The sequence below is a fragment of the Ovis canadensis genome, chromosome 8 (genome assembly GCF_042477335.2).
Source record: "Ovis canadensis isolate MfBH-ARS-UI-01 breed Bighorn chromosome 8, ARS-UI_OviCan_v2, whole genome shotgun sequence".
NCBI lineage: Eukaryota > Metazoa > Chordata > Mammalia > Artiodactyla > Bovidae > Ovis > Ovis canadensis.
Genome location: NC_091252.1, coordinates 101,143,526 through 101,213,198, shown reverse-complemented (window position 1 = coordinate 101,213,198; position 69,673 = coordinate 101,143,526). Strand labels below are relative to the sequence as shown.

Sequence of the window (69,673 nt, the reverse complement as noted above, 5' to 3'; positions counted from 1 at the left end):
CATTGTCTGAGGAGACCGTGGTTAGGACGCCTGCCACCGCACCTCACTGGGCCAGCCCCGTGGCCCATCCAGGGCCATGTTCTGGGCTTCTGTGAAGGCGCACATCCCCAGCGTCCCTGTTCATCTGATCTGGGCCAGGATGGCCGAGTGGCAGCACAGCAGGTAAGGGAAACCTCCTGATCAAGACGTGGCCCCCCATCATCGGCCCCGATCGTCGCCCCCCATCGTTGCCCCACCATCGTTGCCCACCGTCATCAGCCCCAATCGTCGCCCCCCATTGTCGCCCCCCATCGTCGCCCCACGCAGAGCTGGCGGGGTTCCTTCTGAGGCATTGAGGTGAGCCCATGAGTGAGGGTCCAAAGTCAAGTAAAAGCCAGAGGAAAATGTCAACTCTTAGCGCCTTACTTATGACGTCAGAAAGGGCAGAACAGAATGTGGGCTGTTCTTGGGAGAAGGGAAGGGAAGTTATCTCTCACAGCTCCCTACTTCTACACCATATTGCTGTTGCTGCGCTCCCCAGGTGGCTCAGATGGTAAAGAATCTGCCTGCAATACGGGAGGCGTGGGTTCGATCCCTGGATCGGGAAGATTCCCCTGGAGGAGGAAATGGCAACCCACTCCAGTATTCTTGCCTGGAGAATCCCATGGAGAGGAGCCTGGGGGGCTAGAGTCCAGAGGGTCACAAAGAGTCAGACACGACATAGAGACTAAACAACAACAACTTTTACCCCATAAATACGTTCAAGCCCAAATTTCCTTCCATGAAGAAAATTATAAATTCTTAAAGAGATGGGATTACCAGACCACCTGACCTGCCTCCTGAGAAATCTGTATGCAGGTCAAGAAGCAACAGTTAGAACTGGACATGGACCAACAGACTGGTTCCAAACCGGGAAAGGAGTACGTCAAGGCTGTATATTGTCACCCTGCTTACTTAACTCATATGCAGAGTACATCATGAGAAATGCCTGGCTGGATGAAGCACAAGCTGGAATCAAGATTGCTGGGAGAAATATCAATAACCTCAGATACGCAGATGACACCACCCTTATGGCAGAAAGTGAAGAGGAACTAAAAAGCCTCTTGATGAAAGTGAAAGAGGAGAGTGAAAAAGTTGGCTTAAAGCTCCATATTCAAAAAACTAAGATCGTGGCATCCGGTCTCATCACTTCATGGCAAATAGGTGGGGAAACAGTAGCTGACTTTATTTTCTGGGCTCCAAAATCACTGCAGATGGTGACTGCAGCCATGAAATTAAAAGACGCCTGATCCTTGGAAGAAAAGTTATGACCAACCTAGACAGCATATTAAAAAGCAGATATATTACTTTACCAACAAAAGTCCATCTAGTCAAAGCTATGGTTTTTCCAGTGGTCATGTATGGATGTAGAATCGGACTATAAAGAAAGCTGAATGCAAAATAATTGATGCTTTTGAACTGTGGTGTTGGAGAAGACTCTTGAGAGTCCCTTGGACTGCAAGGAGATCCAACCAGTCCATCCTAAAGAAAATCAATCCTGAATATTAATTGGAAGGACTGATGCTAAAGCTGAAACTCCAATACTATGGCCACCTGATGTGAAGAACTGACTCACCGGAAAAGACCCTGATCTGGGAAAGATTGAAGGCGGGAGGAGAAGGGGACAGAGGATGAGATGGTTGGATGGCATCACCGACTCAATGGACATGAGTTTGAGTAAACTCTGGGAGTTGGTGATGGACAGGGAGGCCTGGCATGCTGTAGTCCATGGGGTCACAAAGAGTTGAACACTACTGAGCGACTGAACTGAATAATGCTACTGATTCTTGTTTTAAATACAGTGTATAATAAGCAGATTGCTAGCTAGCAGTTAGAGGTAATTATGCTATATTTGCCTTTGATTTTACTATTAATAGTTTTGGTTAAAAATTATAAGTAAAACTGTTATAAAACTTCAATTTGAGAACTCAAGTGATGGAAAAGTATCACTCTTATTTTGACAACGTGCTAAATGCCTCCAAGTGAAAGCAAGGAAAAATGTTTCGACATGTAGGCAAGGCTGCAGCCCCTCAGCAGGTAAGGGGAGCGGTATTTGGAATCACCATGGTTTTCTGTTCTCCCCATGAAGACAGAGGGGGCATCCCTCTCAGTGCTGGGGGCTGCACCCCCTCAACACACCCACCTGCAGCTCCTCGGAGATGCTCAGGGAGGAACACGTGGTCTCATCCATTGGTACCCAGGCAGGGAGCCTGCCTGCATCGCTCCCGGAGGGCGAGGAGCGTGTGTCTGCAGAGCAAGCATGTGAGGCTGAGAGAACAGTGCACACACGTCTTGAAACCACATTATCTAGTTTCCAAGTCCCACGTAAACAGACATGAACACATTCTGTTTCCTTCACGAGATCAATATGCAAACAGAGGGTCAGTTATACAGACACAGGGTCAATTGATCACGCGGGAAACGTGAGCTATTTAAAGAATACGCCTGCTAAGTCACTTCAGTCGTGTCCGGCTCTGCGAGCCCCATGGACTGCTGCCCACCAGGCTCCTCTGTCCATGGGATCCTCCAGGCAAGAATACTGGAGTGGGTTATCATCTCCTCCTCCAGGGGATCTTCTCGACCCAGGGATGGAACCCATGTCTCTTACCTGTCCTGCCCCGGCAGGCAGATTCTTTATCACTAGCGCCACCCGGGAAGCCCATTTAAAGAATATATTCACCCTTTTTCACGTACTAAGATGGTTCGGGTGATGGAATTCAAAGGCCTGTTCTCTGCCTTGGAGCTGCGAATGAGCCAGCAGGCAGATGGGTGTGAGGAGAGGAAAACCTGACCCCACGGTGGCAGGTCTGCTGGGCAGAAGGGGTCTGGGGGTGAGCGCCACCTCAGTCCCAGGAGTTGGGGAGCATGTCTCCAAGGAGGCACCGCTCGTCAGGGGAGACAGGGCTGGAGGTTGAGGCTTGGGTGGGCGGGGGCTGTCCCACTCGGCATATCAGGAGCAGGAAGCTCCAGCAGGTAAACTGAGGTTGGGGGAGCAGGGTCGGGCCTGGCCCACAGGGTCCTCTCGGGGGCCAGGGGCCACCGGCATTGACCCTCGAGGGGATGAAGAGCCAGCCTGGGCTGTGGGGAGACCCCGGGGCGGACCCAGAGGACCGGCAGGGAGGAGGGGAGGGGGCCCGCCGGGCAGGCAGACAAGTCCGCGTCCACCCAGGCTGAGGGTGGGCTCTGAGATGGCAAGGCCGGGGGTCCTGCCAGGAGGACTGGCACGGGGGACAGGCAGCTAAGGGCAAGGTCTCCAGAAGCCACGCGATCCTGATCATCCTACTGAGTTCACGGGAGCCTCGGGCACCCGCAGCTCATGCTCGGCACAAACGTGCCAACCTGCAGGGCCCCGGCTGGCGTGAGGCAGGGTTTAGGGTGGCAGGTCCGCACGTGGGTCTGAAGTGACTTGGGAAGGGCTCCCTCCCTGACATGTCCGGAGCTCGGGGCTCTCTGGTCCTGCTGCTAGGACCCTGGAGGGGATGGTCCCATCTGGGTGGTGGACCGCCTGCCCCCAGGACCAGCTCTGGGTGTGCGGGGAGAGGGGATGTGCGGGGCAGACTGGCAGAAGGAGACCCAAAGGAACTGGAGAAAGAGGGTCAGAGCAGGGTGGACGACCTGCTGAGAACCACAGGCGCTTGCCAAGGAAAGACCTTCAGGATAATAAACACTAACAGGATAGTAAAAGCCAACGTCTGGGAGCAAACAGCAAACATGGGAGAAAAGCCGGCTCGAGGGGGCTCACCCGGGTTGGCCTGGGCTCGGTGGTCCTGGGGCGCGACCGCAAGGGCAGCTGGCGCTGGGGACCTCCTGCCGCTCCATTTCTGCAGACTTCGGGGCGATTGTTGGAGCACCTAGGGGCAAGGACGGGCACAGAGCCCGCAGGCCCGCTCAGCTGCGCACCTCGGGGCCAGAAATGACACCACAGAAAACCTCTTCCGCTGTCAGTTTTCAAACCGCCCGAGGACTCCGCCAGCAGCCCTGAGCCCAGCGCTGCAAGGACCTTTATTTTTGGTTTTGGTCATATTTTTGTTGTTGCTGCTGTTGTTCTTGAAGCAGAGTTGATTTGCAGTGTTGCGTTAATTTCAGGCACACAGCAAAGTGATTCAGTTAAATATGTATATTCTTTTCCAGCCTCTTTTCGCTTATAGGTTATTACAAAATATTGAGCAGAGTTCCCTAGGCTGCACAGCTGGTCCTTGTATCCGTTTTATCTGCAGCAGTGTGTGCCTGTTAATCCTAGTTTATCCCTCTGCGCCCCGCTTCCTCTTCGGTAAACATAGGTTTGTGTTCTGGGTCTGTGGGTCTATTTCCATCTGGAGGGTAAGCTCATTCACATCATGCTTTAGATTCTGCATGTGAGTGACGTCGCATGTGCTCGTCTTTCTGCGTCTGGTCTTGCTTAGTACGATAATCTCGGGTTACATCCACGCTGCTGCACGTGGCCTTGCCTCACTTGTTCCCTGGCTGAGCTGCGCTCCGTTGTATATCCGTGCCACGGCTTTTTCCTTCCTCTGTTGACGGACCCTTAGCTAGCTTCCGTGTCCCGGCTGTTGTAAACAGTGCTGCTATGAACGCTGGGGTGCGAGTACCCTTTCAAATTATGACTTTCTGTGGCTGTGTGCCCAGGAGTGGGAGTGCTGAGTCACGTGATGGCTCTATTTCTAGGGGCTGTTTTTTTAAAATGTATTCTATCGAGGTGTAGTTGATTCGCAATGTTTCTCAAGGTCTGCCATGCAGTCAGTTCAGCTCAGTCGTGTCCGACTCTTTGCGACCCCAAGGACTGCAGCCCGCCAGGCCTCCCTGTCCATCACCAACTCCCGGAGTTTACTCAGACTCACGTCCCTTGAGTCAGTTATTCAAGGGGCTGCTTCTAGGTGTAGGAATATACAGAGCACAACAGAGAAAATGGTAATCAACTCCATTCATTTACTTTTTTCGCATTAAAGTCAGATAATATTCATTAATACATGAAAAAATAATTATTCTTAATAAATTTAAACTATTTAGAATGATAAATTGAGTCTCCTTTTTAGACACAGTGGAATTTCATCTAAATCTAGGTTTTCAGTGTACAAATTAGCGCTGCTCTCCAGTGTTACCTTTCCATCCTCAGACAGGGCTGGCTTTTCTTCAGAGGCTTGTTCCCTCCCAGGAGGCTTTGCATGTCCGTCTTGAAGACTTCTGGAAAGAGCTTTATCTCCGTCTTCACATGGTATCACTTTCCCCGAGTCAGTTTTCTCTGTCTCTCTGCTTATTGGCTGAAAACAAACGTGGGAGTACTTTTGCATTAATGACAATCATTATCCAAAAATATCAGCAAATACCTCATCTTGGCCATCGCAGAAGCTAGGTTGTTATAGCCCTGTTTTCACGTGCTGCAAAGCAGAATTCTTGGTGTATCTCATCTCCCGTGCGATAGCCCATGTTCATATGGAGTCGAGGAAAGTTAGCATTGATTGTCTAAAAGAGGTTTGCTATCACGGCAAAACAAATTGCTCAAAACTGAGTTTTAAAACATACAACATAAATTTTTTCTACCCTTTGCATTATTCAAAAATTGATAACTTTCAGGTGTGAGCACACCAATTCACTTGCATGTGCATTGATTAAGGAATTATGTTGCACGCTCCTAATTAATTCAGTTCAACACAGAACAGAAGAGAAAGCTTCATCCCAAAGCAAACCAGTGACTCCACACAGCGCTGGAACTTCGGACACTCCCCACCCCAACAACCCGAAAAAGATAGCTTTCCTACTTTTAATAAACACCTGGATTAGGAGATCCCAGACCCTCCTTCAAGGAATAAAATGTTTTCTGCTCAGTAGAGGTATTGGGGCAGGAGGGTAGGACACGAGGTCATCCCCAGCAGTCCGGGGGCTTTTCAGCCCAAGACGCTGGCCTCCAAGTGTGAAGACACCTCAGAGCTGAAGTAGCAAATATGCTGCTAGTAAGATGGACTAAAGAGGGGCTGCCCTTAGCCAGGAAAATGCCGCCAGGATCAAATAACACCCCGCAGGAGGCCCCCAGAAAGCAGCGTGGACTGTGCGTGGAGAGAGGCCAGGGCACGAGCCGCGAGGAGATGCGATGGCTGCAGGTACACACAAGGACGATCCAGACAGCGTCGCAGCTGTGGTCACCTGGGCCCCGGCCCGAGGCTGGGCTAGCAGAAGGGAAGCACAGACCCAGGTGTACGGCTCTCCCGCACGTGCCCAGCTCCTGCCAGGCCCTCTGCCCTCGGGGCCCCAGGGAGCCTGCAGCAAGGGAGGGGAACCCCTGCCTTTACCAAGAGGGATTTCCTCCAGGGAAGCAGGGTGCCCCTGGGACGCGGCGGGGACACGTGGGCCTGGGTCCCCAGCCTTCGCATCCTTTCACAGACGACACACCCCAGAGTCAGCTGGCGGAAGTACCTTTCCTGACGGCAGTCCCGGGAGCGCTGCCCTGTGACTCCGGCCAGCGTGCTTCGGCATTATCCCTGTATCAGCTGGCAGAGGGGACGTTTTCCCAAAAGCAGACTCTGACACCTAAGACAATTTATCACACAGAAAATTCAGGAAGCGAGGTCACGTCTCCTGAGGTACAGTAACTGAGAGAAGTGCACATTTAATCCATTCAACAGTAACTACAGGGGAAACAGGGATGCCAGGTGGGGGACCGGGGTGGGATCCTCCCTCAGGGTGTTGCCGGCTCTCAGGAACACATGCCGCGCCCCAGACAAGGCGCCCTGTGTGCTTTGCGGTGCTCTGTGTCGTGGCTCACTGTCTGAAAATATCCCGAGATCCCCAAGGCAACGAAACCAACACCTGATCTGTTTCCTTGCGCTGTGTGTCTTCAGCTGAGAAAGGATTCAAGAAGGAAGAAAACGTGCCCCCGTTTCTAGCATCACTCACAGTTTATCTAAGATCTGAATTGGGAGACCCACAGCCTCCCAGCTCTGAAGCAAGTGGCCGGATCCCTCAGGTGGGAGGAAGTATTCCAGTTACTCACCACTCAGCCCAGAGGGCGGGAAGGGGCGGGGGGGGGGGGCGGGGGGCTGGGGGGAAGCTGGTCCAGCGTGCTCATGGGTGGTCACTGACCTCGAGGTCGTTGTCCTTCTGATCTTCTGCCCCTGAGTCGTGTCTGCACACAGATACGCCTGTGTGCACCTAAGTGTGCAATTCACTTGTGTGTCTGTTCCCTTCAGGTCAGGTGTGTGCTCTGCAGGGCAGGCCCGGTCCCTCTAAGCAGCCCCGTGACCCTGTGACGGGGACTGTGCACAGAGCTAAGGGATGTTTGAAAGCCCGCCAAGCACAGGAGCTCAAAATGAGCGAGAGAGAGAGAGGAAGAGGGAGGCCCATCCGTCGTATCACAGACACCCCAAGTCCTTGGGCTTCCCTGGGGGCTCAGCTGGTAAAGAATCCACCTGCAATGACGGAGACCTGGGTTCAATTCCTGGGTTGGGAAGATCCCCTGGAGGAGGGAAAGGCTACCCACTCCAGTGTTCTGGCCTGGAGAATCCAATGGACTGTACAGTCCCTGGGGTCACGCAGAGTCGGACACAACTGAGTGGCTTTCATTTTTCAGTTTCAAGTCCTTGAACTACAGACTCAGAAGCCCACACAGTGAGTGTAGACAAGAAGTGTTAGCGCTTCCCTTAATCTGCTGGAGGAAACCCCCAGTTACATTTCGAGGGTGTTTACGTGGTTTCTCGCTGACTCCTGCACACACAGCTCGAATGGCCCAGTTCTTTAGATGCATATCAGGAAACATGCCAACCCAGCAACAGACTCCCAGCCACCCCACCATCTCTGCGGCCTATGCTCAGGACGGCCACCCACGCGCGGAAGCGGGCGCTGTGTGCAGGGAAGCAGGGCGAGCTCTTTCCCATCTCTCCATTAAGTGACCCCAGTGCTTGGACAGAGCCCTGGGGCCCGTAGGCTGCTTCTGGGGTCAGCGAGCTGGTCCGAGTCTGGACTCTGGCTCCCCAGCCACATGACTAACCCTGGGGTTAGACGGACCCACCTCAGGGGTCGTGACACTGGTCAATAGGGGCAGAAAGCACAGATCGCCCCCCGTAAACCCGGGCAGCATCCAAGTGCTTTTGCTTGGTGTTAGTAGATGTCTTTGCAGACAGACACACAGGGCCCCCGTGAATGCCCTGGCCCACTCCCGACTGTAACTGGTTGCTCATGGGGCGTGGAGTTGACCAGAGGAGGCAAGCCCTCCTGTCTCCTTCACGGGAAGTGCCACAGTCACCCAACGCCAAGCATGCAGCTCTGTGGGTGATGCTCTGGGCTAGCAAACAGAGGCCCTGGTACCCGAGCATCTGAGCGTCTTCTCACGTGCACCGAGCCCGCTGAGCTCCGCTTGGCCTCCAGGCGGCGCCGCTCCGAGGCCCTTAGCCCGGCCCGCAGCTCCAGGTTCTGCTTCACCAGCGCGTCCATCTGGGCCCGGAGCTCACGGTGGGTGGCTGCCCAGCGGGCCTCCTGCCTCCTGAACTCCTCTCGGAGCCCCGAGACCTCCTGCTGCAGCTGCTGCAACAGGAGAGAACAAGGACCGCTGTCAGGACCCCACAGCCGCTGGGCCAGAGGCAGCCAGGAGACCTCCGTCCGTCTCCACCAAGTCACGTACAGGTGACACAACCAGCTCAGGAGGCTTATCCTTCCTGCTAAACACTACTGGGCAGAAGGAGGCTGAGAGGGCTCTCGCTTCTTCCCCCCTCATCTTATCCTAAAGGGTCAGGACAGCCTGGACTGAAGAGTGTGAGCGCCGAAGGGATTCAGACCCAGACTGTGACCTTGGCTGCCCCCCTTCCTTGCTGTGTGACCTCAGGTAAGCCACTCAACCTCTCTGGGCCTCAGCTTCTGCTCCTCTAAAATGATGATACAAAGCGACCTCAGGCCATTGCTTTGAGAGGGGAAACCTATGCGTAGCACACTCAGTGTGGAGAATGAAAAATGGGGAATAGATGTTACTTGTTGCTTTGCACTTCTTCACTCAATTATGTCCAGCTCTCCACATTAAAGTACAAAACAGACTTCAAAATTAGAAATACAAGGGGCTTCCCTGGTGGTCTGGTGGTTATGAATCCACCTTGCAGTGCAGCGGATGCTGGATCAATCCCTGGTCCAGGATCGATCCCTGGTCCTACATGCCAGAGGGCAACTAAGGCCACGCACCACACCTACTGACCCAGGGCCCTGGAGCCCGTGAGCCACAGGCACTGAAGGCTGAGCACCCTAGGACCTGCGCTCTGCAGCGAGGGAAGCCGCCACGGTGAGGACCGCAGCCAACAGTAGACCCTGCTCCTCACAGCTAGAGAAAGCCATGCACAGCAAGGAAGACCCAGCACAGCCAAAAATAATAGATAAGTAAAGAAATAAATATGCTTTTTAAAAAGTGGGTGGAAATCATCTTTTTATGAAAGAAATATAAGCTGTTGGGCATAACAAAGGAAATGTTCTTTGTATATCAGAATAAAAGCTGTTTTCAGAAAAAAAGGTATTAATTTGCCTACCTTAGAAACAGTTTAGTAGAGAGACTTAGAGGACAGAAAAATAAGTTAAAAAAACTCTAGAACTTGAGGAAGATATTTTCCTTTTATAGAGATTACCTCCAAAAAGTAATTAACATCACATTTGCAAATTAACTATTAAAAGGAAAAAAACACAATTGGAGAGAAAATTAGTAATTATATTATTCTCTCATTTTCTTCTAGAAACAGTGGGAAAGTCAATGCATTTCCATAGTGAAGTAAATTCACATTCTTCTTTTCCTCATCTGTAGGAATTATTCTAAAAACAAACAAGTTCGTGAAGTCTGATGCCGCAGAGCTTCTGGGCAGAGGGGTGGGCTGACGAGGCCCCAGAAGCTTGGGCGTGGTTCCCTGTCCTCCAGACCCCGGTTACTTTCCCGCATAGAACCTGCGGGTCATGAAGAGAGGGCGGGGAGCAGGGGCAGGCATTCCAGAGCTGGGTGCCCAGGACACAGTCGGGCAAGGACTGGCAAGAGTGGGTCAACACCAGGAACTGAGAAACCCAGGCCTGCGCCACTCAGGCCTGCATCCCCCAGGCCTGAACCCCCTGGACCTTAACCCCCAGGGCTGCACTGCCCCTAAGCCTGCATTCTCCAGCCCTGCACTCCCCCAGGCCTGTACCCCCAGGCCTGCACCCCCCAGGCCTGCACCCCCCAGGCCTCCACCCCCCAGGTCTCCACCCCCCAGGCCTCCACCCCCCAGGTCTGCATCGTCCAGGCCTGCACCCCTCAGGCCTGAACCCCCTAGATATTAACCCCCAGGGCTGCACTGCCCCTAAGCCTGCATTCTCCAGCCCTGAACTCTCCCAGGCTTGCACCCCCAGGCCTGCACCCCCTGGACCTTCATCCCCAGGCCTGCAACCCCAGGCCTGCACCCCCTGGACCTTCACCCCCTGGACCTTCATCCCCAGGCCTGCAACCCCAGGCCTGCATCCTCCAGGCCTGCACCCCGCTCACCATCATGGCCTCAGCCCCGCCATCCTCTGGGGAGTACCCAGCTGCTGTCTCGGGCTTGGGCCCGGCCCCGCCATCTTCTGGGCAGCCGGGCTCCGTCTCCGCCGGCTCCTCGGCCCCCAGGTGAGCCCTCAGCATTCTGAGGAGGGAGCAAAAGGTCGGTGGGCGGGGAGGGAGTGCAGGCCGCCCCCGACTGCCTCATGGGACCCCCCCCTCACGACAGCCCAGCTCGGCCAGTGTGATGCCTACAAAGCTGACTCACGGACCGGCCATGGCGCTGTCTGCCAAGCTCCCACGGAGGACCGAGCGGCCACACGCCGGCGCTCCTTGGTGGTGGAGCGCAGACGCTGTGACTCACAGACCATCGGGCTGTGCAGACGGGACCCCTGCAACCGCGGCTGTGCTCAGGGGGTTCTCCGTGGGAGGCTGAGGCCCCCGCTCTGCGCGCAGCACTGCCCAGACTGCTGGAGTGGACCCTCTGCCCACCAAGCTGAAGGGGCGGCTTCTCTAGCACCAGTGGGCCGAGTCTGGGCCACCGGGGACCAGGGACGCCACCCAGGAGCGGGAATGTTGGCCCTGCCCCCGGCGCCTCAGGCGGGGCCGGGTGGGCAGGTTTCCAGCCTTCAGGCTGCGGGCTTCCGGCTGTGGAGACTCCTGCGGCTCCCGGCCAGGCTGCGTGCAGACACGAGGAGGAGCCGGGCTGGAGGGGAGGCGCGTCCACCGCAGCACCTCACAGCCGCGGAAAACAGAGCCAGACCCGAGAAAGCAAGTTCCCGCAAACACGGGGCATCCTCCGAAACCGCTCTCGGCCGATGGTCCTTCCTTTCTGCTCAAGGAAACCCGGGCCTTGATCAAAATGAGGATTAAGGCTGACTCAGAGTGACGGGCGAGTGTGGCCTTGAGTACAGAATGAAGCAGGGCAGAGGCTGAGTTTCGTCAAGCGAGCACGCCGGTCATAGCAAACATGTTCTTCCAACAACGAGAGAGACGACTATTCACATTACCGGGCAGTCAAAACCCAAATCAGACTGATTATATTCTTGCAGCCAAAGATGGAGAAGCTCTATACAGTCAGAGGAAACAAGACCAGGGGCTGACTGTGACTCAGATCATGAGCTCCTTATTACAAAATTCAGACTCAAGCTGAAGACAGTAGGGAAAACCACTCAGGTCTGACCTAAATCAAATCCCTTTTGATTATACACTGGAGGTGACAAATAGATTCAAGGGATTAGATCTGATAGAGTGTCTGGAGAACTATGGAAAGAGATTTGTAACACTGTACAGGAGGGGGTGAGCAAAACCATCCCAAAGAAAAAGAAATGCAAGAAGGCAAGCGGTTGTCTGAGGAGGCCTTACAGATAGCTGAGAAAAAAGAGAAGTGAAAGGCAAATGAGGAAGGGAATGATAAACCCCGCTCTCCAGAGAACAACAAGGAGAGATAAGAAAGACTTCTCAAGGGCATAATGTGAAGAAATACAGGAAAACAACAGAATGGGAAAGATGAGCGATCTCTTCAAGAAAACTGGAGATTTCAAGGGAACATTTCAGGCAAAGATGGGCACAATAAAGGACAGAAACCACAAGGACCTAACAGAAGCAGAAGATATTAAGAAGAGATGGCAAGAATACACAGAAGAACTTTACAAAAAAGGTCAGAATGACCTGGATAATCATGATGGCCACGATGGTGCGGTCACTCGCCTAAAGTTAAACCTCCTGGAAAGTGAAGCCAAGTGGCCTCAGGAAGCATCACTACAAACAAAGCTAGTGGAGGTGATAGAACTCCAGCTGAGCTGTTTCCAAACCTAAAATACGGTGCTGGGCAAGCGCTGTGCTCAATGCGCCAGCAAACTTGGAAAACTCAGCAGTGGCCACAGGACGGGCAAAGGCCAGTTTTCATTCCAATCCTAAAGAAGAGCAATGCCAAAGAGTGCTCAAACTACTGCACAACTGTGCTCATTTAACATGCCAGCAAGGAAATGTTCAAAATCCTTCAAGCCAGGCTTCAACAATACATGAACTGAGAACTTCCAGTCGTTCAAGCTGGTTTTAGAAAAGGCAGAGGAACCAGAGATCAAATTGCCAACATCCATTGGGTCATGGAGAAAGCAAGAGAGTTCCAGAAAAACATCTACTTCTGCTTCATTAACCATTCTAAAGCCTTTGACTGTGTGGATATCAACAAACTGGAAAATTCTTAAAGGGACAAAAATATCAGACTACGTTACCTATCTCCTGAGAAATCTGTGTGCAGGTCAAGAAGCAACAGAACCAGACATGGAACAACTTACATGATTCAAAATTGGGAAAGAAGTACATCAAGGCTGTATATTGTCACTCTGCTCATTTAACTTTCATGCAGAGTATATCATGTGAAATGCTGGGCTGGATGAAGCACAAAGCTGGAATCAAGATTGCCAGGAGAAATATCAATAACCTCAGATATGTAGATGATACCACACTTGAGACAGAAAGTGAAGAGGAACTAAAGAGCCTCTTGATGAGGATGAAAGAGGAGAATGAAAACCTGGCTTAAAACTCAACATTCAAAAGACTAAGATCATGGCATCCGGTCCCATCACTTCATGGCAAATAGAAGGTGAAACAATGGAAACAGTGACAGACTTTATTTTCTTGGGCTCCAAAATCACTGCAGATGGTGACTGAAGCCATGAAATTAAAAGATGCTTGCTCCTTGAAAGAAACGGTATGACCAACCTAGACAGTATATTAAAAAGCAGAGACATTACTTTGCCAACAAAACTATGGTTTTTCCAGTAGTCATGTATGGATGTCAGAATTAGACCATAAAGAAAGCTGAGCACCGAAGAAATGATGCTTTTGAACTGTGGTATTGGAGAAGACTCTTGAGAATCTTGGACTGCAAGGAGATCAAATCAGACTACCCTAAAGGAAATCAACCCTGAATATTAATTGGAAGGACTGATGATGAAGCTGAAACTCCAATATTTTGGCCACCTGATTCGAAGAGCCAACTTATAGGAAAAGACCCTGATGCTGGGAAAGATTGAGGGCAGGAGGAAAGGGGGGCAACAGAGGGATGAGATGGTTGGATGGCATCACTGACTCAATGGACATCAGTTTGAGCAAGCTCCAAGAGATATTGAAGGACAGGGAAGCCTAGTGTGCTGCAATCCATGAGGTCACAAAGAGTGTACATGACTTGGCGACTCCGACAGCAACAGAGGACATCAGTGACTGTCCCAGGGCGAAGGACATGGGGGAGGGGCAGGCTTACAAGGAAACTGAAACTCTGACACCTACAGCTGTGTGCAAACAGAAACGCGCTTATTCATAAACGTCAAGCTATACTAAACATGGAATGAACAATTTAACCACAGTGACAGAGAAGTGAGAAGTTAGAAGCATCTGTTTTGTGAAGAAAGACAATCAAGAGTACCAACAGCAAAGACTATGAACAGACTGATAATTCCATCGTCCCATCCCCAGTCGGGTTTTACTAAAGTTTCGCTCAGAAGTTGGCTTGAGTGTGTCATTTTTGTGCCTCTGAAAAGGTACTTCTTTCCTGTTTCTCTAACCGGATGAATATCAGCTCCAAAGGCAGTCTTGGGGTCACCCCCAGCATCAGCCAACCCAACAAGAACTGCCGCCTCACCTAGTCCAGGGCGGTCATCGGGCAGGGTCCTGGAGCCCCCCGACCCCTCCGCTCCTTCTCAGAGAACAGCGATCGATTCTAAACTGCCTCCCCACCTTAAAGGGGCACACGCATACCGCACTTCCCAACACTCTGGCTAGCTTTATGACTTCATAAAGTTAAAAGACAATTAAATGTTTACAAACATGTGGTTTGGGTATAGTCAGTTCAAAATCAGTGCAATATGTTACCCACACAGGGAACTGAAGGTGGTGGGACTCCACCTCCCAAATGACCGCCCACGATGTGTTTAATATCGGGCTTTCCGCGTGTAGCACAGAGCAAGGCTTCATTTCTCTCAACCCGTGTCCTCAAGGACGCAAACCTGCCCTTTGACCCGTTATTTGCTAGAAGGGTCCCTGCAGACACAGAGGGAGCGTGGCTGTGTGAGTCCCGCAGCTGGGGAAGTAAATCAGATGGCGTCCCTGGAGGTGGGGGAGGGCCCAACCCCAGGCCTGCAGACCCTGGACAGGAGGAGAGCAGGGCTTCCTGGCGAAGCCACAGGATCAGAGGACCCGGACACAGGTTCTGGGGCACCATGTGGCAGTGAAAGCATGCTCTCGACCGTGCTGGCTGTTGCTGGGAGTTCTAGGAAAGTGCTAGAAGAAAAAGGCATTTCTAGTCTCTTAGCTCTATGAAGGCATGACCCTGTGATTCATTAGAAAGACTATTTGTGACTAACGCTGCCCGCTGAGAAAACAGTTTGAAAGTACATTCCTAACGGTGTCTAGTTAGAGAATCCTCTTAACAAGAACAGTTTGACCAGATCGTAATATTCTTCAAATACACCGGGGAGAATGTCTAGTTAACTGTGGCCGCGGTGTTTGAATTTGGAGTATGACTTTAAATGTGCTCCTGGCTCTGGGATCTCACTGAATGTGCCAGTTAAGAGCCCAGTTGGTGCTGAGTGGGGTCCTCTGTGAACACCAGCTCCTCTTCTCTCGTCACAAAATTTCGGCACACAGGGCAGACTCCATCTCTCTATGCCCCCGTCTCCCTTCTGAGCGTCAGGTCAGAGGGTCCCTTTTCCCCAAGGCCCCCCAGCCTGCAAAATTCAGACGTGAATGTGGTTTCAGGTTTTGTTCAGTGTCGATAAATGAAGAAGATTGCTTGGTAAACTGATTCTTTCAACGCTTCCCGCACCCAGGAGCCCTGTGGGAAGCTGCCACCCACGGGGGCTGCCCGAGCAGGGTCACAGCTGGGGGAGCAGCCAGCTCGTAGCAACCACAAGCCTGAGAAACAGGAAGGGGCGGGCCTGTCCCTGAAACCCATGCTGTGGTGGCCTGAGCGCAGGTTCCCGGAGCTGCGTGGAGCCAGCCTGCAAGGTTCGTCCCGGGTCACTGATGGAGCGGTGGGGCGGCACTTCCGCCGGGTCGCGGCTCGGTCCCGGGGCTGCGTGTAGGGCCGGAGGCCCTGCAGGGTCCCACGGTAGGAGAATCCACCCCCAGTGCCTCCTCGGCGAGCTCCCCAGAGTGTGTTTCCTCCCCCAATTCCTGGCCTAGAAGATCCATAAAGAAAAGCAAAGAAATGCACAATCTTCTGTGTCAACTCTACAGCTATTTACTAAGAACAACGAAAATTGAGATCAAACCCACCCAAAGTCCTCCTATACCCTGGACACAAGTTCTGACTCTAGAACCTTTTGTAAAGTCATAGCTAGTGGCATAGATAAAGGCTCAGCTATAGGATATTCCCCACCTTGTCTGTGACACTGATTTCCAAACATTTCAAAGCATAATGACATGAGAAGCTATTTACGATTACAGATTAAATGGAGAAAAAAATCCGCTTTGTAAACATCTGCTTCTGCTTCACTGACTGCACTAAGTCCTTTGACTGTGTGGATCACAACAAACTGTGGGAAATTCTTAAAGAGATGAGAATACCAGACCACCTTGCCTGCCTCCTAAGCAACGTGTATGCAGGTCAAGAAGCCACAGTTAGAACCAGACGTGGAACAACAGACTGGTTCCAAGTAGGGAAAGGAGTCCGTCAAGGCCGTATACTGTCACCTGGCTTATTTAACTTATACGCACAGCACATCATGCAAAATGCTGGGCTGCATGAAGCTCAAGCTGGCAAGATTGCAGGGAGAAATATCAGTAACCTCAGATATGCAGATGACACCACCCTTATGACAGAAAGCAAAGAGGAAAATAAAAAGCTTCTTGATGAAGGTGAAAGAGGAGAGTGAAAAAGCTGACCTAAAGCTCAACATTCAGAAAACTAAGTTCATGGCATCCAGTCCCATCACTTCATGGCAAATAGATAGGGAAACAATAGAAACAGTGACAGACTATTTGGGGGGCTCCAAAATCACTGCAGACATGCAATTAAAGATGCTTGCTCCTTGGAAGAAAAGCTATGACAAACTTAGCATATTAAAAAGCAGAGACATTACTTTGCCAACAAAGGTCCTTCTAGTCAAGGCTATGGTTTTTCCAGTGGTCATGTATGGATATGAGAGTTGGACCATAAACAAGGCTGAGTGCTGAAGAAATGATGCTTTTGAACTGTGGTGTTGGAGAAGACTCTTGAGAGTCCCTTGGGCTCCAAGGAGATCAAACCAGTCAATTATTGTAAAGGAAATCAGTCCTGAATATTCATTGGAAGGACTGATGATGAAGCTGAAACTCCAATTTCTGGCCACCTAATGCAAAGAGTCAACTCATTGGAAAAGACCCTGATGCTGGGAAAGATTGAAGGCAGGAGAAGAAGGGGATGACGGAAGATGAGATGGTTGGATGGCATCACCAACTGAATGGACATGGGTTTGAGCAAGCTCCAGGAGACAGTGAGGGACAGGGAGGCCTGGTGTGCTGCAGCCCACGGGGTCGCAGGGAGTCTGACACGACTGAGTGACTGAGCAAACAGCAGCAGCAAGCTGAGCGAAGCAGCACCTGACGGAAAGCACTGGACGGAAATTCACCGAACTTTCAGCGAACAGTGTCTGTAAGGAGTGGGATTAGAAAAAAACGGAAAATGGTTTTTATTTTACTTTACAGCTGCCCATATGTTCTATGACAGAATAGATCACTTTACTAATAAGGAAGTAGTAGTCAATTCTGAAGTTTTTAAACTTTAGAGGGATATGTTGAGAGGGACACGTTTTCTTTGGAAGAATCAGTCCAAGACTGAGGACCGCTGTGTTCGCTTGTGTGACAACCAGCCTCGAAGCACGGTTAGTTATGTGGACATGGGCATTCACACCCTCTTGAGAGACACACACAGAGGCAAAGACGTCAGGAAGGGCGAGAACATGTGTGATTAGAGAGTCGTGATTGATCTCTTGAGGACGAGAATTTAAAGCCCACTAGACCACTTTCCAATCGATCTCATAAGCATAGAAATTACGTTGGCCATTTTCACTTCTGGGGGAAGAAGAGCAGAGAGGAGGCGAGAGAACGCAGACAGCACTGGCCGGAGGGCATGGAGGGGGAGCAGTCACACCGTCTGGCAGGAAGCCCACCCCACACGCAGTCACGCCGCTGATCCGAGACAGGGGCCCGGTGGGAAGACAAGCTACACACAGCAGTTACTGGGTGACCCGGTCTATATGTGAAGGCCCACGTGCAACGGGCGGTTATGTAACAGCGACTTCCCTTTTTACTGTGCTTTCCTGCGTTTCCCATTTGCTATGCACTGAGATGACATCAGACTGCAATGAGACGAAACCTGAGACTCCTCTGCGAAAAAGCAAACCTGGGAAAGGGCCTGGGAAGACGAGCGTCGATTTCTCCTAATCCTTCGAGCTGTGCGTTCTCAGAGTGGTTCTCAGAGTGGCGGGGTGGGGGGGTTGTGGCCGCAGAAGGCGGGGGTGGTGAGGATGAGGCGGCTGCACTGACCGCCCCCCCCCCCGCCCCCCAGGCTCTGCCGGGAGGGCGAGGAGAGGGACGGAAACCCAGGACCACAGCATCATTGCCCCTCGTCCGGGCGTGGGGAGGAGCGCAAGCCAGGGGCCACGGCGTCCTAACAACAGTTATCCAAGTTGCCTTCGAGGCAAATTTGAAAGATCTGATGTAACAGTCGTCTTCCCTGAAAACTAGCTGAGCTCCTCTCAGCTCAGTGTAGAGACTGTGATGCCCACACAGACACGCGTGTGCACACACTGTCCATATCTGCTAGCTCATCATCACATGAGGGCTTTAAAAAAAAAAACTGTTTTATCGAAATACAGTTGATTTACAACGCTGTGCTAAAATCTCCCGTACAGCAAAGTGACCCAGTTGTACAGACATGCATGCTTTTTCATAGTTTTTCCGTTATGGTTTATTACAGAATGTTGGAGACAGTTCCCTGCGATGTGCAGTACGACCTGGTTGTTTATCCGCCCTGTATGTAATAGCTGGCGTCTGCTAACCCCAAACTCCCAGGCCATCCGTCCCCCAGCCCCCCCAGCCCCTGGGCAACCACAAACCTGCTCTGTCCGCTTCATCTGTGCCACCCTTTGGATCCCACGCATGCGTGACAGCACGTGGTGCTCGTCTCTGTCTGACTGCTCCCACTCAGGGCGGTCATCTCTGGGTCCATCAGCGCAGCTGCATGAACAGCATACTGCAGCCCATGGGGTCAAAAGACTTGGACACGACCGGGTGACTGACCTGAAGATTATGCTGCGGCCCACGCGTGGTTCAGGCAGAAGACTTGCCACCTTACCAAATGTCGGCAGCTGCCGCCCTGCTCGCACACCGTCCAGACGCCGAGCTCCCGTGCGGATCCTCGGTCTGGAAGGAGAAAGGGCGCCCTGGCTGAATGTTGCTCACTCCCAGCCCCTCGGTGAAGCCCCTTCTGGTGAGTTTCCCCAAGTATGAGGGCCCCTCCAGCAAGCGCAGGCCCCCAGAGGCGACGCCCCTCCTCCCTGCCTTTCCTCCATGTGGCACAGCTTCCAGGGACCTTCGTTCACTCATAGCATGGAAATTTCGACAGCGGCAAGGCGTCCCTGCCAAAACCTGGGTTCTGCAGGGACCTTTGCTGGAGCCGCCCTCTGGGAGCCTGTCCCCCGTGAACCAAATCTGCTCACTGGCATGGGCACCACAGAAGGGTTTCTGGGATTTCACGTGCTGGGACAGAAGGAAATGTCTCAAGAAAAGCACAAAGTCCTGTAAAGCAAATTTATCACGTTCTGTATATTAGACTGTTTCTTTACTAAAGGCAAAGGAGAAAAGGAAAGATATACCCACCTGAATGCAGAGTTCCCAAGAATAGCAAGGAGAGATAAGAAAGCCTTCCTCAGCAATCAATGCAAAGAAATAGAGGAAAACAATAAAATGGAAAAGACTAGAGATCTCTTTAAGAAAATTAGAGATACCAAGGGAACATTTCATGTAAAGATGGGCTCAATAAAGGACAGATATTAAGAAGAGGTAGCAAGAATACACAGAGAACTGTACAAAAAAGATCTTCATGACCCAGATAATCATGATGGTGTGATCACTCACACTCACCTAGAGCCAGACATCCTGGAATGTGAGGTCAAGTGGGCCTTAAGAAGCTTGACTACAAACAAAGCTAGTGGAGGTGATGGAATTCCAGCTGAGCTCTTTCAAATCCTGGAAGATGATGCTGTGAAAGTGCTGCACTCAATATGCCAGCAAATCTGGAAAACTCAGCAGTGGCCACAGGACTGGAAAAGGTCAATTTTTATTTCAATCCCAAAGAAGGGCAATGCCAAAGAATGTTCAAACTACTGCACAACTGCACTCATCTCACAGGCTAGCAAAGTAATGCTCAAAATTCTCCAAGCCAGGCTTCAAGAGTATGTAAACCATGAACTTCCAGACGTTCAAGCTGGATTTAGAAAAGGTAAAGGAACCAGGGATCAAATTGCCAACGTCTGTTGGATCATAGATAGAACAAGAGAGTTCCAGAAAAACATCTATTTCTGCTTTATTGCCTACACCAAAGCCTTTGACTGTGCGGGTCACAGCAAACTCCTTAAAGGACAATACCATCTTCCAGAAGTAAGGAGAACAGACCAGTATGCTGAGAAAAAGAAGCAGAATTTTTTTTACTCTAAAACTTTGATTTTTTATATTTAAAAGGAAACCTATAATTACTTATATATTATATAAATAATTATATATTAAAATATATAATTATTTTCCTTTTATATTAAAAAATACATAATCATTAATGTTTAGGTTACTTATTGAGTAATTGAGTATACTGAGAATATTAATAATTTAGTATTGAGAATATTGATAATTTAGAAAGTTTTTGGTATACTGTGAATCTGCAGTTAAGGGGTAGTAGCTTTTAAGGTCTCTCCAAGTTTTCAATGCATTGAAATGATTTAATCCGTTTCTTTCCTGCGTTTGTGTAACTTCTGTCCCTGAGCAGCTGAGTAAGTGCCAGCTTTCCTGGGCATCACCGGGAACCACAGCATCCCTGGAGCTGGTGGTCTCCAGCCAGCCCTCGTTCCAGCTGGAACGAGCATATCCTCTCGTGTCCCTGGAGGCATCACCGGAGGCACCAGGTGGGACGTTTCTGCAATTGCAAAAGCTTAGACGACTCTCCAAATGCGCCTTTCAGGGAAACAGGGGGCAGGTGGGCCTGCATGATGCAGAGACGGAAGGATGTACGGGCTGGCGGTCCAGCTGGAAAGGGAAGCCCGATAGAAGAAAAGCAAGAAGGAATACAAGTCCAAGTGCCAGAAAAGTCACGCAGACCAAAGGCCGCGGCGGGCTTGCTGCCGCCTGGACTTCCCGCGCACACAGGAGTGAGGCTGCCGCAGGCCTGGAAGCCGTGGGCAGCGTGGCCGAGACGCAGGCTCTGGGGCAGGCTGGGCTGGGAGCACCCGGCCCCTGCCGCTCGCTGCCCTGTGACCTGGAGCCAGTGGCCTCGCCTCTCTGAGCCACTGCGCCTCCATCCATGATGCAGCGCTTAGGCCTGTACCTTCTGCACCTCGTGCCACTCAGTTCAAAGCAGTAACACAGGTGCGCGCACGACGGCGCCTGGAACACGGAGGGCACGCTGCAGCTAGCAGTCCTCACTGTTGGAAAACCCCCTGCAGCTTCCAGCTTAGGCCTCAGCAACGAAGGTGTCGTAGCACATGGAACTGAAGTCAGGTGTGGAATTGTATCACTGAGCTGGGAGAAAAAAGTTTTGTTCAAAGTGTAAGCACTGGATAGAGGCTAATGACGACCGCAGCGCCCATGTCTGGCACCCGTGATCTCCCAGATAACGGTGCCCAGCACCATGCGTGTGAGAGCCTCAGACACGGGGACCCTGCTCGCAGATGTCCTCACATGCACCCCGCAGAGCGGCCAGGTGGGGAAGCTGGATGGAACTAAACTCTATTTGACTCCAAAGCTCAAACCAGGATGAACAAGGAAATCCCTAGTGATAGAGCGGTAAGAACTTCACACTGCCATTGCAGAGCACACAGGTTCAATCCCTGGTCAGGGAACTAAGATCCTGCATGTCATGAAGTCAAAAAAGAAAGAAAAAAAATTGAGGCTGAACAGAAACAGGGAGAATCAGGGTGAAGAGCGGGCCAAGACCCGAGTGAATTGGGATCAGGTCAGAAGGGCGGGTTCGCCCCTGTTTAGCTTCGACTCTGCTCGTGCGTCAGGCACACGGACCATCACCGGCATACGGAGTGCGTCCCTGGGCTCGTGGGCCGGACAGGCTGGTGGAGTCCGTGCATCCAGACCCATCACTGATTTTACTCTGCTTTCCGAGCCCGTGGAGACCCCGGGGTGCGGGTCCCCACGCGGCGGGCGTGGGAGGGGAGGGGAGGATCTTCTCCTCAACAGATCAGCTCTGATGAAATGAAAGGACAAGTGAAAGTGGGCAACCATCGAATGACCGGGTCGTCCACCTCCTCTTCTCGGGGACCGCAGCACCGGGTCTGACTGTCGGAAGACAGTGCCAACTCGAGAACAATCTGTTCCCACCGTTGTCGTAACTAAAGTCTTCCTGAGCTTCCCAAGTCCTGCAGGGCCACACGCAGACCCTCAGGATAAAGTGCTGGATTTAACACAGGACGACAGGAAGTGAAACACAATTTCCCCTTTTTCAGGGCAGAACAAAACTGCAAGGGTTTTTTCCCTCTGCTCCTGATCCTCTTTCCCCAAACAAACTTTACTTTATCCGGATGCTGTCAGTGTGCCGTCTGTCCCGGTGGGAACCAGCACAGCCTTGGGCTCCATCCCTGCCTTCAGCTCTGGAAGCCTCGGCCCCCCAGACAGACGGACAGACGGACGGACGGCGAGGACTTGCGACATGCTGCAGCCCAACTGCTCGGAGCACAGCCGCGCAGTGGAGGTGGCCGCGGCCTCGCTGCTGCTGCTGGAGTGCGGGCTGGGCACGCTGGGCAACGCCGTGGCGCTCTGGACCTTCTTCTTCCGTCTGAAGGTGTGGAAGCCCTACGCCGTCTACCTGCTCAACCTGGTCCTGGCGGACCTCCTGCTGGCCTCCTGCCTGCCCTTCCACGCCGCCTTCTACCTGGGACGCAAGAGCTGGGGCCTGGGGCGCGCGTCCTGCCAGGCGCTGCTCTTCCTGCGCGCTCTGTGCCGCGGGACGGGCGTGGCCTTCCTCACGGCCGTCACCCTGGACCGCTACCTGCGGGTGGTCCACTCCAGGCTCAGGGTCAACGCGCTGTCCCTGCGGGCGGCCTGGGGCATCTCGGCCCTGGTCTGGCTGCTCATGGCCACGCTCACCCACCAGAGCGCGCTCCTCTCGGATGCGGACTGCCCCAGCTCCGAGCCCCAGGAAGAGTCCTCCTTCCGTCGCCTCTGGCAGGAGGCGCTCTTCTTCGTCCAGTTCATCCTGCCCTTCGGCCTCATCCTGTTCTGCAGCGCGGGCATCCTCAGGACCCTGCGGAAGCGGCTGCGGGAGCCGGACAGGCAGCCCAAGCTGCGGCGGGCGCAGGCGCTGGTGGGCGCGGTGGGCGTGCTGTTCGCGCTGTGCTTTCTGCCCTGCTTCGTGGCCCGCGTCCTGCTGGCCGCCTCCCGGGGGGCGCGCGCCTGCGGGCTCCGGAGCGCCGCGGTCCACGCGGCCGACGTGACCGGCAGCCTCACCTACCTGCAGGGCGTGCTGAACCCCGTGGTGTACTGCTTCTCCAGCCCCGCCTTCCGGCACTCCTACCGCAAGCTCTTCTACAGCCTCACCCTGCGCGCCCGCCGGCCGCACGCAGAGGCCCCGGGCTGGGACCTCAGAGACTCAGACTCCTGAGGACCGCCCGCCCTTCCCGTCTCCAGGACGACTTCCCCAGGGGCGAGCAAGCAGGATGGGAAGTCAGGATTAGGCTCTACACACTCCCCGCCGTGGTCACCGGGATTTCCTCCAGCGATGGAGCCTCACGGAGCCGCTATGCAAAACTGAGCCGGCAGAGCCTCCGTGACACAATTCTGAGGCAGGCTGAACTGCTCAGTTATGGCCCCACGCTCAGAGCTGAGGAGAGATGCTCTGGTGTCCGCTGAAGGAGGGGGAGGAGCAGGAAGGCGGCATGGCTGGTGTGGTTCCGACGGTTCGGGGTTGGCAAATCACGTAACTTCCTATGCTGATTTGTAAAAGCAAACTGCTCTTTGGCACCTACTGTGCAGACCGTGGTAACTGACGTGGGGAAGTGGGGCTTCGGGGCTGAACCCAGGTTCCGCCGGGTGTAAGCGTCCCGTGCTCAGCTCTGCTTAGCTCACCGTGGTTTGATAAACTCGAGCTTCACTTGCATAAATTATAGGTCACACCCAAGACAGCACGGTCAGTGCCTACCTTTGTTATTAGGAGTGCTTTCTTACTAAACCTCTCAAAAGTGCTTGTAGAACCCTCTAAGGTTTGAATGGCTACGTGCTTCTGAGAATCCGTCTGCTTCCCCTGCTCTGTTTGAGCCTCCTAGAAGGAGCACTCGGAGAGACACCGCTTTGCGTGTGAGAGCGTGCTTTCCACCCCAATGCCCGGGACGCTGAAGTCCTGAGCAAGGCGGCTGGGGCCCGGCCGGGAGCAAGGCCACTGCAGAGAAGGTGGGCAGAGCCCCTGGAAACCGGCAATAGCGGCCTCCTCCTCTCTCTTAAATGATGTCCCAGATTTGCAGCCCACGCTGCTGACAGAGGACTTAGAACGTCACCTTCATATCTGCCTCATCGCCCGTTCTCTGTTCAAGGCGGTGATGCCACCCCAGAGAGACTCTAAGATGCTTAGATGAGGCCTGGGCTCTGCCTGGAGCGCTGGGTCTCAGGATCTGCCTGGAGCACTGGGCCCTGGGCTCTGCCTGGAGCGCTGGGTCTCAGGATCTGCCTGGAGCGCTGGGCCCTGGGCTCTGCCTGGAGCGCTGGGTCTCAGGATCTGCCTGGAGCGCTGGGCCCAGGGCTCTGCCTGGAGCACTGCATCTCAGGATCTGCCTGGAGTGCTGGGCCCCAGGCAGCCCACACTGGGGCCTCACATGACCTTTACCTGTACTGCCCCCAGGGAGAGACTTCTGCTTTTCCCAGAAGGTGGCTCCATGATTGTTGCAGTATTTAAGGTTAGAACTGCTGGAATTAGATAACAGAAAATGGCAAAGCTACCTCCTTTCCAGGACCCATGTGCCTCCCATGTAGGCTCCTTGCCAGAACCAGGTGTGAAATGTGGGCATGGCCTTTCTACTGTGCCCCTGAAGGATGCAGGCCACAGTGCTAGGCACAGTGTGCCTAGGGCTCCAGGGAACGCAGGTCACCCAGCGACACTGCGCTCTCTCTTCGGAGTTCAGCTCCTCCTGAGTGAACAGTTTCAAAGGCCTTAGGAGGGAAACAGGACCAGATGAGGTGTGATGCCCCTGAGTAGACTCTCTGATGTGGATTCTAAACTGTGTTTCTTCTGTCTCAGAGAAAAGAATTGTCTCCATTTTTCTTCCTTTGATCTTACTGCAATTTTAAACGCTGCTTTAAAGAAACAGGGAAGCCTGGCGTGCTGCAGGACATGGGGTCGCAGAGTCAGACAAATGAGCAACAGAACTGAACTTAAAGAAACTAACGTTCCATGTAAGCATTTCCCATATTATGATTAGTTCCCCATAAGCCTTACTGATAACCCAGTTAGGGTTTTGGTTAAGAAACTAACCGTCCTCGCGCTGATGACATTTACGTCCCTATGCAGGTAAATCCACACCCTGAAAACATGTAGCTGTCTAGACATCAGGTACCCTTGGGCGGGCTTGGGGAGAGCCAGCCCACGTGACTGTCTGGACAGGCTTGCTGGCACACACTGGGCACTGCCTGCATCCGACACCCGTCCTTCCGGGCTCCCTCCACAACGCTGGGGCCAGTGGCTCTGCCCGCACCCAGGGGGGCCAAATGGGGAGGTCTCGTCACAGAACTTCTGCCTCTCAGGGTCCTGATGACCGTCTCCTGGACTCGCTGTGGTATCAGTCCGGGAACTTTTGAAATCTGGATGCCTCAGCTCACCCCGGGGGTTCTGACTCAGTTGGTCTGGGAGGCATGGGAAGGTCTGAAGCCCCCTCTTGAATTTCGTTGGGTTTCCCAGGTGGCTGCAGGGTAAAGAATCCACCTGCCAGTGCAGAAGATGCAAGAGGCCCGGGTTTGATCCCTGGGTCAGGAAGATCCCCTGGAGAAGGCAATGGTGACCCACTCCAGCCTTCTTGCTGGAGAAGCCCATGGACAGAGGAACCCGGTGGGCTGCAGCCCACAGGCTCGTAGAGTCAGACACGACTGAGCAACAGCGTCTGCCGCTGTGCAGCCAGGCTGAGCGTCCTGGGGTCAGCGGTCATGCCCGAGGCCCCGGGTCAGCCTGCTTCTCCGTGACGTCCTTGCCTTGTGACCTGGGACAGCTCATCCAACTGCTCTGAACTTTCCTCTCCTGTCAAATGGGGACAGTAGAGAGGACCACACAGGGCGGTCGAGTGGCTGAAACGACGTGAAACTGTGGGCACTGAGCCCGGCCCAGGACACAGCGCGCCGCAGGGGCTGCCCGGCCATCTCCACGTGGCCTGCTCAGTCAGCAAGCTCTGTTTATGTCTCCCAGCCTGTGGTCCCTCTGGGGACTCAGCTGTTCACCCTCAACACAGCCTCCTGAGCCGGGTGTCCAGCAGCTCTGCTAAATCAAAGCTTTATTGCTATTTTTTCCTTCCAGTAATTCCTTTCTGCATATTTCCTAAGGATCCTGTGAAACGGGACAAACTTCTGTGTGTGAAAGGTTCAGGATCCTCCAGGCATCTCTGAGGATGTTTTGGCCGCCTGGTCCTGCCTCTCCCATCGGACGCCAGCTCTGCACTCGGATGGGCCTTTTCTTTAAAGACACGGAGCACGGAGGCTGTCTTCTCCAGATTATCTTCTGTGAGTAAGGAAATGACTCAGAATGAAAGTGTGAGTAGACAGTACGTGGCGGTGTCGGAACCACAGCCATTCTGCTGCCGGCGGAGGTTTTGGTTTCTCTTCTCCCGTGACTCACTGCTTGTAACACGGCAGGTCCCCAGCCTTGCTGTGCGTCTTGCAAATCTCAGCCCTGCCTCAGCTCTGACCCGGCTTTCCCTACGAGAGATGTATTTCTTTCTCTGCTCAGATCACGCCATCGTGCTTTGAAAATCCCAGCCACCTTCTCCTTCCCCTTTCCAGACTCTAGCAGCCGCTGCGCCCGCCTGGGTCACACGGCCTGCAGGTGCAGATTCCTGCCTGGGATGTTCCCGACTCTGTCCAGGAAGCCCCACCCCGCCGCCCCCTGCCCACCGCCCCCTCCCCGCCGCCCCTGCCCACGGCCTGCCTCACCCTGCCCGCGGCCCCCTGCCCACCTCCCCCTCCCCGCCGCCCCTGCCCACGGCCTGCCTCACCCTGGCCCTCGGCCCCCTCCCCGCCGCCTCTGCCTGCAGCCTGACTCACCCCAGCCTGCAGGCCTCCGTGGGCCTCCCATCTGTGCTCCCCACCCTGGAGGCTCCTTGTACCAGGCCTGGCGCACAGTAGATGCTTCATAAATCTGCAGAATAAACACATACTCAAATAAACCTGATTTAAAGTTTAAAAATTCACTTTATTCACCGTTTAATAGGGATCTTTTTAAAATGGGAGGAGCCGTGCCCTCAGAGGGGCGCTGGGCCCGAGGCTCTGGGTCCAGCGGTCTGAGGATTCCCCACCCTGTACGCACAGTGCTGCCACCGGTCCACACTCCTGCCAGCTGTGCACGAGGGCTCCAATTTCTCCACCGCCTTGCCAGCCCTTATCATATCCGGTTTTGCTTCTTCGCTTTTGTAGTAGCCCTCCCAAGGGATGTGAAGGGGAGAAACGTTTCTCTGAAAATCAGGAAACACTTGATGACTTCAGAGACGGAGAAGAAGGCAAGAACCGGGCCCTCAGCGGGTTCATTCTGCGGCCATCCTGCTCTGTAATCCACCGGGATCTCAGGCAGCTTCCGTGTCTAAGCCTCTTTTTCACTAGAACCGTAGGTCGGGGGACACGTGTCCTGAGGGTGGTCGGAGAAGCCACTCCCTGGATGCAGTGCTCAGGGCCCCCCATGCCCAGCCTCAGGCATGGGACCCCCGGGAGCCTGGAGTCAGGGCGGGACGGGCTGCCATCCCCGGGAGTGCTCTGGCCTTAGCTGGAGGTTCAGCCCCACTGCCCTTCGGCCAGGGAAACTCGAACCCATCACCAGGTGGGGCCCACGTCTCCATCCGGAAAGGGAGATGACCGTTCACTGGAAGAACGGCTGGGAGGACGGCCAGCCCCCGGGACCACGTCCTGACCCATGCACACCAGAAGCCTGGGGTCTTCAGTGCACGGCGCCCTGCAAAGCAGCCGTCTGCCGATTGCAGTCAGACACGGGAGACCGGGAGCTGTGAGGCGCAGGCCCTTTTCACACCCTCCCCCGCCGCCCCCCCGGTACCCAGGCTGACACCTCAAGGTCACCAGGCCCGCCGCCTCCCCGGGCACTCCCCGCCCCCCCGGGCACTCCCCGCCCCAGGCTGGGCCGGCGGGAACCTGATGGGAGCTTCTCTCCATCAGTCCAGCCCCTGGACAAGCGGCACAGATGGTTTCCACGTTCGCCTTCAACGGGACAGTTTGCTTAATGCGCTGGTCTTTGTCCTGTGACTTCACTTTACCTCCGAGTAGGGGAGAGCAGAGTGGAGGACGTGCCCCAGGGCGTTCCTGGTCCCACGTGAGGCTCAGAGGATGGAGGACAGAGATGTGAGTGTGCCGCACAGGGCGTGGGAGACGGAGCGGGAGAGAGCGTCCCGGCCTGACCTCTGAGGCCCTGCACGGCCCTGCACGGCCACCTGGCGTGTAGCGGCCCCCGGGCGTGCACCGTGCCATCACAGCGCCCACCTGACCGCCCAGGGGTGCAGGAGGGGCCTCCCCAGGCTGCCGCTGTGCCTGGACTGTTAAGTCCTCGTCCATCTCAGAATTTAACAGCTGCTCGAAGACTGCGTTCCACCCACAGGAGGCTTCTGGTTGACTCACAAGTAATTTTTAATTTGCCTTATACTATACCTAGTTAAGAAGACCCAAGACTCTACATTTTTAAAAGCCTAGATTTTCACCTCTTCTCTGAAAACTGGCAGCCCTGCCAGCCCTGGGCACAGACCGCCCCGTCCCAGGCCTTGGTGGGGTGGAGCCACGCCCTGGAGCGGCCTCCCTACCAGTCCGTCCTGGCTGCTGGGTGGCCCTCCCGGCCCCTGCGAGCAGCTACGCCTTCGTGAGCTCCGGTCCGCACGTCCCTGCCGCTGCCTGTTCTCAGTCATGTCCGACCCCGTGGACGGCAGCCCGCCAGGCTCCTCTGTCCCTGGGATTCTCCAGGCAAGAACACTGGAGTGGGTTGCTGTGCCCTCCTCCAGGGGCTCTTCCTGACCCAGGGACTGAACCTGCATCTCCACGTCACCCGCATCAGCAGGCAGGTAATTTTTACCACTGAGCCACCTGGGAACCCGTATGATCAAGGCACATCGCTACCAGGAAGTCCACGTCCTCCCAGTAAATGAGCACTGCAGCGGCTTCACCGACCTGCGGTGGTGGTGATCTAGTCGCTCAGTCATGTCTGACTCTTGCGACCCCATGGACTGTAGCCCGCCAGGCTCCTCTGTCCCTGGGATTCTCCAGGCAAGAGTACTGGAGTGGGGTGCCACTTCCTTCCCCAGGGGCTCTTCCTGACCCAAGGACTGAACCCAGGTCTGCTGCACTGCAGGCAGATTCTTTGCCAACTGGGCTCTGAGCAGCAGGCTCACTGACGGACCCTCACCCTAAACCACCAGCCACCTGGGAAGCCCGACACAGATGATTTTCCAGCTTCCCTTCTCCAGTCAGCGCGATGGTTACCTGTCCGTGTCCACATGGCCCAACCTGGGTGCCCAGGGACTCACCAGACCCTAATCCAGGCGATGTGTGGAGGTGTCTGTGGACGGGTCAGCATCTGCCTGTGAGCAGAGGAGCTCACCCTTCCTGACGGGGTGGGCCTCGTCCGATCAGGAGGGGGCCTTAGAGGCAGAACCCCGGGTTTCCCCAGAGAAGGAGGCACTCTGCGCTCAGACCCGAAGGCAGAAACCCTCCGCAGCCTGCAGCCCGCGGGGGCAGGAGGCCCTTTAAATGAACCCCTGCACCTGTGCGCACACCTGCCTGCCCCTCAGGGAGGCGCGCTCTTCTCCACTCTCGCTCTCCGCTTCGCGGTGCCGCAGCAGTGACCAGCTCGGCCGGGGCAGGTCGCCGGAGGGCAGCTCTTCGCGCTTCATTTCCGTTTCCGCCGCCCCCGCCCCCGCGGCCGCTTCACCTGGGCCTGCGTTCCCTCCCGTCCGCAGTGCCCTCCTGTCTTCGGATCCACCCCCACCCCTGGCTTCGCTCTGCCGTCTTCCTGTGCCCGCATTAGGGACAGTCTGGAGTCCCCAGAGCGCGCGCATTTGGTTTCCGTTCGACGTGAAACTGAACAGTTCTCGGTTAGATTCAGCCCCTATCAGATCAGGCTGTGTGTTCGCACAGCCCTGTTAGACACACGGGAGGTCAGCGCAGAGGACAGGCTTGTTTCTCAGTTCAGCTCAGTTCAGTCGCTCAGGCGTGTCCGACTCTCTGCGACCCCACGGACCGCGGCACGCCCTGTCCATCCCCAACTCTTGGAGTCCACTCAAACTCATGTCCATCAAGTCGTGATGCCATCCAGCCATCTCATCCTCTGTCCTCCCCTTCTCCTCCCACCTTCAATCTTTCCCAGCTTGAGGGTCTTTTCAAATGAGTCAGTTCTTCGCGTCAGGTAGCCAAAGTATTGGAGTTTCAGCTTCAACATCAGTCCGTCCAATGAATATTCAGGACTGAGTTCCTTGCTGTCCAAGGGGCTCAAACCCAAGGGACTGTCCCACCTCTGGACAAAAGCACAAACCACTCTAGTAGCTATATACTCGTATGACACGATTTTTCACTTAGGAAAAAGTAGCCAGTTCTCACCACAACCCTACCTGGTCCAACACCTGCAGGAAACACAGTCCCCAGGTCTAAGCTACAGGCCTTGCTTCCTTTCGTTGTTGTTTTTGAGTCACTAAGTTGAGTTAGACTCTTTCTGACCCCAGGGACTGCAGCACGCCAGGCTCCTCTGTCCTCCACTACCCCCCAGAGTTTGCTCAGATTCTTGTCCATTGAGTCAATGATGCCATCTAACCGCCTCATCCTTTGCTGCCCCCTTCTCCTCTTGCCTTCAGTCTTTCCCAGTATCAGGGTCTTTTCAAATGAGCCAGCTCTTTCAAATGGGCCAATGTATTAGAGCTTCAGCTTCAGCATCAGTCCTCCCAATGAATATTCAGGGTTGATTTCCTTTAGGACTGAGTGAGTTGATCTCCTTTCGGTCCAAGTTATTAAAACTCAAGAAATATATTAAAAAAAGAAACATATTTAATTATAGCAATTATTTCCAAATTTAAAATACAGGCAAAAGAAACTTTTTAAGGCTGATCAGGAATGTTGCGTGTGAACACACTCATCATACTAGAGAAAATAAATGTATTTTATGGAAATAATTCCTCCAAGCTGCTGTGAGCTCAGCTCAGGGGGAGTTGCAGGCACACCCTTTTGATTTCTAACTTGAATTTCTGTGTCGAGTGGGAGAATCTCTAGGACCGTCTCATGACTCAGTTTTCTCATTTTTACTAAACTCTGATGCTATCATGCTTTTATTTACTGAGAACCGCCCCCCTCCCCCAATCCTGCTGCACCATAGCAAGCCTGCAAGCAGTTAGAGCTTTAATTTACTCTAAAACATTCACTGTGATTCCAAACACCAGCATCATAAAATCTGAAGAGCTGTCTGCCTAGAAAAACGCACTGGCTATGCCTTTTGCCAACACAAAGGCAAACACTGTTAAGATAAAGGAAGAAAACAGCAAAAACGAGGTAGCAAGATTCCCTGGAAACTATGGAAACTCAGCAAGTGCATTACTTGAAAATTAAATTCCCAACCTGACATTTAAGGTGTGTGTGTGGAGAGCTGATAAAGAGAGCCGGTTCATCAACAGAGAGGCAGACAAAGGGACCCTGCTGTCCTCCGTGGCCGAGAGACGGGAGGGGGCGTCCAGCAGATTCTGATGGCAGGTGGGGTCTCCCAGCTTCCTTGCCCACTCACACCAGACCGCAAGAGGGAAGGGCTTTCCTGGGCACTGGCAACAGGGGCTGCTCCCCTCCTGCTCCTGCCCGCCTGTCTAGTAACCGTGGTAACTGCCACTGGCCTGTGGAAACCCTGGTACCCGAGTTCCTGGCAAGCATCTGGCAGCGTCCCTCCTTCAGCCGTAAACCATCAACAGATTCCTTCCCAGCCCCAAGTTGGGGGTGCAGGGTATGAACGCCACCAGGGGAGAGCGCGGGAAGCCCAGCTCCGACTTAACAGGAGACTCATCATAATTCCCACACAGAGGGCTCTGCGTCTGCTCCCCCGGGCTCCTGAGACCCCTGCCACACTCAGCTTGGGTCCCTCAGGGCCTGCGAGTCGCTCCTCCCCACCAAGACAAATGGGAACAGTAACACTGGAATTTTCAGTTCAGTTCAGTCGCTCAGTCATATCCGACTCTTTGCGACCCCATGAACCGCAGCACGCCAGGCCTCCCTGTCCATCACCAGCTCCCAGAGTTCACCCAGACCTATGTCCATCGAGTCAGTGATGCCATCCAGTCGTCTCATCCTCTGTCGTCTGCTTCTCCTCCTGTCCCCAATCCCTCCCAGCATCAGGGTCTTTTCCAATGAGTCAACTCTTCGCATGAGGTGGCCAAAGTACTGGAGTTTCAGCTTTAGCATCATTCCTTCCAAAGAAATCCAAGGGCTGATCTCCTTCAGAATGGACTGGTTGGACTCCTTGCAGTCCAAGGGACTCTCAAGAGTCTTCTCCAACACCACAGTTCAAAAGCATCAATTCTTCGGCGCTCAGCTTTCTTTATGGTCCAACTCTCACATCCATACATGACTACTGGAAAAATCGAAGCCTTGACGAGAAGGACCTTTGTTGGCAAAGGTGGAACCAAAGTGCTCATGGAGAGAAGAGTGAGACCCCAGTGCTGAGCACACACCAGGCTTTCTGGGTCGGGGGTGCAGACCTGGAAAGATGGCTAAGGACAGCTCCCTGGGAAGGCCGGGCTGCTGGCCGCCTCTGACGGCATCTCCAGGGCGGTGGCCCATACCCCACCGACCTCGCGTGAAGACGGAATGCACTGAGACGCAGGAGGACACCCTGGCCAGGTTTGCCCTCTGAGATGCTGGGGCCTCGGTCGCCTGGACGTTCTGTAAGCACAGACTGTGCCCAGCAGGTGGCGGCAGCGTCCCGTCCGGGAGGTCCGCCCCCCACGTCTCCTGCGAAGTCAGGAGGGTGTGTGCTCAGTCAGTGTCCAACTGAGACACTCGGTTCCTAGGCAGCTTGATAAGCAGCCCGGGGTCCCCAAGGAGGAGACAGGGGTCTGGGGCTCTCAAGAAGACAGGGAGGGGTCTGAAATTCTCAAGGAGAAGGAAAGGACAAATTTTTTTTTTCTGCATTCATTAGTCTTCGTCACATAAAAACATTTTTTTCTTTATGCCCGGAGCTGATGATTACACAGCAAAGCAACTCAGCTTAACCTCTGTACTGTGGCCCCTGATGCGAAGAGCTGACTCACTGGGAGAGACCCTGATGCTGGGAAAGATTGGGGCCAGGAGGAGAAGGGGACGACAGAGGATGAGATGGCTGGATGGCATCACCAACTTGATGGACATGGGTTTGGGTGGACTCGGGAGATGGTGATGGACAGGGAGGCCTGGCGTGCTGCAGTTCATGGGGTCACAAAGAGTTGGATGTGACTGAGCGACTGAACTGAATGACTGACTCTAGGAAGAATGTGAGAAAGCAATCTGGCAGTTTTCAATGAGTTGCGGAATCATAGCAGGAGAATATAAGCCCAAGCTGCTCACTCTGACCGCTGGTTCTGCAGCCTCCCCGCGTGTACAGTCCCTGAGCTCGAGGACAGCGAGCGTGTCCCTCCGGCTCCCTCGGAGCAGCAGGCACCGCGTGGGAGGAGGTGCTGCAATCCCACTAATCGACCATCTGTGTGAAGCCCTGACTCTCCCCGCGGTTGTGAGGGAGGCTACGGGCTGCTGATCAGACAGCAGGGGCCTCTGCAGCCTCGAGCCAGGGATCCCCTGTCTGTGCAAACAGGTGGGCACACAGGGCGCCCCCTCCACCAGCACCATCAGAGCTGCCTCTGCAGCCGCAGCCGCTGCCCACCATCCGGAGGTCCCCAGGAGAAGAGGGTGCCCTCTTGCGTCGAGCACAGAAGTGGCCCGGGTTTGGGGGAATGCCCCCTACGGAGCTGAGGGCGGGGCTGGGGAAGCAGGACCACCCCCTCCCCTGGGGTGGGATGGAGGGGGCAGGTGGCCAGCGGAGGCTCCCAGGGGAGGCCCGTCTGCAGCGGGAGCTCAGCAGGGGTGGACACCCAGGACCTCGGCATCGTCATTGTCCGCATCCAGCGGGAGCACATGTGGAGACTGAAGCCCGCAGTGGGAATGACTGCCCAGGCGCCCCTTACCAGGGAGGAGGGCACCACCCGGAAATGAGTCCTCAGGCTTGAAATCAACTCGGATATGAAGAGCCGCTCTGCCTCCAGGAACCTAGCCGTTATGGGCTAGCTGGACTTGTGACCCCCAGATTAACACACCGGGGTCCCGACCCCTTTTCCTCAGAACGCGACTGTGCCTGGAGTGCCTGTGTGCCAAGCCGCTTCGGTCGTGTCTGACTCTTCGTGACCCTATGAACTGTAGCCTGCCAGGCTCCACTGTCCTTGGGATTCTCCAGGCAAGAATACTGGAGTGGGTTGCCATGCCCGTCTCCAGGGGATCTTCCTGACCCAGGGATCGAACCTGCGTCTCTTATGTCTCCTTCATTGGCAGGCAGGTTCTTTACCACTAACGCCACCTGGGAAGCCCAGATTTGGAGAGAGGATCTTTATGAGCTGATTAAGTTAAAAACAATACCGTTAGGGTGGCCCTAATGTGACTTATACAGGCTTATGTGACTGGTGTCCCTATAAGAGATTAGAACACACACACTACCCCCCAGAAGCACAGCCATGAGGACCCAGGAGTGAGATGGGCCTCTGCAAGCTAGGGAGAGGCCTCGGAGAACCAGCTCCACCGCACCAGGGCCTCAGACACTGAGAAGCCAGCTTCCGCTGGTCAAGCGGCCTGGTCTGTGATCCTTTGCTTCAGCGGGCCTCCCCACGAGACACACCAGGAGACTGCACGCACACACAGTGTATTCATTTAGACCAAACTGTCCTGATGCCTCCCGGAATGCCCAGGGCTGGCACGCTGGCGGAAATCTTACAAAGATTCTAAAATACTGTACTTTCCTGGCCTCCTTTAAGAGCCAGCCTCTCGTCATCAGAAGAAAATCAGTGTACAGTTTGGAAGATAACACTTCAGCCCTGAATTTTCACCTGTGCTAATATATCATATATACATATACATATATATGTGCAAATCTCAATTATCCAGAAGCAATTGATCAAGACCATCTCATTTACTTTGTAACAGAAACCAAGAAAAATTATCTTCTGGTCAGTATATATTAAAAACACATACATACGCATTTGCAAGAAATTATGCACTTGCATAACAGCTTGGCAGGCACGAACCCGCTCTCCCTGCAAGTACAGGCAGCTGATCCCCAAGCACGGTGGGACAGTGTTTGCAAAGATTCAGAGGAGGGGCAGAAACCACACACTCAAGGTCCAGCCAGAGCTGACCGTGAGAGAAGATGCGAGAAAGCGGAGAAAAGACCCGGGCACCATTAAAGACCAGTCTGGGGTCATTTAATGTGGACCAGAGATGTGGTAGTCCGGGGTCGACCAGGGGTGTCCGCCTCTGAGTGCCAAGTGGCTGTTGATACACCTGTTCTGACGCCCAAGGCAGCAAGAAAAAAGATCCCATTTAACGAAACAAAGCACATAGCATGTTTGCAAAACATCTTTATTCACTATGGCTGAAATCTGAGAAGGCTTACTGCATAAACAGGCAAGCTTCACCCCTCTGGGGCCAGGTGCAGAGCTGTGCAAGCTTCTGTGTGGGTTTAGAAACACACCTCCCCAGATCGCATCAGGGCTCTGGTCAAACCGAAAGAAGCATCTGAGTGATGTCTCCTCTGCTTTGATTTCTGGAGTCACATGCTAACAGGTTTGCAAGACCCATATGGGACGGCTGAACACCTGGGTCTCCAGTCAGAACGCTGAGACTGGAAGACGATTCCTACTTCACCCACAGAGCAGTTTTATTTTGCAAAGCCAAAACCGTGTTTTAAAAATACAGACTTTGGATCTTAAGAAATCCCATTGAAATGCATGTAGAGACGCAGCTGAGGCTTGTAAGAATAGGAGAAACTTTCAGATAACATGCTGGTCAGCATTAACCATGTCAGCATCTTTGCAGTTCATGTCAGGACCTTTCTAATACACATTTTTCGGGGGAGGGGGCAGGAAGGTTGTTTATTGTTTGGCCATGCAGCTTGGGGAATCTTGGTTCCCCTATCAGGGATCAAACCAAGGTCCTCAGCAGTGAAAACAGAGTCCTAAGCGCTGGACCGCCGCAGAATTCCCGCCTCTGCGCTTCCGCACAATGTGCTGACACTTTTCCGCTTTGTTGGCGGTGGTGGTGTGCAGTCACTGTCTGGTCCGACGCTTTGCGACCCCATGGACCGCAGCACGCCAGGCCTCCCTGTCCATCACCAACTCCCAGGGCTTGCTCAAACGTATGCCCATTGAGTCGGTGATGCCATCCAACCATCTCATCCTCTGTCGTCCCCTCCTCCTCCTGCCTTCAGTCTTTCCCAGAATCAGGGTCTTTTCCAGTGAGTCAGCTTTTTGCATCAGGTGGCCAAAGTATTAAAACACTTTCAAAATTTGAGTTCTATGATCTTTCTGTGAAGTCAAAGAGAGTTGTTATTCTGTAGTTAACCTCAGACTTCGGGGTAAAACCACTTTACAGCAGCAGACACTGAGATGACCCTTGCTCTCTGCCGGAAAATTTGAAGCTCGTCCGGACCAGACTTCACACGTCTTTCTTTTAACACCACAATGGAAAGGAACAAAAGCCCTTTCATTACTGTCTCAGCAGTTTCCTGGTTCTTTCTTTAAAAGTATTCTAAACAATTAAAATTTAAAAAACTAATGAAAAAAATTTAAACCACCAACTCAAACTGGTGTTTCCCTGGTAGCTCAGTTGGTAAAGAATCCACCTGCAATGCAGGAAACCCCAGTTCGATTCCTGGGTTGGGAAGATGCTCTGGGGAAGGGAAAGGCTACCCATTCCAGTATTCTGGCCTGGAGAATTCCATGCACTGTATAGTCCACGGGGTCACAAAGAGTCAGACACGACTGAGCACTTTCATTCTTAACCTGTACTAGAAGCCCCAGTTGTATTATGTTTTGTTAAACAAGCATTTATTGAGCACCTTTGTCTAACTGATTTTCAGAGGATTGCCATCGTGGAGAGAAGCGCAGCACGCTGTGCTTCCTGACGTCCTGTGACGACCGCAGCGGCCTGACCCCTGGGGACCAGCATCGCCAGCACTTATGTGGCCACCTCCTCCGTCTCTGAGTTTGATTTTCCTTCTGCCCTTTCACAATCTCATGCAAGCTGAGCGCATCACAAGGAAATGAGAGAAAGCCCAAGCTAGCCCATTTTGCTGCTGTGATGACCAACAGTAACCATGGCAATGGAAAAATGTTTAATCCTTTGCCTAAAGGAGCTATGTGAGGGCTTTTGATTGTTGTTCCTGTTCCGTTTTGTTTTTAAGCCATGGGGTGTTTCGCAATGACCAGGAGAAACTGTGGCTAAAGGCTGCTTTGCGAATATTCCTGAAAGTGTTCGCGCTTGTAAGCAGTTCATTTTCATCCAGCGCTTCCCAAAGCCTGCTTTGTGGAATGCCAGCCATCGGGGACAGGGGCACAGGGCACCCCCGGTCAGATGAGCTGGGGGTGCTGCCTGTGGGAGCCCCCCAGCGCCCGGAGCCCCCGCGGCCCTGATCCTGCAGGAATGACCCCACTCGCTTCTGCTTCATTTCCACGCCCCCCCCCCCCCATGCACTTCCGTCCTGTCTGCGCGAGCCTGGGGGCGTCACATGGTGAAGGAGGACGGGCTGTCGTTGTCCGCGGTCTCGCTGTTCTGCCGGGAGGTGAAGGTGTCCGAGTGCAGCCGGGAGCAGGAGAAGCCCGGAGCCTTCTGCCTCCTCCTCACGCACCACAGGTCCTTCATGATCTTCAGAAAGTAGCTCCGGAACTTCTGGCCAATGAAGGCGTAGAGCGCGGGGTTGAGGCAGCAATGCAGGAAGGCCAGCACCTCGGTGACGTTCTTGGCGTAGCCCAGCAGCCTCTCGCTGCTGCACGAGCGGCCCGTCCTGCCCAGGTTGACGGCGGTCACGAGGAGCACCATGTTGTGTGGGATCTGGCAGGCCAGGAACACGAGGACCACCGCGATGATGACGCGGATGGCTCTGTGCCGTTTCGAGTTCTGCGCCTGGACTAAGGTCTTGACGATGAAGGCATAGCAGAAGATCATGAACACCAGCGGGATGAAGAAGCCGAAGAGCAGCTGCAGCCCCAGCATCAGCAGCTTCCAGCGGATGGGCTCGGACACGGTCTGGTACCGGGGCTCGCAGACGTCGCCGCCCTGCAGCTTGTACTTCTGGTTGAACGTGAAGGTCGAGCTGGAGATGAGGATGGACACCACCCACACCGCCAGGCAGATCAGCTTGTGGTGAGCCAGGGTTCTGGAGCGGAGCCGGAAGGACTTGGTGGCCTGCACGATGGCAATGTAGCGGTCCAGGCTGATGCAGGTCAGCAGCAGCATGCCGCAGTTGAAGTTGACGGCATAGATGCCCCGGGTCAGTTTGCACATGGTGTTGCTGAAAATCCACTCACCGGTGGCGTGGCTGACCGCCCAGAATGGGAGGGTGAGGACAAACAGGATGTCCGCCACGGCCATGTTCAAGAGATAAACGTCCGTCATGGACTTGGCTTTCTTATAGAAGGCAAAGGTGACCACCACCAGAACATTGCCCAGGAGGCCGCAGATGCTTATCAAGGAGTAAGCGACCGGCACAAAGAGCCCAGAGAAACTTCTGACCTCCTGCAAGGAACACAGGAGGCTGTCATCATCCAGCGAGTAGTCCGAACTATTAGCCAATCCAAAGTAGTCCTCGTTTGAATCATAGATGTTGGTGGAATTCACTGGTTCCTGGGAAGTGAAAAAGGATAGTCAGCTGCAGTGTAAGTTTCTAGGAGTCAAATTGACTGATATTATCCTCCCAGGCAAAGTAAAAAGGATGCTCACCACTCTCATCCTGGTGCTTGATCTGGGCAGGAAGGCCTGGCCTGGACTGGGAGGGAGTGGCCTTTTCACCTCCTCTGGCTCACAGTGGAGAGAACGGGAGAGACGTGGACCTAAGGAGGAAGGCAAGCAGAGCGCACTGCAGTTGAGTATTCTCGGAGAGCCAGAGAGTCCAGGAAACGGAATTCTTCCCGCTTCAACACAAGAGTGCACAGCATGCTGTTTTATACAGAAATGCTCATTTAGAACTGGGGTCAGTGACCTCTTTCCACGGAAGGCCAGATGGTGAGTACTCTAGAATCCCTGGGCCGTGTCGTCTCTGACACCACTACTCAGATCTGCTGGCAGAGCCTGAAAGCAGCTTCAGACGGCTGCGTGGACGAAAGGGCACGCCAGCCGCGGGCCCCCACCTGGAGTGTAAAAACGGGTGATATCAGCAAAACCACAGGCTCGCTCCGCAGAAAAACATTCTTGAAGATTCGGCTTAATCACATTCAACACGATGCCCCTGAACAAAACCTGTAGAAGTGTAGATGTTGCTAGGGTACTTATGGTTTATAGTCCTCGCTTGAAAATATTATATATACTATTAAAGACTGCATGGCTTTCCAGGTGGTGCTAGTGGTAAAGAACCCGCCTGCCAGAGCAGGAGACACAAGAGACCTGGGTTGGATCCCTGGGTCAGGAAGACCCCCGGAGGAGGGCATGGCAACCCACTGCAGTGTTCTTGCCTGGACAGTCCTATGGACAGGCTACGGTCCCTAGGGTCACAAAGAGTCAGACGCGACTGAAGGAGCCACAGATGTGTCCAAAATACACTCTCTCGCTAGCAACCACTGACCTGCTGGGGCAAACACACCCTCATCTTCAGAAACCAGGCTTCAGGGAGGGAGGCTTAGGCTGGCGTGGTTAGGGAAGGCTCTGTGGGCAGTACAGCTCTGGGTCCCTGGAGAACCAACCCCTGGCAGGTGGCCACTCTGGCTGAAGAGGAATGCTGACCACCAGGTGTCTGTGAGACCCCAGCCTGGCCGGGTCGGCTTGACTGCTGCTAAACAACCCTGATGGTGCCGAGGATGTGCTGGGAATGCCAACGGGGGGCTGCAGGGCTCCAGGCTCAAGCAGCACACTGGGAGGTGGGTGCAGGCTGGAGCTGGGCCTTGCAGGAAGGCCTGTGAAATCCACCACTTTGAAACAAACAGGCAGAGGGGAAAGGCGGCTCGGTGCTCTTCCCACACTCCCTCGTCCCTCTTTACCTGGTGTGGCGCAGCGCTCTGCTTTGTCACCCAGCCACGGATAAAAACCCTGGCCTGGACGTCTGAGACTCACGTGAAATGTGCATTCCCTCTTCTCCTGCAGCTCCAGCAGCTCCCCCGTGCCCTCGGCCCAGGAGGCCAGGAAGAACAGAAATGCCAGGCTTGGGTGCTCAGATGGACAAGGCGGCCCCTGCCCTGAGCCTATCGGCTGTGCCAGGCCTGTCCTCAGCTACGGAGGCCACGCTGATGCTGGGGGAGGGTTCCCGGGTATGCAGAGGTCAGCCTGGAGGACTTCCTGCACACACTTCTTGGGTCATGTGACTTCCACTGCGGCTTCCTGACCACACACCAGATGGCCGAAACCCACTCCCTCTCTCCTGCCCAGGGCCCGAGTCTCCTCTCTGCCTGGTCCCTGCTCTGGACACAAAACTGCAGGGACGCTTGGCTCACCTCTGCACTTTTACAACCGCCTGCGGAAGATGCGCAATCAGAGCTTCTGTGTTGCAGAAGCATATAAGAAGATAAGCATCCATCAGATCACCAGATTAAATGTATCAGTCGAAATATGACCTCAAGATTTGTGCTTCCGGCCACGAGGCATTAGCAGAGACCAAGCGCACTGTACTGCATCAGGCAACCAAACTCGCCCCCAAACTGCATCAAATCACAGTTTTCAGACACTGGGGATGGACGGGGACTGTGGTCTGAGCTCTGTGAAGTCCCCGGGTTCTCATTGGGGGCCGTTCTCGTGTGCAGAGCAGGGCCCAGAGAACGGCCTCCTCAAGGCGCTGAGGAGACAGGGGCCAGAATCCAGGGAGACGGGCAGAGGAGAGAGGGCCCCACACACAGAGAGACAGGGGCCTGCAGAGCTGTCCTGAGAGGAAGGGGAGCACAGCCAAGGAAGAGCCCCCAGCATGGGTGCAGGGCCGCTCGCAGAAGCCTCGCAGGCGGAGACCGGCCTCCTGAGGACAGGGCGGGGCTGTGACAGAGCCGGCTGACGGCCCCCACAGCATTAAGCGGTCAGCGGTCAGCGTTTAGCCCAGCCCAACACTCTCTCTCACAGATTTTTTTTCCTGTCCTTGTTGAACTGCGCTTCAAAAGTGATTATTTTCTGGTTAGAACTATACTCTGCCCCTGCTGCTTACTTCTTCAAGAAAACACTCCCTCACGGCCCTTTCCTTCAGAGCATCCTTCGTTCCAGAAAGAAGGGCAGAGAGCGACGGCCTCTAGGACCACCAGAGCCTCTGACAGCTGACGGCTGGACACCAGCTGGGATGATTCTGAAACTTTGCTAAGATGAAGAAGATTACACAGCAGCACCCTAGTCTGCAGCCCGATTTCCCTGGACTGTGAGATCCTTTTCTCCTCTCTCAAGGGAGGGCACCGGCTTGAGGTGCCAAGCCCCTGTGGCCCCCTTTGCCTGGCAAAACAATCAAAGCTGCTCTTTTCTGCTTCACCCAAAGCCCTGTCTCTGCACTTTTATTCGGCTCCAGCGAATGGAGGCTGGGTTTCGGCCTTAGCAGCGACCACGACTTTCCAAGTCCCAGGACCCTGGGAGCGTCCTCAGAAGGGAACGGTCTCAGGAGTAACAGGGTTACGATGAGCCGGGTTATGATAAATGCCTCTCCGGACCTGCCAGGACAGAGCCTGAGAGAAAGTCTCAGATGAGCCATCTGATTCCAATCATACAGCTACCTTCAGAATGAATGAATCCCCAAATTAAAGATATACACCAAGTTGAGCCTTCAACATGTAAAATTCATAATGTCAGGTACCCAACAAGATGTCTAGACTTCTGTAGACTGAATGCTTGCAACTCCCCAAGGTTCACACGCTGAAGCCGAATCCCCAGGGCGACGGCGTGTGGACGTGCAAGGCCCCTGCCCGCGCCCCCGGGGGATCAGCAGCCTCACAAGAAGAGACGTGTATGAGAGCCCACTTCCTCTCTGCTCACCCTCCTGTGCGGACGCCGTGAGAAGATGCAAACCAGGAAGCGGGCTTTCATCAGACCTGGATCCGCTGGGGCCCTGACCTTGGACTTCCCAACCCCCAGACTGTGAGAAGTAAGACGTTTGTAGTTGAAGCCAGTCGGTCTGCAATAATTTGTTATCGCAGCTGAAACTGATCTAAGGCACAGACATCCAGAATGACAGGGAAGTGACCCGTGAGCTACCCAAGGAGACGGAAGAATGGCAGGGATGATGGAATTAGCAAAACAGAAGCTCCAGCAGCTGCTATGAACGCACGGTACGTACAGTCGTGTCTGGCTCTTTGCGGCCCCTGCTCTGATGCTGGTATAAATACAGTGAGGTTCCGGAAGTGGCAGGAATTGCAAAGAACCCGCCTGCCGAAGCAAGAGACATCAGAGACACAAGTTCGATCCCTGGGTCGGGAAGACCCCCTGGAGGTGGGCACGGCAACCCGCCCCCGTGTTCTTGCCTGGAGAATCCCGTGGACGGAGGAGCCTGGCGGGCTGCAGTTCACAGGGTCACAAAGAGTCAGACACGACTGAAGCCTCTTAGTACTCATGCACTATAAACACTGCACGTGATCAGGAAGGCAGAGGAGAGCACAGACACGATGAGGCGCGCCATGGGAGACATAAAAAGGCCGAGGAAAGATCCTGCAGATGAGATACGCAACGTGTAGAATGAGGTTACACAGGCTGGCTGACTTCCCTGCTGGTCCAGGGGTTCCGACTCCATGCCCCCACTGCAGGGGGCCCAGGCTCCATCCCTAGTCAGGGAACTAAGATCCATAATACCTCTCAGGTGCAGCAGAAAAGAGAAATACACCGATGGGGATTAACATCAGACTGAACTCTGTTGACACGCACAAAACAACTGCGATTCTATATTGCAGCAACATTTAGAAACCGAAATTGAAAAACCAAATTATAATAGCGTCAGAAAACATCAAATCAAATATTTATGGCCACATCTCCCCTTGTCTATACCCTGAAAACTCTAAAACAACACGAAGAGAAATTAAATAATCTAAATTAATAGAAATATATATATATATATTTATGATCAAACAATTCAATATTGTTAAAAGGTCAGTTCACTCCAAATTGATCTACAGAGACAAACAAACCCAAGTGAAAACGGTGGCAGGGGTGTTTGTAGAAATCGACAAGGTAAATTTAAAATGATAAAGAAACTCAAGGGATTTAAAATAGCCTAAGCAACGACCAAGGATGAGATGGCTGGATGGCATCACTGACTCGATGGACGTGAGTCTGAGTGAACTCTGGGAGTTGGTGATGGACAGGGAGGCCTGGCGTGCTGCGATTCATGGGGTCGCAAAGACTTGGACACGACTGAAAGGCTGAGCTGAACTGAAGCAACTTTGAAAGAGAGACAAACATGTAGGACTCACAATACCTGATCTCCAAACTTGCTACAAAGCTGCAGTAGCTAGGACAGTGGGGTGTTGTGAGCATAGATCCACGAAGCAGCAGAACAGAACAGAAAAAAGACTGAGTTCTTACTAAAGGACCACAGGTAATTCGGTAGGAACAGCAGTCTGTTCAGCAGATGGAGCAGCGCCGCTGGATTTTCTCGCATGAAAGCTGACCTGTACCCCTTATCTCACAACACAGGCAAAAAAAAAAATCAGCAGAGGTTATAGCTCCATATGCGAGAGCTAAAAGCACAAAACACCCAGAAGAAAACATAGCAGAAAATTGTCAGGCCCCTGGGAATGAAGGAGATCTCTTATATGGATTGCTCAAGGCATGAACTGTTAGAGAATTGATCAATTGCAACTCATCAGAATCTAAGACTTCTGTGCCTTGAAAGACTTCAGAAAATGAAAAAGACCATTGAATGGGGGGAAAAATGTAAACTGATATCTCATCACTGTAGCAAACATCTTCAAACACTTACAACTCAGTGACAACCCAAGAAGAACCAGGCGAAAGATTTTAAGTCGATTCACCGAAGAAAACACGTGGATGGCAAAAAGCATAAGAAGGGGCACATCGTGTCCTTAGTTATCAGGAAAACGCAAGTTAAACCGCAGTGAGAGGCCACGCCACGCTCACCAGACTGGCTGAACTCAAAAGGGCAAGCGACAATGTGGAAGAGACAGCCAAGGGCATCCCGCCCAAGCAGTGGGGCCGTGACGCAGAGACCGGCTCTGAGAAAAGAGGGCCAGGCCTCTCGACACACACGCACTCACCACCCGAACCACAGCTGGCCCCTGCGCTCACCCGAGAGAATGGAAATGAAAGACGTGCAGTCACAGGTTTGTTCCCAGCAGCCCAGGCTGGAAAGGAGCCCGGTGCCCATCGGCTGGCAAGCAGACACGTGAATGGCGCCCCAGACACACACTGGGCCCCAGTCCATGGGCAGCCAGGGGCTGCTGAGCGCCCGGACGCCAGGGCAGTGTTCTGGGAAGAACTTGGACATGCGTGCCCGGGTTCTGCGTTGTTCCAATTATACAGAATTCTAGAAAAGGCCGAACGGCAGTGGTGGAAGCCAAGTTGGTGACGGCTGCGGGTGGGGAACGGGGAGAAGGGGCTGGCCGAATGGCCCGGAGTGGGGGTGGGCGGGGGCCTTTCTGAGGTGCCCGAGACGCGCCCTGTCAGGATGATGGCCGCTGGCAAAGCCCACTGAAGGCTGGCTTTCAGTCCGGGGCCGTTTACTGCTATCATTTGTGCCTCAAGCGGCTAATAAAACAACTACACGGGGCTCCACATAAACGCACTGACGCCAGTGACAGGCCCCCTCTGAGGACCGAGCGGGTCTCAGGTCTGAGGATGGGCACTGGGCCCAGCCAGACCCCCGTCTAGCGGAACTACTTTTCAGGGACAGTGTTATACCCCTGTTGGGAATAAACATTATTCAAGTATGGGTGATGATGGATGCATCTGTCTTGTGGTGAAGCTCAGTGTTCTTGAAAACACGGCTTTCGAGTCCTCGTGTGCGCCAGGCATGAGCAGTACTTGGAAATGGTTCAGCCTGCCTCAGACCACCATCCTCATCACAAAAATGTGGCGGAAGGACTAGCGATGACCCCAGAAGGAGCAAGAGGGACAGGCTGAGGGGTAGGGGTGCAGGTGCTTGGGGAGGGGGCTGGGGCAGAGCTGCAGTGGAGACCCCGTGCTGCGGGCGGCCGTGCGGGGCCCGGGGGCCCGGGGGGAGGCCAGACCCGGGGCGTCAACATGGGCCCTGGGTGGGGCGCCTGGGTGGCGCGGGGTCAGCTCCTCGTCCTGTGTGGAGATGAGGGGGGCAGCCCAGCTGAAACGCGGCCGGGGAGGACCCAGGGCACTGGGCCCAGCCAGAACCCCACTCAGGGGAACTACTTGTCAGGGATAGTGTTATACAGCTGTTGGGAAAAAGCATTATTCAATGTGGATGATGACGGATGCATCGCTCTTGTGGGGAAGCTCAGTGTTCTTGGAAACACGGCTTTCGAGTCCTTGTGTGCGCCAGGCATGAGCAGTACCTGGAAATGGTTCAGCCTGCCCCAGACCACTACCCTCATCACAAAATCACGTCAGCTCTGTGCAGGAATCGTGCTGGTGACAGATTCGTGGCATCAGCGTCACCACAGTGGGCAAAGCGCCTTTCTTCCCCGCAGGTAAGTGACCTCAGATCTTGAGCAGCAGCAGTCAGCTTTTTGGAGGACTCTGTTCTAACAGAAGGACTCTGTTGTTTTTATGAAAATTGGTAAAAACATTAAGACTTTTAAATGGAGACATATCTGTGCCTTCTTTAATGAACAGAGAATAAAATAGACATGAGGAAATTTGTCATGACCACAATAGGAAAGTTAAATAATGCTCAATAAAGGTTAAAAGTAACTGACGCTCCGTTCTTAGGCCAAATCGTTGTAAGGTTTAAAACGAGGTGCGGGATAGCGTCGTCGAGTTTACAGAGGAGTTTAGAGCTGCGCTGTGGGAAACGCGGCTGGCCAGAAGCAAGGGAAGCCAAGCGGCCGTGATGGTGCAGAGAGACCCCGTGCACCAGAGCGGGGTGCTCCTCTGCGAAGACAGGGGCCAGGGAGGGGCGAGGTCACTGACCACCTGCAAGGAGGCCATTTGAGAGGGTCTAGGCTTACACCACCCTGCAAAGGGTAAGAAGGCGGCCAATAAGTAGAGATGGAATCCAAAGAACTGACCGAACATCAGGAAGATTATTTGAACGGTTTGGCAAGCTGGACACGAGCTGCCTTGGGGGCCAGCAAAGCCCAGGTCAGGCACAGCGGTCACTGCTTACAGAGCATGAGGTGCGTGTGAGCCGGGTCAGACCTGCCGAATCGGAGTCTCTGGTGGAGTGCTCTTTGGAGAGGAAAGGATTAGAGCGGATGCCCCTCTCCTCTCCAGCTGGGGGCTGTGGGGGCAGGATGGGCTGGAACGTCAAGAGATGCCTTTGCGAGCGGAGGGTCTGGCTGCGGAGCTCTGAGGCAGACAGCCCCGCGTGCCCCGGACGTTTCACCACCAATGAGCCTGGAGCGGGGGCTGTCAGTTACTTTTAACATTTAACACCACGGGAGGGTGTGGGGGCTGCAGGGCCCCATCCACGCTAGGGTGTAGGGCGGGGGAAAGGCAGCTTCCAGCCGGGCAGTGAGCCGGAAAGATGCTGTTAGGGCAGGGCTGACATGTGTCCTGCTGCTCTGCTCACCTGTCTTTTGAGCCATCAGTGCAGTTGGGCGTCAGATGAGCTCGAGAGCCCGCGCAGGGCGGTGGCGGCCACTCACCACCCTTCACAGCACCTCTAGTGACTCTAATGCACGTTTGTGTGAGCGCCGTGGCTTCGTTGGGGAGTCCAGCTTCTAACAGCTATAGCGCTGGAGTTTAGATCAGCGTGTAAGTCAGTGAGTTCAGATCAATGAGTCCTTGGGAGATGCTCTCGCTTCAAAGAAGCAGGCGCGAGGACGGGCCGGGGAGAGACGCTCCGGGGTTAGCTTTGGGAGCTGCCGCCTCCTGCCTCCTCCTTCTGGAACATGCGCATCATCGTTTATCCCCAAGGGCTCCTCAGAACCTGTGTCACCCCTTGGAAAAAGCTGGCGGAGAGGAGTCCTCCTTCCCTGCTTCCGCCCTCCCTCCCTGCTTCCGCCCTCCCTCCCTGCTTCCGCCCTCCCTCCCTGCTTCCGCCCTCCCTCCCTGCTTCCGCCCTCCCTCCCTGCTTCCGCCCTCCCTCCCTGCTTCCGCCCTCCCTCCCTGCTTCCGCCCTCCCTCCCTGCTTCCGCCCTCCCTCCCTGCTTCCGCCCTCCCTCCCTGCTTCCGCCCTCCCTCCCTGCTTCCGCCCTCCCTCCCTGCTTCCGCCCTCCCTCCCTGCTTCCGCCCTCCCTCCCTTCCTTCCGAGACAAGCAGAAACGTCAGGCCTGTGAGCCGCCCAGCCAGTGGCTTGGAGCTCTGACCAGGCCTGGGAGGACGTCCCCAAGGCAAGGGAGGCCTCCCCTTCGGTACCAGCTGGTCTCCGTGCCAGGCTGCTGCCAGGAGTAGACGCACCCTCAGAGACCGCAGGGGGGGACGGCGAGCAGGGCCTGCACCAACCCCGGCGGAGTCGCGTCTCATCGCGGACACACAGAACTCATGTTTCTAAAAGTCAGGCCATCGAATGGCTTCTCTTCCTTTGGCAGAGGCACACAGTGACAAGCTGAACCTTTGCATGACTTTGCACTGAAGGTTTGAGGCCATAAATGACAAGTAGGCGTGCCAGAACCCAAGACTGAATGGAGCCCTGGAGAGTGAGCCTCTGCCCTCAGCTGTCACACCCAAAGACTCGAGGAAACCTTAGCGCTACTTAATTAGACCAACATCTTTAACACGGTGTTCACGATGCTGATTTACATTTCGTCACAATTAAGCAACGTGGCTGCCTTGGACCACTGTCATTGGGTACCGTGGACTAAAGAAGGCACCTCCGAAACTATCAGCTAACTGACTGCCTCGCTCGAGAATGCAAAGAACAGCTCACGGCACGTGTCCTCAGATCAGAACAGAATTTGTTTTTCAATATCAATTTCTGAATGTAGGGATCAGAGTCGGAACCCCTGGACCAGCAGGGAAGTCAGCCAGCCTGTGTAACCTCATTCTACACGTTGCGTATCTCATCTGCAGGATCTTTCCTCGGCCTTTTTATGTCTCCCATGGCGCTCCTCATCGTGTCTGTGCTCTCCTCTGCCTTCCTGATCACGTGCAGTGTTTATAGTGCGTGCGTGCTAAGAGGCTTCAGTCGTGTCCGACTCTTTGTGACCCTGTGAACTGCAGCCCACCAGGGAAGGGAGGAGGGAAGGAGAGGAGGGGAGGAGAGGGGGGAGGAGGGGAGGGGAGTGGGGAGGAGTGGGGAGGAGGGGAGGAGAGGAGTAGAGTATAGTAGAGGGGAGGAGGGGAGGGGAGGGGAGGGGGTGGAGGAGAGGGGAGGAGGGGAGGAGAGAGGACGGGAGGGGAGGAGGGGGAGGAGGGGAGAAGGGGGAGGAGGGGAGGGGAGGAGTAGAGTGTAGTAGAGGGGAGGGGGGAGGGGGGGAGGGGGGAGGAGGGGAGGGGAGGAGGGGGAGGAGGGGAGGGGGGAGGAGAGAGGAGGGGAGGGGAGGGGGGGAGGGGAGGGGGGGAGTGTAGTAGAGGGGAGGGGGAGGAGGGGAGGGAGGAGGAGAGAGGAGGGGAGGGGAGGAGGGGGAGGAGGGGAGGAGGGGAGGGGAGGAGTAGAGTGTAGTAGAGGGGAGGGGGGAGGAGGGGAGGGGGAGGAGGGGAGGGGGGAGGAGAGAGGAGGGGAGGGGAGGAGGGGGAGGAGGGGAGGGGAGGAGTGGAGTGTAGTAGAGGGGAGGGGGGAGGAGGGGAGGAGGCAGCTGGACAAGCAGGAGGGGTGGGCAATAGGCCACCCTCAGCCTTTGGTCCCTTTGACCAAGGGCAGACTCAACCCATGAAAATTAAATATGCAGAAACATTAACATTTATCAAAGTATTATCAGCAAGGAAAACTTAAAGTTTTCATTTAAACAAATTAAACAAGTTTAACGTTTGCTAAAATTAAAGCAGGTTTTCAGTCTGCGCTTATTCTCACAAACAGTGATGGCCCCCAAGGCCAGGAGCAAGAACAACAGGCGTGTGTGTGTACATGTGTGTGCACGGTGAGCACGCACACGCACGTGTGTGCATGTGTGGGTGTTGCCTGTGTGTACAGGCATGTGTGTTGCGTGTTACATGTATGTGTGTAGGTGTGTGTTACGTGTTACATGTATGTGTGTGGTGTGTGTATGATGAGTGTGCTGTGTGCACACATGGAGTCATGTGTGTGTGTAGGCCTGTGTATATGCGTGTGCATGTTTGTTGAGGCTGGAGGGTGGGTGTGCGTGCTTTCTGCTCTGGTTACACAGTGGGCTCCGGGATCACAGCTTTATGGTTTGTTGAGGCTGGAGGGTGGGTGTGCATGCTCTATGTTCTAATTACACAATGGGCTTTGGGATCACAGCTTTATGTCTATTACCTTGCTAAGTCTGTCAACACCCCTTTCAGATGACTTACACCCACTTTACAGGCTTTCCTCATGGCTCAGTGGTAAAGAATCCACCTGCCAGTGTGAAAGCCACAGGTTCACTTCCTGGACAGGGAACAGGCCCTGGAGAAGGGAATGGCAGCGCACTGCAGTGCGCTTGCCTGGAGAATTCCATGGACAGAGGAGCCTGGGAGGCTATAGTTCGTGGGGTCACAAAGAGTCAGATGTGACTTAGCGCCTAAACAGCATACCCGCTTTACAAATGGGAAGACTGCAGTTCACTCTAATTCACCCGGTCTCCAGCAGGTCTCACTGAAGGACTATGCAATTCCCACAAGATCTTAAATAACGTCTTTATTTTAAAACATTATAGATATCAGAGTCTTACATACCACAGAGGTAGGCATTCAATACCATGCCAACTGCTGTCTTAATGCACTTGACTCACAGGCACACAGCGTTTTATCCTTTTTTAGATGAATGTCAGTGGAGCTGAAACTCTAGGCTGGCTTCCTTCTGCTTTTGCATGAACGTGGTTAAGAAAGAAGCCAGAAGGTTTTTTCCAGTGAGTTGAATATAGGTTTTTTTTTTTTTCCTTCTGGTTCCTTTTGCTTCTTCAAAAGCTTTTTTACCTTTTCTTTTTCATTTACAGTAATTAATGTTATACCTCTAATCATTCCAAGAGCTAGTGACTAATTCAGACTTTGCGCCGGTTTCTTTCCAGTGCTGATCACTACAATATCAGCTTTCTGCAACTACTTGGGCTTCGGGGGAATCTGTGGAAACTGTCTTAAAGACCCCCATGCATCCTTTTATAGTCATGAGACGCTAACTCCCTAGTCACTATGGCGTTTGCAGCCATTATCAGAGCTTTTCCTGTGTTGTGCTGAGTCTCATAAAAATTTCCACCCCATCAACTTCTCTTAAATGACTCCCTGACAAGCTCCTTCCCAATCAACCTCCTTCACTCGAACTTTGTCATAAATCACCTTTCTCATCACCTCAAAAACATTTTTAGCTCAGGTTTGGCTTTCCAAACTCTTTGTGGCTTTATTTAAGTAAAGAACTGCATTTCTCCCCGGACTGATGCCCCACGGATATCACGTTATGAGGCAATGATCACACTGCCCAAGCTCTAGTGCGAGACAGTTAGAATGCAATCACTTACTGTATGTTTAGGAGGAAAGCAAGCTTCCTGAAAACGCAGCACTATTCCTCAAAGTGCAAGGACACTGTGCGTGCGAAAGTGAGCGTGCTTTACAGAGTGTAAACACAGACAGCACGCCAGCATCCTGGAGCCTCAAGAGGTAAGCAGGTCCATGTCTAATATTCTTCAGATGCAGGATCAGAGAAGAAAAGACGTTTTTGAAAGGGGCTCAGCAGGCTCACCTCCAAAAGGCTGTGGTCCAGAGAGCACGGTTCTGCTACACGGCCCTCACACAGGCGCGGGCATCCCCACTGTGACCTCTCGCCAGACGCACTTTCTAATGGTCATTAAGAAAAAAACAGTGAGGGGCCAGGATTAACCAGAAGCAAATTGCTGAGTTACCACTTCCTATGCAAAAGGAACGCCTATTTGCCCAAATACAGATGGTTAACCATCTATATCCTGTAGGTTATAAAATGATCATATGACTCCCTGGAGCGGCAGTAGAGCTGATGAGAAGGGAGGGGCCTGGGTGGGGTTATTCCCACAAGAACGGCTCTGAGCTGCCTTTCAAGGTATGGCAATGACATCGTGCTCAAATACGGCCTCTCCAGGCCAGCGACCCCAGGGAGCAGGGCAGCATCGTGCGCTGCCTGGAAAGACTCACACGGGTTCAGAAAGGCCATTGAGCATGGTGGATGGAGCCTCTGGAGCCCCCTCCCTGGGTTCGCCTGAAAGCTGAGCGCCACAGCCAGGTTCTGGCCCTCCACAGCCCCAGGCCCTGCTCTGTGCAGTGAAGGCCGCAGCGCACAGCCCCAGAGGGCCACGGGGCAGCAGGCCCAGCTCACGAGACTGGCCGGGAGGACAGAGCCTGCAGCGGGGCACTCAGTGAGTGGGCTCCTCAGGCGTCTTTGACTCTTTGGGACCCCATGGACTGCAGCCCACCAGGCTCCTCTGTCCATGGGATTCTCCAGGCAAGAGTACTAGAGTGGGTTGCCATTTCCTCCTCCAGGGGATTTTCCAAACCCAGGGATCACACCCAGGCCTCCCACATTGCAGGCAGACGCTTTACCCTCTGAGCCACCAGGGAGGCCCAGGACTGGAGAAAGTGCTCAATAAACTTGAGTTTTGGGAGGATAAAAACCCAGGCGGCTCAGTGGTAAAGAAGCCATCTACAATGCAAGAGATGGGGGTTCAGTCCCTGGGTAGAGACAATCCCCCGGAGAAGGAGATGGCAGCCCGCTCCAGGACTCTTACCTGGAGAATCCCACGGACAGAGGAGCCTGGAGGGCCACAGTCCATGGGGTTTCAAAGAATCGGACCCGACTGAGCAGCTCACACATACACACACGGTATTGTATCCTCTGGGATCAAAACATCCTGTGTGGTGATGGATGCTGGCTAGACTTAGCGTTCATTTCACAATATACGTAAATTTCAGATCGCGGTGTCGCATACCTGAGACTAATATGATGGAAGACATCAGTCATCTCTCAACTGAAAGAAACACAAGGCCCTAGACAGCAGGACCCGTGGTCGTCAGGAGGCGGCGGGTGACGAGCCCCCCAAGCGTGCTGCCGCTGCGTGCGGGGGCGGATATGAGGAAGAGTGTTTCGATGAGCCTCAGCGGAGCTCACTTTTCGGTATAAGTGGCTTTAAGAAATCAGCGAAAAAGTTAAAGAAAAGATATTCTAGAATCACAGAATGTTCACCATCGCGTAGTGTGTTATGATCCAAGTCTCAGGAAATCGTTTCATTAAAACACTGAGAGCAGAGTGCTACCGCTGTTGTTTGGCAGCTAAGTCATGTCCAAGCCTTGGCGACCCCGGGGACCGCAGCGTGCCCGGCTCCCTGGTCTTTGCAAGGGTTTACAGCAAAGACCGACAGAGAGCAAGGCCGGGTGGAGTGACGCGTTCCCTCCTTCCGAGCCTGTGCCCTCCCACCTCATGCTGAGCCGACCACGCTGCCCATGCACGGCCCCCGTCCCTCAGCTGGGTGCTGACCGAGCATCGGTCAGGGTCTCTCCGTGCTGTGGACCCCAGAGCCCGGTTTGCCCCAGGCCTCGGCCGCCTTGCAGTGTGGCCCCGGCCCCCTTTCCGCTCTTCCCGGGAATTATCAGAGCAGAGCGGGACCCTCTCCCTGGACCTCGCCGGCTACTTCCCTGCCCAGTTTCTGCTCATCCCTGCCCCCCACCCCCGACCTGCAGAAGAAGAGCCTTTCTCCATCTGACTGAGAGGCTGGATGACCTCCCGGATCCAGGACCCCGCCGTCCCAAAAACGCTCTTCCTCTGCCACAGCAATCCTTTGGAAGGACAGTCTCTCCGGGTCCCGACTCGCCTTGCTCTGCTGGGCCTTAAGGTTCTCCACGGACGTGGGTGTCCTGCCCGCTCCCCTGAAAAGAACCCTCCCCGTGACATCCCGCGCGGTCCCTGACCCGGAGGACCAATGCCTGAGGGAGAGGAGGGGACCGTGTCCTTCCCGCCCCTCCGTCGCACCCCTGCTCCTCGGCCCACCACCGCCACCGCCTCCTCTGAGACCCAGTTCCTGCGGGCGGAAGCTGCTGGAAGGGCTGCCCGCCATGCCAGCTCCTGGCTGAGGTCAAGAGTCAGGTCACCGCCGGATCGAGGGACACGGGTGTCACATACCCTCTAACCCACCAGTTCCCCCTGACGTCCCCTTCGACAGTCTTATTTGGAAGAAGGTATGTCCGTTTGTGGCTCAGTATCACCCTGGGCCCAGCCTGCCTAAAACAGGAAAAATAGACTTGACTTTGCTGAGGACCCCGAAGGGCAGCGAGTGGAGTTCAGCACGCCAACAAGAGCAATGCTGGGAGGCAGCACCCGGAGGTGAGGGGCCTGCAGCGCCTTCCCTTCCTGGACACGGGTGCTGGGCCACCCGTCGGAGGAGCCTAGGGCTGGAGGGGGCACCGCCCAATGGACCGCTGCCCCTTGCGCACCTCCTCTGTGCCAGAGGGGAGCCAGTCTGCAGCGGGTCTGGCCCTGGTCTCTGATGGGCTCCAGCCTGAACGGTGGCTTTCCCACCCACCCCCGAGGCTGCTCCTGGGTGGGACTCAGGGGGCCTGTGTGGTCCTGCAGTGTCCTCTGCCCCCAAATTCCTTATGCTTCAAAGTAAATTCCAAACTATACGCCATCCTTGAAAAGCTCAGACCCGTCTGTTTTCTCTCTCTAGAAGCGTCCCCACGTTGGGACTGTCCTGGTGGTCCAGTGGTTAAGAATCCGCCTTGCGGTGCAGGGGACGCTGGTTCCATCCCTGATCTGGGAGCACGTGCTAAGGGCCGCCCCACAGCTAGAGTCTGTGAGCCACAATGCAAGGCCCCACATAGGCAACAAAGCCACGGCGCAGCCAAAGAAATCAATACGTTCTTTAGAAAAGCAAAAACTTCCCACGTCAAAAATCTGTGAGCTCTCAACACTACGTCAGTAAGATGCTGCTGCTCATTTGCATGACATGGTGATGGACGTGAAGAGCAAGAGGCCCGCCCTAGATCGTGCGATTCATATAAATGGTTCCCAGTCTGAAAGCCTGCCAGGAAATGTGAACAGTTCATCCAGGACAAAGTCCAGGGGCCCTTTGGTAAATTAACATCACAGCCAAGCGGGGAGTGCTTTACCCTTTGAGGTGAGACTGTGGTGAGTCCCGGGGACCCTCCTACTAACTGGCAGGCTCACCCCTGGGCCGTGGAGAGGGTCTGTGGAACCAGAAAGAAGGGAGTCCCAGCCCTGCAGAGAAGACACGCTTATCCCCCCAGGAGGAAGAAGAATTTAAAAGGGAAAAGAGGAACCTGGGAAATGCGCATAGGTTATGAACAAACCCACGTGCACATGGCTATATTTAACATAGATAACCAGCAAAGATCCACGGTACAGAACAGGGAACTCTGCTCAGTATTATGTAACTACCTAAATGGGAAACGAATTTGAAAAATAAGACACAGGTACCTACATAAACTGAGCATCTCTGCTGTGCTGGAGGCAGCGCTCAGGCGCTCAGTCGTGTCCGACTCTGGGACCCCGGGGACTGTATCCCGCCAGGCTCCTCTGTCCATGGGACTCTCCAGGCAAGAATCCTGGAATGGGTTGCCATGCCGCCCTCCAGGGGATCTTCCCACATCGCAGGCAGACTCTTCCCTGTCTGAGCACCAGGGAATACTCTCTACATCTGAAACTAGCAGAACATTGTCAGGCAACTGTGTGTGTGAAAGAGCCGGTCCATCAGTCGTGTCCAGCTCTCTGTGGGCCCGTGGACTGTGGTCCGCCAGGCTCCTCTGTCCATGGGACTCTCCAGGCAAGGATCCTGGTGTTGGCTGCCATTCCCTTTTCCAGGGGATCTTCCTGACTAAGGGATTGAACCCAAGTCACCCACACCGGGGACAGAAGCTTTACCACCCCCTCAACCAGAGCAACTGTTCTCCAGTAGAAAATAAAACTCTTAAAAAAGGAAAAATAGGAACTTGGGGAAGTTTGCATGGACTATGAACAAACACATTTTTCATTATAAAAGTTAAAATAATTCTGGGCAACAATTTTGTAAAGAAAGTCCTTCAGTCATATAGGCTTCCTCACCACGGATAACTGTGTGTCCCTCTAAGGGATGACAAGCGTTTCATAGATTTTCAACTTTGTGGCTGATTTCCAAAGGTGTGTGACACATGGGTGACCGGGGTCTGCTGACGGGCAGGTGGCCCATCAGGCGGATGACGTCGGTGCTCCGGGGACCCTGGGCCTCCCTGATGAAAGATCAGTCCCGAATCTGGAGCTCACTGGCAGCCGTGTGGGCCCAGCAGGGGGTGGTCTGCAGCGTCACATTACTCAGCTAATAAAAAGAATGCATTTGAATCAGTTCTAATGAGGTGGATGAAACTGGAGCCTATTATACAGAGAGAAGTAAGCCAGAAAGAAAAACACCAATACAGTATACTAACGCATATATATGGAATTTAGAAAGGTGGTAACGATGTCCCTGTATGCGAGACAGCAAAAGAGACACAGATGTATAGAACAGTCTTTTGGACTCTGTGGGAGAAGGCGAGGGTGGGATGATTTGAGAGAATAGCATTGAAACATGCATAATATCATATGTGAAATGACTCGCCAGTCCAGGTTTGATGCCTGAGACAGGGCACTCAGGGCTGGTGCACTGGGATGGCCCTGAGGGGTGGGATGGGGAGGGAGGTGGGAGCGGGGCTCAGGATGGGGAACACGTGTACAGCCATGGCTGATTCATGTCAATGTACGGCAAAAGCACTGCAACATTGTAAAGTAATTCAGTTCAGTTCCGTCGCTAAGTCATGCCCAACGGTGACCTCATGGTCCTGAAATCACAGCAAAACTGGACTTTGTTCAAAAAGCATCCTTCCCAAGACCGCCGACGGGAAGGCTGGGCAACCTGGACTCTCAGTCAGTTCCAGCTGACTGAGATGCTCCTTGTCCCTACTGGGAAATTTGCCGGCAGGATGCTAGAGGTGGAGGAAATAAGACGTCTGAACAGCAATGTTGTTGGGGAGGTGAAGCGGGTAAGGTTGACAGCAGAGGGTCTCGCTGGGGCGGCTCGGGCTGGGCCCTGGGGTGTGTCATTCCCTCCGCAGAGAAATAAGGAAACCCTCCTCACCGAATCCTGCCAGCAAGTCTCCCACTAGGGACAAAGAGCATCTCGTGACGAAGTGAAGAAGTGAAGTCACTCAGCCATGTCCGACTCTTGGCAACCCCATGGACTATAGCCCTCCAGGCTCCTCCGTCCATGGGATTCTCCAGGCAAGAATGCTGGAGTGGGTTGCCACGCCCTCCTCCAGGGGATCTTCCTGACCCGGGGATCGAACCTGGGGCTCCCGCATTCCAGGCATCTCATTGAGCATCTCATTGAGGGGATTAACTGCCAGCCGTGCTGACACCGTGTGTCTTGGAATTGGCCGAGACTCCAGGTTGCCCAGCCTCCCTATTCAGGGCATGTGCTGTGGAGTCGATGTCCTCTCTCTCCGCCCTGAGCATTGTCCTCCGGGGCAGTGAGGGGCTCGCCCATCTCCTTCGCCCGCTGTCAGTCAAGCTCAGAAAACCCCCTGTGCTCTCCTGCGGGGCTCCCCAGTCTCTGGCCCCCAAAGGCTGCTGATCTGAGGTGCCCCTGAACTAATAATGATAGGAGTATGGCATATCCCATTGCCACGCAATGAAGTCAACCCGAAATCTCCCCACTTCCTCTCTGTGGAATGACAGGGGCTAAGTTCCCAGAACTGACCCTGGCAGGGAGCCGTGCAGGAGGGAGGTGGCCCAGAGCCCAGAGCCGCTGGCAGGCTTGAGGGCAGAGCCAGGCGGCCTGGTGTTCCCCTCATCCTGCTCTCTTCATCCTAACGGGAAGCCGGAGGGCACCGATGCCGTCAGACTGAAACTCAGAGACGCAGCAGCTTCCTCAAGAGCGCGCACCTCAGAACTTCCAGCCACGCCCGCAGGCTGCGCGTCTCTGGGATAAATGTGGAGAGAAAGGACGCCCTGAAAGACCAGGAAGGAGCCAGAGGAACAAGGAATGAAAATGATAGCTGCTTTTCCATCTCAACAGTCATGGGGGGATCAGACCTGGACGCTTACTTCTGGGTTTCTAACACATTTCTACACAGGACAGAAACTGCTCGAGGAGGAAGGAAATGAGACTCATCCAAGGTGCAGAGACTGAGGTCTCCTGTCACGGGGAGTCTTGACTTTAGATCTGGGTCAGCCACGTGACGGGCATTCCTCAAAGCAGTCTCTGGGGGTCTGTCTCCTCCTCGATCAAGGGAAGAGGAGGTTCGTGGAGGATGAAGGTGCGGACTAGACACACACCGTGCAGGTCTTCCTGTGCGTTCGGCTCCACAGCCGGCCCCCGCCCTTCCTCCTGCTCCTCTTCCCCCCACTTCTTCTTCCCTGCCGTCCCAAAGAGGAGCTCCAGCACGCAAAGCAGGGGCAGTTCTGGGCAGGAGGTCACAGCTGAACTCAGAGGTGCTGATGAAAGCTCGGGGGCTTACACTGAAGCCCAGGAAAGTGTTAGTCACTCAGTCGTGTCTGACTCTTTGGGACCCCATGGACTGTAGCCCGCCAGGCTCCTCTGCCTGTGGGATTCTCCAGCCCAACCTAGGGATGGAACCCAGGTCTGCCGCATTGCAGGCAGACTCTTTGACTTCTGGGCCGCCAGGGAAGCCAGGAAGCAGGAGGACAAATCGAAGTGAGGAGGAAAGCAGTGGCCGGAAGCAGCGGCCACTGGGAAATCAGCTCAGTGTCACTGTGCTTGGAGAAAGCCGTGCAGAGCCGCGTCTGAGGGCTGAAAACTGGCCTTTGCTGTAATCGCTGGCGTTTACAGTGCTCTTGGAAGATAAGCTTTCAGTGTGGATGTCTGAGTGAAGGCATTATTACAAGGGTCTAAGAAGTGAGCACGGTCTCAGGGAACAGAGACCGCAGATGTAGGAAAAAAAATTTTTTTAAATTGGCCGTGAGAAGCAACAAGGTCCTGCTGCATGGCACAGGGAGCTACATCCAATGCTCTGCGATAAAGCGGAAGAGAGAACAGAGAAGAGTGTGTGTATGTATAAACGAGCCACTTTCTGTACAGCAGAAGTGAGCACATTAGAAGTCAACTATACTTCAATTCAAAAATGAATACATAGAAAATAAAACTAAAGAATTGGCACTAAGACCCAAAGAGACAGATGGCGCTGCAGAGGCAACAGGCACGAGTGAGACTGGGTTGAACCCCAGGAGTCAGCAGACCCCCCGCCCCCCGCGGCCCCCCACCCACCCCTGGCCCATATCTGATTCCAGCTGCAGCTGTGGGGCCAGAAGCTGCCCGCCCAGACGGTCCCCATCTCAACACCCAGAGCCCTGGTTTCCTGACTCCAGGCTTTTCTGCTCAGCCCTCGGGTACAGCCCAGGCGGGCAGAGGGTTAGGGCCCTGGTGGACCAAGGGGGACGGGAGCCAGCCCTCAGCCCTCAGAGATGGGGTCCAGGGTTCCTGCCGGCATCGTCCTCCTGTCTTCTCGTGGGCTGCCAGGATTAGGGTGGCCAACCAGCCTGGCTTCCCAGAACCTGGAAACGGCAGGGCAGTCCCGAGCGGGCCAGGATCTATCGGAAGTAATTGTAGAGTCCTGTCCCAAGGCCACGGACATGGAGCCCGGAACCAAGGTCCCCTCCGGAACTGATCGAGGCCCTTTGTAACAGTTTGCCAAAGGCTCCCCTGATCTTCCCAGGCAGCTCTCTGATCCCAAATTAGGCAGAAACACCCACTCTGGTACTCAGCCTGGCTCACCCTCACCAGTCACCGAATGCCACCCTTCCAGCAGGAATTTTCCTTGTCTTGAGGCTCTACAAGTTGACTACTGACCCATGAGGAGCATCAGCTCGCCCTTGAGCTGGCCCGACCCGGGGTCCTGGCGACGCCCCTGCCCGTCAAGAGGTTGGCCAGGCCGCTCCCAACGCCCTCATCACCTCTGCTCTTTGTTCGTAGTAAGCTCACTCCCTTCTGAAACGCTCTGGGTCTGGATGACCCCCAGGCAGGGTGCAGGAGCCTCCGCACGCGGGCCTGCTTAGCGCAGAGCGCGGTCAGGGAGCAGAAGGGGCCTGGAACCAGGACGCACCGGGAAGGAGGGGGTGGCTGGCTACCCCAGGGCGGGAGAGGGGACCATGGGGAAGATGCTGGAGTGGAAAAGGAACAGCCTATTCTCAGTTGCGCCAAAAGGGAGGCCATGGGCCAAAGGACCCGAGGGTGGGAGGAAGCAGTCTCCGCAGGCGAGGGCGGGGCTCAGATGCCCCAGCCACCTGGCCATGGGGTACGGGCTTCCCTCCCTCTGACCTCCGGGCACGCGCTGTGGACAGGAAGCCTCTGCTCCCTCGCGGGCCCAGGGAAAAGGAGCTACCCGGTCTAAAAAGCAGAGTACTGGGAGGTGGTGGAGGGAGAGGGGAGCTGGGAGGAAAGAGAGATGGGGTGCAGAGGGGTGTGCGGAGGGGGACAGGGAGCGGGCGTGGGGTTCGGGTTAGGGTGGCGGGGGCAGGCTCTACGAGGCTCCAGGGAAGCCGACGGGTCTGGGGGGAGCAGGGAGGTGAGGCAGGCTCCTCAGGGACCCCGGAGCGTCTGGAATCCTCTCCTCCTGGTGGCTGACTTCGGAGGTCCTCAAGAAGGAAGAGACCCCATCACCCAGACACACACACTGGTCCCCTGTGAGGGTCCCGGATGCCGGTCACAGCCAGTTTTAAAAACGACTTCGCTAGAACCAATATTCACTCTCTTTCTAATGCCTGGTGTCTCTAAAGTGGGGGAGGAGAGGGAGGTTTTTGAGGTTGTGGGTTGACCCCAAGAGAAGAGAGACTTCTTTGCAAAAATTTCATATGCGGCCCCAACTTTAAAGTTCTAACCCCGAGCACAGTATTTTAGAGGCAGCCTTATTCTTTCCAAAGCTTCTAAGCAAAAATAGAAGGTGACAAAGCTATAAAGCTACAACGTTACAATCCTCCCGCACACAGCGAAACACTCCGAAATGATAACAGCCTGGCTCAGGAGGTAGAAACATAAGAAGAGTAATTTCGTTTCTGCCTCTTTGCTTTCCGTGTGCTTAGTAATGAGATACGTGGTTGTACAACGAAACAGTCTCTGAGAACAGGAAAAGGGCTAGTTGTAGTAACTGCTGCAGATATCATTCAGGTGAACCGCTGGAAAAATTGCACCTGCTAGATAGCTCCTGATAACCTCCTCGCTCTGAGTGCCCCTGTAGTCACAGCTTTTCACGTCGGTTTCCTGAGCAGTCAACATGCTGTTTTCCTTCAGATCAGATCCAGGAAATGATGGAAGGAGCTGTTGCCCACGACCCCCGGTTCAGAACAGGGAAACCTGGGCAAGATTACTACGAACAAGGAAAGAGCTCCAAGTAGCATTAAAGCTACCTTCCAGTGGGACTGGCTTTTCTCAGATTTACTGTGAAACTCTTCATCGAGGGCATGACTAAGTTTATCAGAATGGACAGAATTAGGTCACAGAGTGGGGAAGACAGAAAGACCCCCGTTTCACATCAAGAGGGCCAAGGGGGCTTCCCTGGCGGTCCAGTGGTAAAGAATCCAGTGCAGGGGACACGGGTTCCACCCCGATCCAGGAAGATCCCACGTGACTCAGAGCAACTAAGTCCAAGAGCCACAGCGCCCGAGGCTGGGCGCTGCGCGATGAAGCCTGAGTGCCCCTGAGCCCGAGCCCCACGGCGAGAGAAGGCATTGCAAGGAGATGCTCAAGCACAGCTAGAGAGGCTGAGCGGCAGTGAAGATGGCCAAGGAAATAAAATAAAATAAAATAAAAGATGGCTGACATTCGCACACCATTCTTAAAGAAAAAAGAAAAACAGAGCGGGAAGCCTCTGTGCTGGCCTCGGCACTGGCCCCCGCAGACCCCCATCCGAGGCCAGGGAGCCCCCCACCTCACGGCAGGGGAGCAGAGGCCACCGCCGGCCAGACCGGGGGAGGAGGGGTGCGAACGGTGCAGCCTGTGTTACAGAGTCTGGAAAGCGACGGAAAGGCCAAAGGAGGCCAGGCCACTCCATGGCATTTCACTTAATCACACACACAAGACCATGACTTTCCGTTTCCTAAACCTCTGTTTATCTGCCAGAAACAAACCTGAAAGCCACACATCCTTTCGTGCGGGGGAGCTCCACACGAATAATTCTGGCGTCAGATAAACCCACAGTAAAATCGACAGTCTCCTTCCTCGAGCCTGTAAAGAGCTCACAGCCTTAGTTCCCGACGGTGGCCTGCTGGGGCGCGGCGGGGGCCCAAGCAAAGAGTCTGGGGCCACCACTGATTCATCATGCTCCTCGGTGACCCAGATTCAAGCCTCCTTTCTCAGTCTGTCTAACGGGAACCGCCAGGCTGACTTATAAAGCTGCTACAGAAATGAGAAAGGCCCGGGGTGTGACATGCGCCAGCAAGCCGGCTGCTCCCCGGCCGTCACAGCAGCCGCCACTGAGACGGCCGGCGGCCGCCGTGGCCTCCTCTGCTGTGACCAGCCTTCGGGCCCAGGACTCCTCTGCCGGTGAGAGGGTTCCAAGCACGGGGGCTGAGAGTCTGGATGACCTCTCCAGACCCTGACCGGGCAAACCCCGGGCAGCTGGGCAGGAAAAACCAGAGCGCGCACGCAGTCTGCAGCTGGTCATCCCTTCACCCCGAGGATTTCCGGCGCTCGGTGTGATGAAGGGGAGATGGAGCACGGGGAGGAAGTGCCTGTGATTCCGTCCAGGAGGAGGACGCTGCGGAGGGTCGTGCAGAGGCCTGGCTCTACCCAGGGGACCCCCGATGGTGGCAGGCGACCCTGCCCCGCGCCTGCCCACTCAGCACCCGCCCTGGTCCCGTGTGCCTGCGCCCCCCGGGCCCACAGTCTCTGCTCCCTGTCTCGGCTCTGCTCCGCTATGTCCCTCCTCACCTTCCGCCCAGACCGCTCCCTCCTCGACACCCCCGTCTTTTCTTTGTTACCTGGTCTCTTTCTCAGGCCTCCAGCTCCTCTCTGGACTCTCAAAGCTAACTGTAAAAAGAACAAAGGACTGTGCATCCTAGGCCTCGGGCTTTTCCGGTAAGGCCTCTTTGGATCCTGGAACCTCGCCCGCCGCCGTGAGCCCTGCAGGCTGAGTGGACCTGATGGAGGGACACGATGGTGTCTGACTCACCTTGCTCTTGGGGGAAGGTAATTCTGAATTCTCTTTCAACTGAGGTCGATCAGTTCCAGGACTAAGTGTTCTAAAATTTCAGATCTGATTTATAAGATTCTTGCTCAAACGCTCCTTCTAGTAAAATCTCCGTCGTCCAGCCCTGCCTCTGTAGTCCTTTGCGGTCAACCCTGGGAGTGTGAGTTTTCTCCTCTGCAGGGGTCACGCAGATGCCTGGGGCTGTCTGCTGTGCACTATATGGCCCCAAAGTTCAGCACACTGTTGTCCCCTCTCTGTTCTAGGGCCTTCCCACCCTACCTCGTCCTCTCCTGCCTCATTCCTCCCGGGGTCTGACTCAGCAGTGATCTTCCCACTTGGAAACGTTTTTCTTCTCTGAGCTCTGCCCTGGAAAACCAAACAGCGTTACTTATCAGAACAGCACCCAAAACAAGAGTCAGTGTATCTCGATGCGCCCCTGAGGGTCTCCCCTGGGAGAAAAGCTGTGGGGGATGGGCTCTGTGGTATCTATTTTAGCTGCAGAGGCTCGTTTTTGTTAATTTCCTCTTTCTCAGTTTGTCTTAGAGGGTTGATGCTATTCGATAAGAGACCTCTAGGTAAGTGAGGGCTCAGGTGGTTTGATGTGTTTAATAAGAGAAGACTGAACCAAAGATTAAGGCACATGCCTCAGTGCTATCATATGAGCAGAATGACAGTATTTTTTAATGACATGAATGCATGAACCCACAGCAGAGTGAAACTCATCACCACCTATTTGTCACTTTCACTTGAAGGATGTTTGTGTCACGAGAACGTCTTCCCGTGGAGGGCAGCACCGTCCAGCCCCTTGAAGCAGACCCACGAGCACGTCCACCCATGGGTGCACACCCACTGCGGGCCCTGCCCTCCTGCGGAGCTGGCTCCAGGCCGCCCGGCCTGCCGCCCATCTCCCACCCCGTCCCGCAGCGCCCCGTCTGCGTGGGAGCCGCTCTGCCCCGTCCCCTCTCCTAGACACCACCCTGCGCTCCAGGGCAGATCCTGCCTCGGGTCACCCAGTCCAGCACCTTCCCCCCCACCCCAGGCCCGCGCCCCATCCGCACTTCGATCTCCCAGCACCCCATTCTGTGCATGGTGCAGCCCAGCACAGGTGCAAACAGTAGGTTAAGGAGACCGCATCTGGTTTGGGTCTGTAGAGTCTGTGTTTCTCCTTCACAGTCAAGGCTCAACTGTGAGATAGCTCGTTCAAAGGTGGCGGTGGCTTATTAGGTTCTTTGCCGGTGTTTCCACAGCCTTTTCACAAGGGCTGGTCAGCATCAGCAGGGCCCGGAGGCTTGAAGGGACTCCGCTCCCTCCACGCTACCCATGGACGGAGTGGCTTTTTCTAACTCTTTAATCACACCTGCTCCCAGGACTGCAGTCAGAACACAACGTAAGATCACATAAGCAGTAGAGGCGGCATCGCTAGAGCAGCAGCCAGCACGGCGTGGGCTCAACAACCGTCAGGGTCTCTCCTTCTCTCCCCAGGGCGTGACAGAAAGGGCGAAGTGAGCACCAGTGTCTGACGGGATGATGCAAAGTTTCTCAACACTGTTTTCCCTTCAACACATTAACCAGTTGAGACAACAGGGATACAACGTTTTCTAAATGCCAAGATGGAATAAAAACTTACCGACCGAGGAGTAGCTTCTTAATCCACAAATGAAGGGCCACAGAGCTGTCCCTCGTGAAGCTCAGGTCTCTTAAACCTTCAGACTTCTCTTCGCCAGGGTAAACCCCCGGCCTTTGTACTGACGGAAGCAGCTCGGAGTGCCTGCTCCTCGGGTGTCCTGGTGCTCATTCTGTGCCCACGTGCTGGGCGGTGTGGTGAGCGCCTCCCCACAAACTTGGTTCCTCCAGTACATACCCAGGTCATAGAAAGGCAGAAGAGAAGACGAGGGGAGGGAGGCAAGCGTATGCAACTAGGTCACTTAATAATTTCAATTTTAGAGAAAAAAATTTCTTTCTTGTTTCAGAATTATTGGTCTGTGGAATATTTTTTTATTCTTCTTGGAAATTACAAATTAATCAGAATAATTACAAAGTTCTCTGAAAAGTTCCACATAATACCTAATGAACTTTATAGACAGCTACTCACATTCTGGACTGTAAAGAACAAAAAGCCTTTAAAAAAAACCCACATGACTCTGCTTTAAAGGTAAAAATGATAAATAGAGAATCAGCACATCGCAAATAATGTAGGTCAGTGATCAGCTCCAAAAGAAGGCATAACCCAGTTGAAAAGGAGGAACACCACCATCTTCTACAGTTTGCAGCCGTGATGTTGTAACTTGACCTGTGAGTGTCTGTACCCCCAGAGCAAATATTCAGTCTGGGGACAGGCCTGTAATTTGAGGGGAATCTGGGGTACCTTCTCTGAAACCTAGAATAGAAAGAGTCGAGCCACAAACCCCCCTGTGGAAAGTCCTAAACTGGCCCTTGAGAGAAACACCGGTGACCCTGATGGGCAAGAAATGAGAACCTTCCTCCTTGGTTTGTGCAACCGTCTGCTTTCTTTTCCACATGACTATACGTAGTATTGTTAATGTCAATTAAGACTAATAAAATTAGAAGCAACTTTTCATATTTATCATTTCACTTAATCCTGACAAGTGATTTTGACAAAGCATTTTCCTGAGGGAAAGAAACAAGCATACAAGGATGTTTTCGTAGTTTTCTCCAGAGCCTATAAATCAGGAGCAGTGGATCTGAAAATTAAACCGCAATCCATTTATGCTTTCAGCAAATATTTACTGAGCTCCATCATGTGCGGAGAAGCTTTCTAGGCCAAAGTGTTGTAGCTGTGACTGAAACAGATAAAATCCTTCACTTTATGGGGTTTACATTCCAGTCACGAGACCTGGGCATGAACAAAATAAATAAATAAAGCGGTATACAATACAGTAGACGGCGATGAGTGCCTTGGCGGAAGGCAGGCAGACAGGTCAGCTAGCGATCACCCAGCAGGAAAGGCGTCCCTGGGAGAGGGGCGTTTCGGGACACGGTGTCCCCGATGCAGACAGATGTCCGCCCGACACGTTCAGGGGAAACCTGGGAGGCAGTGTGACGGGAGTGAGCCTGGGAAGTGGAGGGAGTGTGGGATCCAAGCGGCTGAGGGGGCCAGGTTCTGGAGCCTTCCAGTCTGCTGTGATGACCACCGTCTCCTCAGGGGGAGATGGGAAACTTCCGGAAGGTTTTGAGTGACACTACTTGTTAAGGGCTGTCTGACTTACATTTTAAGAAGATGACTCGGGGGGCAATGCGAAATGTAGATAAAAGGGAACCTAGGTGGAATTAGGAAGAACATCCCAGCAGGATATGGTGCGCCTATATCAGAGATCAAGTCAACAAGATTTGCTGACAGACTGGATGTAGGATTTGAAAGAAGCAGAAGCACAAAAGGTGACTCCAGGGCGTTTGGCCTGAACAGTAGGAGGATTGTTGCTCTTCTATCACAAAGTCATGTCCACCCCGAGGACTGCAGCACACCAGGCCTCCCTGTCCATCACCAACTCCTGGAGTTCGCTCAGACTCACGTCCATCAAGCTGGTGATGCCATCCAACCATCTCATCCTCTGTCGTCCCCTTCTCCTCCCGCCTTCAACCTTTCCCATCATCGGGGTCTTTTCCAATGAGTCAGTTCTTTGTATCAGGTGGCCAAAGTATTGGAGTTTCTGCTTCAGCATCAGTCCTTCCAGTGAATATTCAGGGTTGATTTCCTTTAGGATGGACTGGTTTGATTTCCTCACTGTCCAAGGGACTCTCAAGAGTCTTCCCCAGCACCACAACTTGAAAGCATCAATTGTTCAGCACTCAACCTTCTTTATGGATTTGTTGCTGTTCACTCAGTCCTGTCCAACTCTTTGCGACCTCATGGACTGCAGCCCACCAGGCCTCCCTGTCCTTCACCATCTCCCAGAGTTTGCTCAAACTCATATCCATTGAGTGGATGATACCGTCTGACTATCTCATCCTCTACCACCCTCTTCTCTTTCTGCCCTCAAACTTCTCCAGCATCATGGTCTTTTCAATGAGTTGGCTCTTTGCATCAGGTGGCCAAACTATTGGAGCTTCCACTTCATCATCAGTCCTTCCAATGAATATTCGGGGTTGATTTCCTTTAGGGTTGACTGGTTTCATCCCCTTGCTGTCCAAGGAACTCTCAAGAGTCTTCTCCAATACCACAGTTCAAAAGCATCAATGGATGAATTTGATTCAATAAAATTGCAAAAGAAGCAGGTTGAGGGTGGAGGAGAATATCAGGAAACTCATTAGGAACTTGAGAAATAAGATACCTATTAGACTGTTCCAGTGGAAACATCAATACAACAAATAATTGCTGACCTGAATATCAATTTCCGAGGACAGCGCTGGCTGGAGAGGTAAGTTTAGGAGCCATGAGCTCTCTGGTGGACGAGATCACCAAGGGAGAGGGCGCAGATGGATAAGAGAAGAGGTCCGGGGCCTGAGATCTGGAGGCCAAGCACACACGTATTTCAAGAAGGGGAAACGAGTCAGCTGTGTCAGCCCTGCTAGCAGGTCAAGCAGCGCCAAACTGAAAGGAGTGGCCACTGGTTCCAGCACACGCTATCGCCGCAACCTTGACAGTGTTTGCTGAGCGGGAGGGGAGCCTGAGGGAACTCCGGAGTTGGTGATGGACAGGGAGGCCCGGCGTGCTGCGATTCACAGGGTCGCAAAGAGTCGGACACTACTGAGCAACTGGACTGAACTGGACTGAGGGGAGTCTAACTGGGAGAGAGCGGGAGACAGGAGAGAATGCAAACCCTCGCTTCAGGGAGCTTGCCCAAGGGGAACGAGAGGAATGGGCAGGAGCTGGAGATGACGCTGGAATCCAAACATCTGTTGTTAAGATGGGAGCAATGCGTGGCCTTCACGTAGTGGTGGGCACGATCCACTGAGGAGGGAAATGACGTTGTTGCGAGGAAGAGAAGCGAGGAGCACTGCCCCTCCACTTCGTGTGGACGGAGGAGGCTGGGGACCGGCGAGGGACTTCCTCAGCGGGAGGCAGCGCCCACGGGCACGGTACACAGGAGAGTGTGGTCGTGGGCGCTCACGCTGGTTCTTTTCTGATCGCTCCTTTGTTCGCAGTAAAAAAGGAAACCAGGTCATCGGCTGAGACTAAGATGGAAAAAGAGGCATCAGAGCTTTGACAAGAGAGGAAGACGAGTGACAAGCCATCCAGGAGCAAGGGGGAGCAGACGGGGTAGAAAATGGCATGACCGCCAGACAGCACGTGTGAGCAGCCGTGAATGTCAAGCGTGACCAGTAATGACACGTCCTTTTCTAGACACAGTCACCGTGTAGGCACAAGAGCTGCAGAGAGCTGAACTCAGCCGGAGTGTGGTTCAGCCAGCTGAGTGTGACAGAGGGCCAGCGGGCTGTGCGGTAGAAGCGTCCCATCACCTTCTAACCATCCAAGATCACTCCAGCCTGAAATGGTCCAGGGGTGGCCCTAGACAGATTCCTTGAAATGGAGCCTAGTGGTCACCATCGAGTTTCCGACACAGGTTTGCTGAACACACGGTTGACATTGGTCTCTGTGCTCACAGTGTCTCTGACATTGGTGCAAAGGAGACATCCTGGTGGGAAGTTAATTGCCCTCTTTGACGTCAAGTGCAAATTTAACAACGTGGTGAATTAAAACCCTGTATCCTTTAAAAATTGATGGTAGTTTTTAACATCTAAAACCTATTTAAATCGTATTTTTCTTTATAGACTAATTTTGCCCCTGAAAATCTCAGGGCAATAAATTATTGACTTTGGCCACCATTGAGAAAAGCAACTCTATCTTTTCTACCATGACTTACCTTCTCACGTGTCGCTTACGTTCAAAGGGCTCCTGCGTTCTAACAGCTTCCCTGATAGCTCAGGTGGTAATGAACCCTCCGGCAGTGTGGGGGACCTGGGTTCGATCCCTGGGTTGGGGAGATCCGCTGGAGAAGGGAGAGGCTACCCAGTCCAGAATTCTGGCCTGGAGACTTCCGTGGACTGTACAGTCCATGGGGTCACAAAGAATCAGACGCAAGAGAGCGACTTTCACTTTCAGTACGTCATTTGTCACTTCAAACCCCAGAGAGGCCAGACAGAGTTGGGCCTTCCTCCCCGGGGTAAGGAACTTCAGCCCAGATGCCTGGGTACCCAAGAACATCCCCGAGAACACAGCCCTTCTGGTGGCAGGAGGCGTGCCTCCCACCCTCTGCCTCCTGCGTGTCTTTTCAAAGCCATGCAACCGCCTGTGCTCTGAGTGCTCTTGGCCACGGAAGCACCGATGGAGAGGACCCGGGTGCTCCCTGAAGGGCTGCAGGAACTCAAGCTGCTACGAAAAGTGTCTTCCTAACTCCGGAGCCGTCCTCAGGGGACCCTCAGAGACCCTCTGCCTGGCTCCTGGGCGCTCACCTCGTTGCCTCCATACCGGGCAGGTCCCCGGGCCCGCCCATTGGAAGGGAGTCGGTCAGCCTCGGAGCCCATGTCAGGACCCAAGGGGAGGGAGGTGCTTCCCCGTGCCCCTGTGGCCCTGAGCTCTCATTCTGAGCTCTCTTTCTCAGGACAGTTAAGGGCGACAACTTCCACTGCACTCAGGAGCCCTGAGTATCACCACCTCATCCAGGACCCCCGGGAACCTGTCCCAGCCCTTCGTGGGAATGGCCACCTCTCAGCATCAAGCCCAGCTCACAGGGTGACATGTCATTCTCAAACGTTACACTTCCTGGACGACCTTGCCCATCCAGCCCTGGCCAGCTGCCCCATCCAGGGTCCGGCACAAACTCCTCCAGCTCCAGGTGAAGGTCACACGGCATGTCTGTCTTTCAGCCAGATCTCCTAAAAACTCCCCAGAGAACCGATAACCCTCCCACCAAGCAGGAAGCAGAGGGTCCCACTAGGACAGACCGCAGGCTCACGCGTTCCTCCCAGGAAGCGTCCGATCCGGCAGAGACACGTCCTGACACACCCCTGTCTGCATGACGCCCGACACTCGTGACGCTCAGAAGGTCCGGCATCCACAGTCCTCACGTCCTTCCAGAAGCAGCGGCGTGGGCTCACCGAGGAACCCACTGGCGGGGAGACTCAGTGGATGCTCGAGTCTCCTTCTCTTTAAAACCGAAATTCACTCAAACTTTGACATTTTTCATCAGGGTAAAACGATGCATGTTAGAACTGGGACAGCCTGCAGAGGTGGTAACTATCAGGCACTTGCTGTATGCACACAGCTTACACTTCGTCTCTAGTGCC

General features: G+C 54.1%; 3 protein-coding genes across 8 annotated transcripts in view; 1 reads left to right on the top strand and 2 right to left on the bottom strand.

The window, feature by feature from the left end:
- The window catches only part of TCP10L (t-complex 10 like), a 19,698-nt gene extending 8,555 nt beyond the window's left edge, over positions 1–11,143 (bottom strand). Inside the window, exons 1-7 of the mRNA XM_069599329.1 lie at positions 10,750–11,143; positions 10,487–10,622; positions 8,314–8,529; positions 6,427–6,540; positions 5,118–5,276; positions 3,761–3,869; positions 2,162–2,265 (exon numbers count right to left, since the gene is read on the bottom strand). Coding sequence (XP_069455430.1) covers positions 2,162–2,265; positions 3,761–3,869; positions 5,118–5,276; positions 6,427–6,540; positions 8,314–8,529; positions 10,487–10,621 — 837 coding nt within the window. The 5' untranslated portion in view covers position 10,622; positions 10,750–11,143. The remainder of the gene's footprint in view (positions 1–2,161; positions 2,266–3,760; positions 3,870–5,117; positions 5,277–6,426; positions 6,541–8,313; positions 8,530–10,486; positions 10,623–10,749) is intronic.
- Positions 11,144–22,026: 10,883 nt separating this feature from the next.
- On the top strand, positions 22,027–27,098 carry GPR31 (G protein-coupled receptor 31). Its single transcript, XM_069599322.1, has 4 exons — positions 22,027–24,124; positions 24,966–25,120; positions 26,255–26,431; positions 26,711–27,098. Exon 1 carries the CDS (start codon positions 22,389–22,391, stop codon positions 23,337–23,339), a length of 951 nt encoding a protein of 316 aa, XP_069455423.1. The 5' UTR covers positions 22,027–22,388; the 3' UTR covers positions 23,340–24,124; positions 24,966–25,120; positions 26,255–26,431; positions 26,711–27,098.
- Positions 27,099–35,520: 8,422 nt separating this feature from the next.
- CCR6 (C-C motif chemokine receptor 6) lies at positions 35,521–64,228 on the bottom strand. 6 transcript variants are annotated; one of them, XM_069599325.1, is made up of 4 exons: positions 64,056–64,144; positions 50,979–51,073; positions 38,894–39,003; positions 35,521–38,797 (listed from the first exon to the last, which is right to left on the bottom strand). In XM_069599325.1, exons 3-4 carry the CDS (start codon positions 38,900–38,902, stop codon positions 37,679–37,681), a joined length of 1,128 nt encoding a protein of 375 aa, XP_069455426.1. In that variant the 5' UTR covers positions 38,903–39,003; positions 50,979–51,073; positions 64,056–64,144; the 3' UTR covers positions 35,521–37,678. The 6 variants fall into 6 exon arrangements, with proteins under 6 accessions (XP_069455426.1, XP_069455425.1, XP_069455424.1 ...); XM_069599324.1 differs by lacking the exon at positions 50,979–51,073 and having other exon boundaries at positions 38,894–39,300; positions 64,056–64,228; XM_069599323.1 differs by lacking the exon at positions 50,979–51,073 and having other exon boundaries at positions 64,056–64,221.
- Positions 64,229–69,673: the final 5,445 nt, after the last annotated feature.

Excerpts from the sequence above, each read along its gene's own strand:
- GPR31 (XM_069599322.1), top strand. The coding sequence starts at position 22,389 with ATGCTGCAGCCCAACTGCTCGGAGCACAGCCGCGCAGTGGAGGTGGCC.